The sequence below is a fragment of the Watersipora subatra genome, chromosome 9 (genome assembly GCF_963576615.1).
Source record: "Watersipora subatra chromosome 9, tzWatSuba1.1, whole genome shotgun sequence".
NCBI lineage: Eukaryota > Metazoa > Bryozoa > Gymnolaemata > Cheilostomatida > Watersiporidae > Watersipora > Watersipora subatra.
This window is the reverse complement of record NC_088716.1, coordinates 55,512,519-55,576,591: the sequence shown is the minus strand read 5'-3', so window position 1 is coordinate 55,576,591 and position 64,073 is coordinate 55,512,519. Positions and strand designations below refer to the sequence as shown.

At 39.7% G+C, this 64,073-nt stretch overlaps 2 protein-coding genes across 2 annotated transcripts; one reads left to right on the top strand and one right to left on the bottom strand.

The window, feature by feature from the left end:
• The first annotated feature begins 6,701 nt into the window (after positions 1-6,701).
• Positions 6,702-18,393, top strand: LOC137403524 (proteoglycan 4-like). Its single transcript, XM_068089463.1, has 6 exons — positions 6,702-6,785; positions 10,114-10,246; positions 11,198-11,288; positions 13,353-13,491; positions 14,270-14,428; positions 15,855-18,393. Exons 2-6 carry the CDS (start codon positions 10,171-10,173, stop codon positions 17,661-17,663), a joined length of 2,274 nt encoding a protein of 757 aa, XP_067945564.1. The 5' UTR covers positions 6,702-6,785; positions 10,114-10,170; the 3' UTR covers positions 17,664-18,393.
• Positions 18,394-18,401: 8 nt separating this feature from the next.
• On the bottom strand, positions 18,402-58,466 carry LOC137403523 (uncharacterized). Its single transcript, XM_068089462.1, has 19 exons — positions 57,940-58,466; positions 57,682-57,849; positions 56,866-56,944; positions 56,597-56,783; positions 54,947-55,137; positions 41,190-41,340; positions 40,292-40,419; positions 36,964-37,069; positions 33,685-33,835; positions 32,765-32,913; positions 28,405-28,506; positions 27,575-27,651; positions 25,918-26,047; positions 24,088-24,208; positions 22,835-22,919; positions 22,391-22,561; positions 21,958-22,074; positions 21,192-21,409; positions 18,402-18,575 (listed from the first exon to the last, which is right to left on the bottom strand). The coding sequence occupies exons 1-19, from the start codon at positions 58,439-58,441 to the stop codon at positions 18,412-18,414; spliced, it is 2,997 nt and encodes a 998-aa protein (XP_067945563.1). The 5' UTR covers positions 58,442-58,466; the 3' UTR covers positions 18,402-18,411.
• Between the last annotated feature and the right edge of the window lie 5,607 nt (positions 58,467-64,073).

The following is a 64,073-nucleotide window of genomic DNA, read 5'->3' as shown; positions in this document are numbered from 1 at the left end:
ACGTACTCGCGATATTGTACTATATATATATAAATAAAAGGGTGAAAGTAACAATTATATATCGATAATTGTAGTGTAGCTCTATTTCATGTATATAGCACTTTTTAGCCAAAAAGACAATATATTACTTCTTGTATTATTGTTAGACCTCTGAGAGTGACAGTGAAAGAAGTGAAGGCTCGCTATCAAAACATTCAGAGAGGTCAAATCACTCTCCTACAAGCGAAACAAGTTCAGCCCCGAGTGTGAGAAGAGCCCTTCCTCCAAACATGACACGACAAAAGTTAGATTCTAGAGCAGTATCTGAGCCTAGGAGCCCTAAATATGAAGATATCTGGGTGCGGGTAAACAGCCCTAAGAGCACTCTAGCTAGGTATGTGATGTCATGCATAAAGGTCATCAAAGCCTTTTAATTTGAATTTTGGGTTGCGTGTTCTCTATTCCAAACATTTATAACAATACAGTAATATTTAATAACAAAAATTTTGCCGAAAAAAACATTTTTCTAATTTCTACAGATTGATTAATTTATAAAGTGCAAACTTTATATAAATTAATTGTGAATTAATAAGTAACCTTGACATATACGTATAGTTCACGATTTAATAATGATAAACTTTCTATTTAACATAATTTGTTTCTGCTATGGGTTTTTTTAGTTTTGTATTTTTGTTTTTATTACTATACTTATAAACATTGAACTCAGGTTTGATTTGTGATTGTAGCTGACTATTGTAACATAAAAACATGTCATGCCTCAATTAGTACAAGAGTTGTCTACACTCTTGATGAGTAGACAACTTCGGTGTTACTTCTCAGTTTGCAAGTCTTTTCCAAAGAATATAAAAATTTTAGTGAGACAAAAAATTATTTCGTTTTCATATACAGCTAAGTCGTCAGATACTAATCATAAAATCGTTACAAAACCTTAAATATTTCCTTTCTCGACTCATGGAAATCTAAAAATTGAACATTTACTCTTGCAGACGAGTGTCATTGGGAAGCCAGTCAGAGTCAGACAGGCTACTTATGGGCAGACCTCCTCCAATTTCCTTCAACACAGGAAGCAGACCAGTCCTCCCAGATGCAGTACCCATGATGCACCGCGTTCATGACTCGAGGTAATCATTTAAAAGCAAAAGACGATTATTCCAACTGCAAGAACTCAGCATCATTTATTTATCTAAGTTGAAAACTACATGGAACATGTAATGGGTTATTGTTCTGTTCGCTAAGGTTAAGGCATGGCTGCTTCTTCTATTTCCTGATCAGAGAAAATTTGAGAGGCAGAATGAGCGCATGAGTGCATTCCATTTTACTGACTGAAAGTCATACAATACGATTTACTTAATTACAGATGTACTTACATCTGTAGCCATCCATGCCATCTGTAGCCATTGATGTTTTTGAATGAGAAAGGGTGTTGGCATGGTTTAACACTTAATGAGGTTAGGTACTCCAAGTGTTTAGTGCCAACATACATGTGTACTTCAAACCCAAAAAAATTTTTGCATTAGGCTTTGCTTCAATTTCTTTTGTTAGTTAAGCATATAGGACCAGCCTAATTAGTCGAGTTGGAAAGGAAACTAGATCCGAAATTTCATTTTTATTTTTGACTTACTAACACAGCAATAATCATAGCATTGCATTTCATAATAGCATCGACAAGATAACTTTTCAGGGAGAGTTCAGATGATGATGAAGAAATGGATATTAAATTTGTAAATCCCAACCTTATGTCCCCACGGAAAACTCCAGTGCAAGCTGTCAAGCCAGCTATCAAGTATGCGGTACCTCCTCACAGTGCCACTCCTCGAAGTGATTCTGTCACTTTTGCTGACTTGGTGTATCAGTCTTCCCACAGCCCCGAACATAGGTAAGATCATAGGCTACAGCAAGCTATAGCCGTGTGTGCACATTTATGATAGCAATACAACTGGGTGAGTAATGCATCAATTGGAAATGAGTGGATGATATCCAGTTGCCTAAGAACTTATAAGATATTTGTCTACCATAAAGGTGGATAAAGGCGTTCATACATCTCTTAAAACCTTGTAAGCCTTGTATATGCATGAAAGCATTACTGATTGACATTCATACATAACTATTTTTATTTCCACAAGTTCTTGTTCTCAAGAGGCAATAAATTTTATGGTTTTAGCGATTCTGCTTGTTTTCGACTTACCGTTTAATGCTCTATCAAATATATGGCTCATTGAAACCTTACACAAGTGTCTAACAATGACCAAAGTTTTATAAATATATGTAAAAGCGATAATCTTCCATATTGATTTTTTATGAATTACACTATATGGTTGCATGAGGCGTAGTGCTTGTCGATGTTGCGAATGTAGTTTGACTGCCGGCATTTAATGCAGGACTTCTCTCAACATGTTATCCTTGCGATTCAGGTTCAACTGACCAAAATCGCAAGCTGCATGGGAGGGCTTAAAAGATGTATGAGATTCAGATCTGAATAAAAGTTTGTTACATGTAAAACTCATTGGGTAATGGATGGAGAACCACTTGTTTTCTCTCTGTATGGGAATTTCCTCTTCTCTATAGGCAAGCCGAAGCTGAGCCAAAGAGGAAGCCCAAATTGAAGGCTGCTATTTCGCAAAATCTGCCAAGCTCCGCCAGTAAAATGCCTCCAGCGAGTACACGATTTATTACCAACAAAGAACCACCACGTAGTCCAAAGCTCATGGTAGACATGGGAAACTCTGGTCAAAAGCGTTCATCACGATCTTTACCAAATTACGGTCACCGCATGAACTCTTCACCGGCGCTTTCCTCACACTCTCACAGCACCAAAAGACCAAAAAGGAAATGCGCTAGTGACAATGACAGAGCCTCCTCTTCTTCGTCTCAAGAGCAGCTATATTCTACACACGCGTCACCTCACCAGGTCCCAAAACATAGAAGTCCGAGAACTTATAATCCAAATGGTTCCTTGCGCAAGAATATGACTCATAGAGGTCAAATGCTAGAAAATGATGAGCAGCTATCTCGACCAGAAACTCACCTTGACATGCGGCCAATGTAAACAATATTCTACTCAAGAGGTCACATGGCAGGTTCAGGGCAATCAAAACTTATTCTAGCGAGAATAGAAATGGTCTATAATTTGTACACCACCAGTTGCTATAAGCCAAGGGTGTAAGGAGATAATCACTAACCCACATTGGGCTTTCGATCAGTGAGATGAAACATAAAATTGGATAGATTGTCTAGAAATCTAGATGATTTAGAATATGACGGATTATATTTTCCATATATACCTGCATACTAGCAAACTTTATAACTAATAAAACAATGACATTATAGGGTAAGTGCTCACTCTAATCTCATACAAATGAAATGACTTGACGCAAAACCTCAGATTACTCGATAATACCCATATTACAGTCAGTCAAAAAAGTTTGGACTGCTCTCAATAATGTTAGTCTTCACATACCAACAATTACTTCTAGGGTTAATTTTAACTGTACATTAAATATAATGCCACAAAATAATACACTTAATTGAGCGCCTATAGTTTGCTATATTGTCATTATTATAGTTCGACCATTTTCTTACTAGTCACGAGCTAGTTGCAGTAAAGTTGAGCACAATTTAATGCAGTGAGAGTGAACCAATTACCAGTTCATATTACAAATAAATTAACTTTTAATAGCCCAAATAATGCAAAAGGGCATTTGGAGGTTGCTTTGTGAGCTAATTTGTGCAAAATCCTTAATTTATGGGTATTTTTAAGGGTTGTCTTATACGTATATGAGAGGTAGGCTAATATGTAAGTATATATGGTAAATATATTAATATATCTTTTCTGAATTCACTGAATATTAGTCATAGAGTGCTTGGAGGAGTCAAATAAACCTTTAATAGAAATATTTTGTTTTATCTATTTTTACATTTATTTAATGTTGAATCTCGTTTTGTCTTATCCGTTTAATAAAATATTTCATATACACTGCATCTTGTTTGAAGAAACCCACTGTATTTTATCGTGATACAAACTGTGGTTCACTCAAAACAACTGGACATCGCTGGTTTCTTTTATGGATCTCAAACTAAATGGTTACGGATTACCACAAACTTCACTTACTTACCACTATAGCTCTACCGTTATAGGCCACAAGAGTTTTTTTTATAGACAATCAAAGCAAGTTACCTTGTTTTAATCAAAATATTTACTCCGAGTGCAAGCAATTGGCATAACAAACCTGTTTTGTCTGGTTATGAAAAATTTACTAGTTCCAATATCTGACTGTAAACTGCATTCAATGCCCAATAAGGCTCAGCATAGCTAGCAATCTACGATAATAGGCCATAATAATATTGTCAGTTGTGTTATTATAATATAATATTATCATCTTTTCAGAAATAGGAGGAACATTTTTTCTTGCTTTGAATGAATATGCAAAATTTTAATGAAACTAGTACCCATGTTGTTGAGAATACTAAAAATAATTTATTGTATTATACTATAAGGCTGTAAAGAACTTATCTGTTGGTGATATAATTTATGGCAATGCGTAGGCCTGCTATGTATAAAATTTAATAATAATAATGCTAATAATAATGCTGTATTGCTGAAAAAAACTTGTGAACGTTAATATTTTCTTGAAGACCTTATAGAACGTACATTTTCACAAGTGTAGTCTGCATTTGCATTAATCTTTGTGGTGAAGATCTATCAAGGCTTATTTAGAATGGCTTTAGAACTGAAACTCGACATTCATTTCCTAGTTGTTATTACGAATTAATCATGTACTATTGGTGGAGGGCTTATCATTCAATTAGTTTGTAAATGAGTACCTATACGCCTGGATGGTAAGGCTAGAAAAATGACTAAGCCAGAACAGAGAGCTACTGACAGCTAGACAAGTTTAAGAGACAATTTAGACTTGAAAAGTTGCTAGGCATATGCAGACACTGCTATATAAAAATACAATACTTTCTGATAACATCTACGAGCGTATTTTGTAAGTCTTATCTTCGAGTAACATTCGGACACAAGTTTCATGGTCAGAATCAGCACTATATGTTAACAACTTTAATCGATATAATAGAGTCCACCATTACGTGTCACCAACTGTGAAAATAGTAGCGCTGTCCGATCTTTTGTTTGCGTACAATAATCAGTCTAAATATACTGACTCAGCATAAAGTGTTTACGATGCGAATAATCTTATTACTACTAATTGTATAGACAACTCCTATCATTTTTATGTGACATCTTATGAAAGATTTTGTTAATTCTTTGAAATCCGGGATACCGTGTTTGGGTATTTTTGTGAAATCCTTAAAAAAGTGGCAATGGTTAAGCCAGTCAGAAATGACCAGCCGTTGCCATTAGTATTATTATTTTGGTTAGCATCATTACTTACTTTTTCCTCGCTCTGCTGAACCCTTCAGGCGCTGCCTTGTATTTTTAGCCATGCGCATATCATAATTTCAAATTGGACTCACAATCTCACCAAAAGTCGGGCTATACATGCAATCTATTATATTAAGGAAACTATCTAAATATATTTTTATCAAATAAATATTTCACTTAAATAGAGTTGAATCATGTCGTGCTAGAGAAGATAACTCTAGGTAGTTTTGCCGACTGCTTTTCTTACTAAGCAATATAATGAACTCGGCAGTGTGTTTGAAGCTAAGTAAATTATTTATAATAAGGTTACTTATGTTGGTAGATAGTTATAAGGTTGAGAATCAGAAATGAAGACTTATGTTCCATCAGAAAAAAAGAAATTGGATCTTTTATTTATTTTGATATGAAATTTTGGGCTGAAAAGTTAGATTGACCCAATATTGTAGCTACAAAGCATGTTTGCTACAAAGCATGTTTGCTACGAAAGCATGTTTGTAGCAAACAGTAAAGTCGCACCAAACAGCAAAGTCTTGAGCCACTAATAAATTTTAAGGGAGCTTTATGATTGTCTGGGTAGAAGCGATAGGCCTTGCAGGTCGATGTGCAGAAGATTTCACTGTTTTCACTATTTTTTTCGGCAACAGAAAATTCGTTTTTGTTCGTGATCACCTACATGCGTTGTGAAAAGTGGCAATGAAAAGAAAGTCTACTATTGAAAGAGGTGATTGTTATGAAAGAAGAAAGTTTTGCTTTTTATTTCACATGAGGTTTATTTTTTGTTGAGAGCATTTGCAAAAATGAATGAGACGGTGTGACTTTTTGTAATACATCCTTCTCTCTCTTCTTGCCGCCGTCTTTTGCACCACAGATAGCACCCATGACCGTGACTATATGTGATAATGACATGCGGTTGCTACCAAAAGACAAAGTTGCGGTGCGCACCGCTTTTCTTACATGGACTGATCAACTAGTAGTAGGCGTGCTAAGAGTCAACCAGATGGTAGCTTACTCCAATAGCATTGTCTTTTCACATAGCTGGCCTTTTCTACCATGCAACGGCGGTAATAGCAACCTTCACCACTTGTCAGTCAGCGACACTAAGTGACGGTACTTCAATAGTTATCACTGGACATAATGAGTTCATATGTGAACCTTGATGGCTGTTCATGATATTATGTCACCAGAAGGTCATCCATGTGAGTGTCAGTGGTGCTCATAAAATACCCTGAATAAAAGGATGATTATATGTTCTGTGTATGGATTTGTCCTTACTGTAACGCATGAATGCACGCGCCAGTGAATGCGAGAGCTTACAGGGAGGAATGGTATAGAAACCACATGCTGCGCAAACATTCATAAATCTACGGCCTTCATAGAAACACCAACGCTGCGCTCCACGCAGGTAAGTGCTAGCTGGTAGCAATGCTGCCAATAACGTGATTACCTCGTTCTAATCTGAAAGCAATAAAACTGAGCAACTACTTTGCGAGAATAGAAGCTAGTTATATTTCACAACTCGCAACTGGTTGAACGCGCTCACACTCGACTAATCACTTAGAGCTAGAATGCCATACTAAATGAGATAGAATAGCATTTGGCGTATGATCAAAGTTTAATGGCTATTGGGTTGGATACATTATCAGAGACTCAAATATTGATAGACTAACCTAATTAGCAATCTTAGATCGAGAATAGACATACACGCGGGCAGAAGCGAGAATAAGGCGCATCAGCAAGGCTGGTCAAAACGTTTTCATCGAGGACAGAATAGCATAGCAGCGAGAGAAAGTGGGTAACCAGATAAGCTATATGAAGATGGCTACAACGCGGTAGATAAAAATGGTCAGCGATTAGAAGAAGGGGTTGTATCACTCTCCACATCAGAGATAAAGCCTGATAGTGTTGCTCCAGCTTCCCAGCAATTGGTATGTGTTGTATTAGCAAATATTTTGAGTGATTTACATATGCTCATCCTGTGAGTAATGTAGACTGCTTTAATGTTTGAAAACATATATATTATGTTGCTAGCAACTTTGATCATGGCCGCTTTCATTTCCTTTCTGTGAATCATCACTCTACACTGAAATCATTCAGTCTTGTCAACCAGCCATATTTTTGGGAGCAGCGCTTGCCAGAGTTTTAGCTTGCCAGAGTTTTAGCCGAGGTTATCTGTTTTTGAGCATCTGCATATTGCTGCACGATCCGCTATTCTTCAATGTTGACCTTCAGGTTGTGCCTGATTACTGTTCAGGCCTCAATAGGCTATTAGCTTTCACACAATTGAATTGATGATGTTCATGGTTGTGGTCTACGAGCAATATCACTTATCTTTTGATGGTCTGTCACATTAGCACAGTCCTGTTGTAACTGCGATACGAGAATTTACGAAACTACTTGGCGGCTTGTAAGTTTCCAAATAGCTGCCAGCTGACTAAACAGTACTTGTAATGATGTGATTCATAATCTAAGTTGAGCTAATTTTGGGAAGTATTACTCAAAGACAAAACACTTGCAAGACAACTTGAACATGAGTCTCCTGATGTTACATTGAACTTTTATGGTATTTACATGTTTTCACGGAGCGGTATGTAAACAAGTAGTCATGAGCACAGCTCACAATGTGTCATAAATATAGATTGACTCTATATATATAGATTGAGATATGCGATTAACTCATCGTTACTTGTATGACATTTCTTACTCTACTCAGTCTACTGTATGGTCATTTGGAATTGAATCGTTAATTTGGGACTAAATCATTAATTTGGGACTGAGTCGTTAATTTGGGACTGAGTCGTTCATTTGGGATCGAGTCGTTCATTTGAGACCGAGTCATTCATTTGGGACTGAATCGCCAAAATGTAGCCATTTTTATAGCAGACTGAGACTACTGATGATATCAATAACCTCGATGGATGAACAAATCTATCCTTGTATCAATGCTGCTAAAAATTTACAATACCACTGTTGGGCTAACTGTGTGAAGAAGCTGAGATGAACAGGATTGACACAACCTATGCAGGGACAAGGAAAGCAACAGATATTTAATTGAATGTAGTATAAAAGTCAGTCAGCAAACCTGATCGATTAGTAGTAGTTTGCCGACTAATGAAATACTCAATTACTGTATAAGTAAAATACTTGTGTAGAAAATCGGACAAGTTCTCAATTATTGTAAAGGTAAAATACTCGTGCGAAAAAGTAGACAAAACCCTGAGGTGCATGGAGCCTGAAGTCTAATGAAAAAGTAGACAAAACCCTGAGGTGCATGGAGCCTGAAGTCTAATGAAAAAGTAGACAAAACCCTGAGGTGCATGGAGCCTGAAGTCTAATGAAAAAGTAGACAAAACCCTGAGGTGCATGGAGCCTGAAGTCTAATGAAAAAGTAGACAAAACCCTGAGGTGCATGGAGCCTGAAGTCTAATGAAAAAGTAGACAAAACCCTGAGGTGCATGGAGCCTGAAGTCTAATGAAAAAGTAGACAAAACCCTGAGGTGCATGGAGCCTGAAGTCTAATGAAAAAGTAGACAAAACCCTGAGGTGCATGGAGCCTGAAGTCTAATGAAAAAGTAGACAAAACCCTGAGGTGCATGGAGCCTGAAGTCTAATGAAAAAGTAGACAAAACCCTGAGGTGCATGGAGCCTGAAGTCTAATGAAAAAGTAGACAAAACCCTGAGGTGCATGGAGCCTGAAGTCTAATGAAAAAGTAGACAAAACCCTGAGGTGCATGGAGCCTGAAGTCTAATGAAAAAGTAGACAAAACCCTGAGGCGCATGGAGCCTGAAGTCTAATGAAAAAGTAGACAAAACCCTGAGGTGCATGGAGCCTGAAGTCTAATGCAGAGCCGAACAGCCAAAATAATCTAGACAAGCTAATTTCATTCAACAAATGTTCATTCAATTCGGTCTTTACCTGTCTTTACTGTTCTTCATTATAGAGATACATCAGATTAGCGGCTTATTGCTGGTATTTTGAAAATGTTGCCTATAGTCAAGCCATAGCTACCTTTTACCCCCTAGATTCTAAATCGGATTAGTGAGTTCTACACTCGCGGATTACGCTGCCTGATAGGAATCTAAGTTGACCAGTCAACCTGACATCATGTTAACCATTTACTGACCTATAAGTAATACATCCATATAAGTGATAGACGTCTCTATAGGTGATCCATGTTTAGTTGATATTAGGCCAAGGATGCTAATAGGAGTTTTTGCAACAATACAAGTGAATTGCAGTGACTAAGTATGAGATGCAAATATTTTCTACTTTTGTTATGTAATGTGGGTAAACATTATGCAACTCTGCCATAATAGCTAAGCGCATCACGGCTTCAACCAGGTGTATGTATGTCTGCAAGTGATGGAACAGGTATAAGAATAGCTAAGAAGCTTGCAATTCAAAAGGCTCACCAAACATGATGACATTTACTCGCTGTTCTGTACTCAATAATTGTTTATCGATGTATACATTGTCTACATGTTGTGTATAGAAAACGTGCTTGCGTGTATAGCTTGAACCATTCTAATGGTAATTGCAGTGGGCAAACCGATTAATTAATCTTCTTGACATTGGAATGTTTAGGCTTATGTTCAGTCCTGTAACATGATTTTGTGTGGCCAAGGGAATAAATCATTCTGAGTGAATGTCAGAGGCATTCAGCAATAGTTGCCTGTTCTTGTGTTCTAATAGCTTTCATTTGTCCCATTTACGTGTTTTTTATGTTTCCCAGGTACTATTTCTACACCAAGAGTGATACTAGAACAGCACCAGCTGGGAAGTCAGCACCATGTCAGCTGATGTAGACAAAACAGCTCTCACGAAGCAAGACTCTCTGCTAAGTGGCCTTCCTCTTCTGGGGATAAGTATGTTATCGAGGTGAAAATCTGGAATTGTCAAAGTTGCGATGCAAATAAACGGAGAACCGTGTAATCATCTTAAACATGTTTGGTGATAGATGTGTTGGGTTTTTACTCGATTTTAAGATGTTAGCACCCAAGGCTATAAGAAAAAACTCTCCATGAACTTTTACAGAAGGAATACAACAAAGCAATGACTACCTGCCAGTAAAAGAAACTTCTCACCAGCTGGCAAGCAATAACTTAAAACTCGACACAATGCTAGAATGAAACATTAATAAAAATAGATGGGGGCTCATCCGCAGCATAATAAACAGGGCATTGAATATGCATAAATGAATAATGAGTGGAAGCCGTTACCATCCTACTGCAATCCGAGACGGATAAGAAGCAAGGATAAACAAACATTGAAGTGGAGAAGCTCTACTCAGTGTTATTAGCGTACAGACGTGATTAGGGACTAGAAAGAGTAGTATGCTTGCAACATAATCTGCTCCATTCCAATTCACAGAGATAAACTTGCTTACTCTGTTGCGTCTCTTTGAACTATACAGCAGCAATTACTTTTTATAGGCGGCCATTTTCTTTGGACCGTTGTCAAACGTAGCTAGGAAAATTCAGTATCTGTCCATCTAAGATCAAAGTGCCAGCAGATCTGCTAGTTTTCAAAAATCTTTCGCAGTAGCTCCAGTAGGTTGTTTGAAGTTAAACGAAAAATGTAAGAAAAAGTCGGTGATTTACAAATGGACATTATAGTCCACTAAACCTCCGCATCTGTAGGATGAGCTTATACCACCATGCATCAAATGGTACGTTGCTTGTGAGAACTGAGCGTTAAATAAACGATGTGCACATTGGATATCTAGAACTAGAAAACTGCAACCTAATACTGTGTGCATGAAAGTGAGTGAGTGATGGAACAAGGGCCTGGGTGATAACATGTGCTGTTTGTTTTAGCGATAGCTGCAACTTTTCTGGGATTAGTGCTGATTATGCTGCTAGCCTTGACTTTTCTGCTGCTTCTCAGGAAAACTGGATGCCTCAGGAGGTGAGACAGTCTTTTTTTTGTCCTACACAATCCTATTTGCAAGGGAAGAGAACAGTTTTTGTTCTGAATGAGGAAAAAGATGACAAATTAAAAAAATATTTGTTCACATATTTTTGGAGATAAGCACTGAGTAGCCACTTGCAGTTTCTTCAACAGAACAACACTGAATACTCCTAACAGGTCAGCAGAACAAAACAATATTTTCTCTTTCTTTTTTCGTATTCTGGCACTTACAAGCGTCGACAATCCTCAAATAGCTGCAAGACTGGAAATCAATATGATGGACTGTTATAGCCTTTTATATAAATCCAGTTGAATTGTTTTAACAAGGTTTGAACATTCCATGACCCGCTGTCTCCAGTCAACGGGTGACAGATTAGCTCGATAATGTAGTCAAAAGTAAATATATATATTTTTCTTGATACTGTTGATATTATGTATTTTTTTGTATTTTAGTTTACACCATTTGAATATGAACACAAATGTGTTAGATTTAAAAGAATTAAAAAAAAAAGAAAATGACTATCATTAGAATGTTTTTGTCAGTAGAAACTTTTTGATGGCTTTCATTCGTACAACATGAAACTTCTATGGATCGCTTATAACTGGCTTAGCTTGCAAGTTTCAACAAATATTTATGGTAAATTAATTAAAATAAATAAAACATTAAATTAATGATAAATTCATACCAATGACTATCACTTGAAAGAGAGTAGTCGCTCTTTGACACCATCATCATGTCGACAGGACAACATTCAAATAAAGGTGTTTGTCTTTGACCTAATTTGATAGAATAAACGAAGGACAACTCTAAAACATCGTTTTTATTATCGATCAAATGTGACCACTTATGTTTTAAAATGTTTAACAGACTAACATACACGCAGCTACATCTTTTCTGCTAACTTTGGACTAGCATTTATAAGCTGTGCAAGTGTCTTCCGATGGCAAAAGTCATTGCCTTATAAACAGTAAGGAATGCATAGATATCCGGTGTCTCACAATGAAATTAGCTCTAGCACTAGTAGCAGCTGAACAAAGCATGCAAAGAGGAGGCGCCACGCAAACGATTACCACTACACGAACAGCCACTCATTATACAGCAGCAAGCATAAATTACCTTCCCAACGCTTATGATCGAATGTCATTTCCATCGATAAACATCTGCGATTCTACTACTAGCTCTCCGAGCCAAAGGAAATGCACGCGATGTTTGGTGACTTAGAACTTGCTTCAAAACTGAATCAGATGAGGGAAATTTGATTGATGACCATATGGATAATGAGACTGATATAACTGATGCCATTTCATGACAATCATTCAGCTTGTGTATTGGAATGCAGTTCCGATAAGGATTGGTAAAGCTGCAATTGATAGTTGGTAACTGATTGATAGTTGGTAACCACATGGTGGTGTCAGAATAGTATCTTGTCTGTTTCTGCCACAAAGCTCCCGACTTAATAACCAATACATATTTTAAGAAGCTCCGCAAGCTGATGGAGCTTCCTTTTTAGCAAAAAGAGCCTTGCTTAAACATGTTGTCAACTTTGTTATGTTATTTGTTTAAAAGTTTGATGCCTATAATAAACACAATTCTTTCTACATGGATCTGTATTTATAGCATTCGTGTGACCAAGGGAGTAAAACTAGCGATATTGCCCTGGACTCGAGGGAAAAATTGTGCCAATTGTGTGAATTAGCAATATGGTTATGAAACTAAGTCAGCGGTTTATCCGCTTATGCTTAAGAGCGTGACAGACATGCTTGATGCAATTACGCTCTCTGAAGCATAGATATTGCCAGTTAGCTTTAGGGTGATCTACTTTCTTTGAATGGCTGTACTTGCCTCGCCTAGACCCTCCAGGCAATGTTTCATCATAGCATTTGTTTTGAGAATTGATGGGATAAACATAGCCATCCTCTCTCTTATCTTCATATAAACAGTTAATTCCACAAGCACTCAATAATCATATTTTTAGCATTCCCAAACATAAACAGTATGCTGTGATCTGTTCAATCATACTTTTCATAAATAACTGTTCCTTGGTAAACTTGACTTTAAAGGCGAAAAACAAAGGCTCCACCCAAAAGTTCCAGCGCAAGCAGCACAAAGACGCTACTAAAGCAGAGCAACTCTGCACCACCTACAGAAGCCAATGGAAAGTCAAATGGACATACGCCAACAGAGACCACTCAGAATATGGTGGGAATTGTACTTTTGACCCTTTTGATATTTTAACTCTTTCACTACGGAAAGCTTTTATAACGGCTCGCCTTAGTACTTATACGAAAACATTAATCACAGATCACAGAATTACCAGATCTTCTCTAAATTTGGCCACAATAAATTTAGGATGGTTATCATTTAAATGATCATCATTTTACAAAAACAATGAGCCAGCTAGTTTTTTTTACTCAAAATTCATGAAATGACATTGTGGTTTCCAAATCTTTTTATTTTCAGTTTAGGAGGGAGAAAAAAAAATGTAAACAGCGACCTAAACATGTTTTTGCCGGTGTAATTTTTCAATATTCAGTCTCACACATTTCTAATACATTTTTTATATTGGAGAATGGGGAGGTCTGCGTTTTGGTCTAACTGCGCAAATGATAGCATTTTTTTTCAGCCGGTCTCACTAATTTAAAATAAAAAATACCTTTTGTTGGTCGAATGCGTTGATTCTTGTCCAGAAATTTCTGCTGATTCCAAAAGATCGTTTGATCAAATCTCTAGGAGAAAAACTTTAACATCAAAAATACTGAGTGTACATCAGTAAAAGTTTCTGGCACAAATTAATTCTGTCAAAACAAACTAAAAATTGTGCACCGAAATGAGTTGAAAATGACTTGGGTTCGGTTTCAATAAAACTAACATCACTCAACACAAGGTTGAGTTGTTTATTATATGGATATGAATAACAACTCAATGGGGCAAGCAAAGCATCTACTGAATACACAATCTAACAATGTTTCACTTTTAGCCCCAAGTCGATGACCAAGCACCGTTAATGATGACAGAGTTGCCATCAACAAAGGATGAGCCTAATAAAAGCCTTGCAGACAGATACAACCGAAACTCTTGGACAACTAGAAATACTAGCTTTAGACTTGCCGTAGAAGAGAAGCCTAGAGTAGTCCAGGTAAAAAGACGGAAATATTTCCACCTGTGTCACACTTTTATGGCATGCCTATAACAATCGAGAGCTGTAGGATAGTGAATACTTGTAGGAAACTTGAAAGGAGATGTGACAGCGATGAAGTTTATGAATTTTACAAAAACGAGTATGAGCCAGACAACTTATTTTGATCAAGTATGGCTCTTTTATAGAATACTAGTTATTGTTCAGAATGCTTGCATGTGAGCAGGAATGCAGGTCAATGACAAACGCAATTATTAGCAGGAATGGTAATGCGATGTTGCAACGGCGTTTTCTTTTATCTGAAAGTTTTGCAGAACTTGTTTAAAAGCAGATCCTATGATCAATATAATTATTATAGGTGCTTCAATATCGAACAAACATGTTGCCAAGGACTACAAAGTTATTACGTGAAGCCGTCGATCATTTCGGGAATATCTAAGATTCATTACGAGTACTCTAGACAGTACTTGAAGTATCTTTCGTAGCATAAAGAACAAAATAAGCATCTGATTGGCCCTATGGATATTTATTAACTTGGAGTTATCATCTACTACTACTGCTATCTTACTGTTAGCTCATTGGTACAGCAATTACTCTATCAGTGACCCGCAAATACATCAAACAAAAGCATTTTTAGCCTATGATAAACGCCTTTGTTATAAGTGAAATGTATGATTATCGTAGTCTACAAGCAATAAAACATGAAGACCGTTTAATCATGCATCGTCAGGTATGTACTTATTCATTGTCACCAGGCCTTTGCTGACTCGATTAAAGCTACTGCAGCTACCTCAAACACTACTGTAATTTTTTTACAATATGTGATTGGGATCTGAATGCCTCATGTGTGCCACAATCACGTACACACTGGGCATAGGAAATGTAAACATGTACTTAGTATTACTCAATTTTTAGTTTTGTTTTCATCTAACTAGTTTACATGTTACATGAAATTCTGTGGAATCTACCATTTTAGCAGCTCTAAACTCCCACTTTGTCCAATCCTTTCTATATAAGTTTATATCAAGTATTGCGAAATCGGCAGTAAATATGCATAGTTGGCAACATTTGTATGCACCAACGCGTCAAGGGTGGAGTCAAACCTAAATTTGGTTTTTACTGAAATCAAAGCATGAATAAGTTATTACTGTATAAAATTAGTTACATCCATTTGTAACACCATTGAATCCATTCTGCATGAAATGTATCCTTCCATGGTATATCTTCTTTGGGACGATTATATGAGTACTCTGAATAGCCTGGGATAATTAGGCGGAGCAAACTTTTGTTTATGGCCAACCATAAAAGGCAATATGAGAAATTTTTAAGATGCTATTTAAACATAAACGTCAAGCCGGCATACTTTCTGTTCTCATGGGAAATGATCCTGTATGAGTGTGTCTACATAACTATGCAAATATTACAGAGACTGAGAAAGCCCAATGCTCAGATAATAGCGGAGTTAGATGATGAATTAGAGCTAGCCCTAACACCAAAAGAGATTCCCAAAGCAGAAGAAATAAAACCAAAGATCTCTCACACAAGAAGCCTACACAAGCAACAAGCACCATCAGCTCCAACTCACAACCAGAAGAAAAGACTTTCTATTGAAGATGAGTTGTTACCAACAACATCTTCATCAAAAATATTTAGCCCAACCAGAACATCGATGCCACTACCTAGCACAACTGCGGTAGCAACAAGATCTCATTACACTGCTCGACAAAGTCAGTCTTCCTCAGACAGTGGACTTCGATCTTCCATTTCTCCTGGCAGTTCATTGGCTACATCAGGAGCTTCTTCTCCAAACACAGTGATATATAGACCGATGCCACCAATTACCAAGGTAAATTTACCTACCACACACCAGCCAGGCATGCTCAAGTTGGAAAGTGAGCCAAAACTTCGTGATATATCTCAGGATTATTCAGCTGCTTCTGGAATCTACCGAGCGGTTCCATTTAAAGATCATGAGAACAATACACAGTATCCAATCAAAACATATGACAAGCCTGTCAATATCACAACAACCCAACAACCAGCTGCTTTGGTAACCCAACCACCCTCTGCTACTCCACCAGTTGTAGTAGCGGTACCACCACCACCACCTGCAGTGGCTCTGTCACCACCGCTTACAAATACAGCATCAATTATACCACCAGCCTCTACGTCACCAGCAAGGCCAACAAAGCTAAAGATACCCCCGCCAACATTACCAAAACCGAAGTACGTGCTTCAAAGACCTTCCGTGCCGCATAGTAGCGCAGGTCAATACAATGTGCAAAAGGCTGATGCCCAGGTAAACCAAGGAACACCAGGTAGGATTTATTCCATAAGTTCTCCTACTAGGGACTTATTCAAGAAGGCTAGAGACTCTGTTGCAGCTAGTCCAGCCTTTTCACCAGAAGGAGTGAGCAATGCAAAATTATCTTTAGCTTCCAGCCCTGGTCAGAGCCCTACAATATTCCCAATGGCTTTAAGGACTGATAGAGAAACACCAGAGTTGAATACAGCTAAAGATTTTGCACCTAGAACTCCTGATGGGCGCACATACGACATGGAAAAGAACGCTCATCAAAATTTACAAACGGTGAAGCATTCTTCACCAACAGATAAAAGAGACTTTCCAACATTTCATAATTCTCCGAGCAATAGCTATAACCAAGGTCCAGCTAACAAACAACCAGTGCCCGACTCCATGCTAGCAAGTGTAGGCATTCGACAGCCATACAGCAGACATTCTATAGCAACGGGTTCTGTACTCACACCCTCCATACCACCTTGGGAGAGATCAAATTCCAGGACAACACTAAGAGAGCAAAGTAGCCCTAGTCCAACAAGAGGGTTTACTCCTAAGTATGAAAACCACAGGGGTGCTAACAGTCGCTCCCCTATTTACAGAGTAGCATCTCTAAATGAACAGGAGCCTAGTTATCCTCTTCGTTCAAATGTACCGAGGATGAGAACATCGATATCAAATGGAATGCCTAGTGGCCGACATGACTATCCCTTACCAGGACATCCTAGAAAGGTTGCAACCATAAAACCAAGTAGCTCTATAAAACATAACACCTATCAAAGCTTTGGGGGTCAAATTCAAAGTGTGAATGGACGATCGAATCCACCGCAAGGCAGTTATAGAGTCAGACCGCCAACAGTCGACACTATTGAAAGCAACAAAGCAAGGCATTCTGCTAGTAACAATGACATTGTCATGACAACAGCATTTTTATAACCATAGAAACAGATAGCGAGGAAATACCTGCATGTTATTGTTATTTACTAGATCTAATCTTTCTTGTGACATACTTAGTCATTGCATGCAAAATATTGTATAATGGGCACATTAGCAAGCTGAATTAGGAGAGAGTCTTTCCGTTCAGCTACAAATCTGTTTCACAGAAACCTTAATGTAATTATTTGACCAGGTAGTTCATAGCAAAGCTCATGTATATAATTGTATATGTATTGTTTGAGATACTGCAGATTGCAAATAGAGAACTATTATATTTTTTTTAATGTATAATCTGCTAAATATTAAAACATAAAAAATCGTAGAATTTTGGCACAAGAATTTGGAGACACCCACTACTAAAAGCATTAAGTGATTATAAAACGAGGTGCACAGGCCAGAAATACTGAGCAACATAAACCCACGTGAAACAAATAAAAACAATTTAACATAAGAGAAGTATTGGAAAGTTGATGAATCGCATAAAACAAGGAGTTAATGGAATAATATCAAAGCAATAAATTATGAGAATAAAATGATAATATCAATATTGTTAGTTAGCAATCCTCTTTAAAAGTATAAAATAGACTTTAATCAATCTGAATAGAAATTTGAGTGTCAAACAGCTCAGCAAAGATAAAAACCAATAAACAGAAACCCATAGAACTCCAGCCTGTACATATAAAAACTTACGCTTGCAGCTGCAACTTTTGCTGATGAGATAGTTTGGATAGACCATGTTTTTTTAACCTCACTTAATCTCTTCTTTACGTTTACGAGTGCCGCTAGAAAAATGCTTACGCACCTGCTCATACCGCTCAATCTCGACTACGCTGAGAGAAGGAGTTGCCTGCTCAATAGCTTCCAGAAAGTCAGAGAGTTTGACATGAAGCTTACACTCCTCTATTGGTTTTCCTGCAAACAAAAGACTGATAAAAATATGCAGAAGCCTAACAGACAGTAGACTTTTTATGGAAAACTTGTTAATCAACCAATTTGAAGGTTCACTGTGTATGACTAAACAGAAGCCACTGGTAAAAATGAAGCAGACACAATAAACGATTGTTTGCATCAAACTCTTTTAACAAATACACTATATAATAAATACAATACCCAATGCTATGCCCTGAAAGTTAAAATATAATGTGTTACATTTACTATAAAACCTTTATTTGAACGCCACCTCTAAAGTGGCACCATCAAAATGATTAATAACTGCATCTGTCTAATATCTTTTACTCGTTCCTTGTTAAGTCTGGTCTGCTACTTCGACATTTATGAAAAACAGTTTAGCAAAAAGGTCTATGGCATTAATGTCGCTTCGCCCAAAGGAGAGTACAAAATATAGGTGACATTAGCATTGTGTCACCCACAAACAGGTTAAATTTATTTTTTCAAAGTTTCGAGGAGTTAGTCAAAAAAGACAGTGCTACCCTTTATTTGAACATCGCTTTTAATAAAACGCCACTATAGAAGAGTTGAAAATGCAGTGCCATGGCGTTCAAATAAAAATTCCCAATAACAAGCTTGGCTATTGAGTTTAAAGAAATAATACACAAAACTTTCAACTCCAGTCCAAAGCTTTCAGCTTGGTCTATCTTGATCAAAGAAAATCAACAAGGATCAACCAGAAGCTAGTGATGACCTAGATTTCTGTACACACACTTCTAAATGATTTGACGGTCTACACTTGACTGAGTTGCGCAGCTGCCCACCAAGTACATCCACACCCCAGTATATAGCATGAGAGATTTGTATTACACAAAAGTGTCTATTCCAAGCGTCATCAGCTTGGAATTTAAAAGTAACTGCGTAATTGAGGTTAATGAGACGGCCAGACACATAGTGATAGGGTCAAGGGTTATTTCTTGAGTCAAGTCATTTCTTCCATCAATATTTTGTCTTTTTTGCTGCCAGGTTTATACAACCATGGGCTTACCATATTAGGTTATTAGCAGTATGACAGTTCAACTAGAATAAAGGTTGATTTTCACTATTATACAGAAGTGAATGCTAATAAGAGTATAGAAGAGCAGCGCTATGTAAGTTTAATCGAATGCTACAGGCTATAAAAATACAAATAGTTTTAATATGTATACGATTAGAATTTGTAGCCTACCAAGTTACAAAAAGGTTGCGTCTGAAATGTCATTAATGATGATATATGCATAATATGCATACATCTTAGATTTGCTAAAAAGTTGAGAAAGGCAAGCTGAGAACTGCAGATAAATGATAAGTGAAAATGGAAAAATGGAAAAGTTTAGCCTAAGCACTTAAGTTATCTATAATCACTCAGCTTGTCAACAAGGTACGATGAATTTGGGCATGTTGAAAACGAATATGCATCACACTACCTAGGCTATGGCTTTCTTCAATATCATAAATTGTGTTATCAGTTACTGAAAAGAAAAATTGTAAACAGCGACCTAAACAAATTTTTGCCGGTGAAATTCTTCAATATTCAGCTTCCCATATTTCTGATATATTTTTACATTAGAGAATGGGGGTCTACGTTTTGGTCACTTTGGTAAATGTTCATATTGACTTTGTTTTGCTTTAGCAAAAGACGTAAAGCTTATTATTACAACATGTGGATGAGAGAATAATTGTTTTTACCTTAAACGTATAAACATGACTAAACTACAAAAACTATTGATCATTTTACACAATATAGATTCAATTACACAAAGGTAGATCTTAAAAAGGTATGGGTCACTACTTTACGCAGTAACAAGTGTTTCATTTCATGTCAAAGCCAGATTTAGAGTTGTCTCCCTTGGTCTACCTTTCACCTAGTTTCATATTCAAATCTACTATTGCAACTGTTTGAGATACGTCACTATGGTAGCTGCTGGAGACAAAATTTTAACAAAAATGTTTTTAAGTATTATGCAATCGATAGACATAACATGTCCCATTTGCTATGCTAAATGAAAAATATAAACAACTCGACATTACAACACGTCCCTAACCATGTCTACCTGGAGTGCTGGATAAGAACGTAACATTACAACATGTCCCTAAACATGTGTACGTGGAGTGCTGGATAAGAAGGTAACATTACAACATGTCCCTAAACATGTCTACGTGGAGTGCTGGATAAGAAGGTAACATTGAAGTGATACTAACAAGAAGTTAGCATTAGGTTAAACAAGAAACTAAAAGGGTTGAACTGTCAAATTCTCATTCCTTCCTGTCTAGCATAATGTCATTTATTATTCTGTTCATTAGCGCTATTTGACAACATGCCTGATCAGCTGCCCAGAACCTTGGTAAAAACCGAGTCTTAATGACAGGTTTGGGAGATGCAATAGTTGTATATGCATGAAAGCAATACACTTGTTCGCTTAAGATATTAGTGTTTCAAAATAAACAGTGTAATACCCTGTTTAGGTCGCTGTACTAGGGCTAAAGTGAGATACTACGCATTGTAAGTACAATAAGAGTAGAGTGGGACTAAGGCTAGAGTGAGACTAGGGCTAGACTGAGATCCTACACACTATAGGTACTATCACAATAAACTCTAACCTGCTTGTACCAAGTCAATTTGCCTCTTAATAGCATTTGTCATTGCATCAGCGCACAATGCATAAAGATCTGCTCCTGTCATATTACTTGGGCAGCGTTGGCTCACAAGCTCAAGATCACAATCGGGGTCAAGGTTAAACTTTCTGCTGATTGCCTTGAGTACTGTAAGCCGCTCACTAGCGGTTGAACTTATGCCGACATACACAAGCTTGTCAAACCTACAAGTAAAAAGAAAAATGAAAAAACCACACGCTACCCAGGATGGGAGTAGTAAGAGTTATTCTCTCACTAAATAGAGAAAACTATTTCCTAATTTTAAAATGTAACCGCTCTTTCCATGAAGCCCAGTGGGACACTGTGCAACATGAAATTAGAGGTAATGTTGATCAACAATTTACCGCTACTGCTGATCTAACAGAAGAATTTTACTCACCAACCCAGCTGAACAAATTGAAGACACGCAGTAAAAGAAGTACAACAGAGGTATATAAGTGGCCATCCCGTATATCAAATGGACTAGTTAAGGTATTACTGCCAAGCTATATGCAAAGCTTACTAGATTTGCTCAGCGTTAGTTAGAGATTACTAACTGAAAATGTAAAAACTACTCCCCACTAACACCATGAAGTCTCTATGACATCTACAGAGTACCTATTCAAACTGATGTCTTCAGAGTGCTGTCAGTAGTACTACTACATAATGGTATTTATCTCGCCATACCGATTGACTAGCAAAAAAATGAAGATGTGTGATTCAGTGAACCAACCTGCCAGGCCTGAGTAAGGCGGGATCGAGTAAATCAGGCCTGTTCGTCGCTCCAATCGCGAATACATCACAAGATTTCACCAAACCATCTAGTTCTGCCAACAATTGTGACACAACCCTGCAAAACCGTTGACGACTAAACTCGTACACTGAGGTTAACAGTGCAAACAAGGACAATATAGCGCCCAAAAAATCGATAAACTAAAAGAGATAGTCGGTAGCTAAAATCTGCACTTTAGTTGATTATATAATAACAGGAATTTTTTCACTTTGCAATAAAAGCAAGACACTAATGAATGATACCTGTAAGCAGTCTTCAACTAAAACTTTGTCATTATTTCAATAAAGGATTTGTAGTTATATGCTTAAAACATTTTAGCAGCTAGTAGCATGGTAAGCTAGGTTAGGGCAAAAGAAGGGGAATGCTCGCTCACCTGTCCATGACGCCTCCTGAGTCACCTGATCGACCTCGATTCGGTGCCAGAGAATCGAGCTCATCAAAGAAGACGACGCACGGAGAAGCGCTTCGAGCTTTGTGAAATACCTGTCGGATGTTCTCCTCTGATTGACCAACATACATGTTGATTAATTCAGGTCCCTTTACGCTGCAATAAGCAAGAATATGCTCTGCAGCTATCAAACATGTTGTGTTATGTGCATGTTTATGTAAGCGAGTGCTGCCTATAAAAAACTGAGGTTGGATTTACTGCTTACAGAGAAAGTAACTCTTAGCTGTAGAGAACAAATGGAAGAAGATTCCAGCCTGAAGGGTTGTCAACTAGCCAAAAGCTTTTGCCAGCCAAGGCAATCTAACTATTTCAAAAAAACTGTAGTGGCCCATCATACGGTGCTGAACCAATGGTTTACCAAGGTATTACCTAAAAAAGTTGAGTGCACACTCAGTGGCTACTGCTTTAGCCAGAAGTGTCTTGCCGGTGCCCGGTGGTCCATACAAGAGGATCCCTAAAAAAACAACATGATACTTTACAGATTTCTATGCCTATGAGGAATACATATATAGAGAGTGACAATATGTATAAGAAATACTATAGTAAAACCTCACTGGAAAAAAACAAGGTAATAACAATAATAACTGGTAAAAATAAGAAATTTCAAAATGCCTTGCAATGAACTTTTTTGTATGAACAGACCATACGACCTGTAAAAGAAAATGTACACACAGAAGAAAAAATTCAATAGATCATATGAACATACCAGAGCCTCATGTGTCTAAATTACTTAGCAAGGGAGGAAAAAAAGATCGGACTAGCCAAACTGTACAGAGAAGAAGAAAGGAGATACAGTCAAACGTGGATAACTCGAACTTGGCGGGACCGAGCGAAAGTCTTCAAGTTATCAGAGCGTTCAAGTTATCAGAGCGCTGTCACAAGTCCATGTATTTATTTATTTATTAGTAGATACATGCACATATACAAACTATAATAGAAATCAAAAGCACAAATGGCTTGTTTCAAATTAAATGCTTCTAATGTAAAGTTTAAAGCTTTCTTATCAAAAAGTATAGGAGAGTTTTCTATCACTTGAGATTTTTGTTGTTTGAGGTGATGTTATTGCCAGGACGTTTTTCAAATTAAAATTGGCAAAACTTGATCGTTGTTGAAATGCTCAGAAAAAAAGACATCTTTTTCTTTTGAGCGTTTTAACCGAGATCAATTTTGCCGATTTTTCTTGAAGTTTATGCGGAGGTTATCTCACTTTTCCATGCTTCCGAAAGGTGATCACTAAGCGGATGTTTGGTAAAAATCAAAATTCACCAAACCTTTAGAAAAGTCGTTGACAAAAATATTTTGCCGACGGTGGTAATAACGACGCCTATGATTTACGGAAAGTTGAGGTTTACCTCTATGACTTGGAATAAAGTGATTTTCTAAAGCGATAACAACCGTCTCGGTAGCTGTTGGGCAAAAAACTGTTCGAGTTAACAGAGTTGAGGTCAAGTTATCTAGAGCAATTTATCATTACGTGGGAACGGAACAAAGAAACCGTTCGAGTTAACCATGTGTTCGAGCTATCCGTGGGCGAGTTATCCATGTTTGACTGTATATAAAAACCAACAGAACATTTGACTACTAAGATACACAAGAGAGAAGAATTGATGAGAGAAGTGTACCAGAACGTCTCATCGCTGATATGAAGAGCTCAGGGTGTCTTAAAGGAAGCTGTATTGTATCCAGTATGTCACCCTTTACATCTTGTAGCCCTCCAATATCCGACCACTTGACATTTGGTATCTGTTTGGCAATGAAGCATACCATATTAATTGATTAAAAATATAGTAAAATTGATAAAAACTCATTTACATTATATATATATATATATATATATATATATATATATATATATATATATATATATATATATATATATATATATTGTATGTATAGCTATACATATTGAGAGCTGCCTGAGATATAAAGTCCTTGGTATAAAAAGGACTTAAGTTGAGAAAGGGAAAAGTACCAAGGGGGGTACCAAGCTTTGCAAGGTATAACATGTGGTCAGTAGAACAAAGCATTAGTAGATAACATGTGGTCAGTATAACAAAGCATTGAAGTGTATAACGTGTGGTAAGTAGAACAAAGCATTAGTGTATAACGTGTGGTAAGTAGAACAAAACATTACAGTGTATAATAGTGCTGGGCACAGGTGATAAAACTCGTTGAACTTGTGGGTTTATCTTCTCTCGAGCCTCGGGTAATAGAAATTTTGAGCATTTTGATCTTGCGGGTTCGGGTTTTGATTTGAGAGTTCGGGTTTTGGTGCACGGATCTGTCGAATAGAGTGAACAAAAACTCGGTCTTTTGCGCCCGGCGCTCTAAACACTGTTTAATAACCTGCCTGTTAACCCTTTGAACCCCGGCTGTTTTTGTCAATGCGTGTCAGTAACCTTGGGCAATCTGTCCAACGATCCGAAGTTTTTAAACTTTTATTATATATATCTGAACGTGCTCATAATACAATGATATTTGGTAAAACACTAGTAAAAAAGTCAGGCAACCCACAGCAAATGTCAGCAAACAGAAAAAAGACAATACTTCACCATTATTCGGACTAAAAATATAATAAAGTTTTGTACGATTTTAAAAAACTTGTAAAAACATTTATAGTAGCATCATATCCATTGAGCACATGTTTATAATTATTTTATGACTCAAAATATACTGGAAAATTATAATTAGTATTATAAAATTCTTTATTTGCATCACAATCATTTATGACCTACCAACAAACGAGTCGTATCGATTTTTTCGTGATATCGTTCAAATAAAATTTGTTATTACAACGTAGGAAGTAGGTAGAGATGATTGAAAACTTACAAATGGAAGTGAAACTTCTGGTCTAATATCTTGCACAAAAATTAACTTTATTGGTTCACGCTGTTACTTACAACCGGCTTTTGTAAACAAAGCCATGCGAATGCCGGAACTCCGGCTGATAGAGATTCTGACAAATCCTACGCAATGCCGGAAAACCGACATTTAGGGTTCAAACTACAAAGGGTTGAGGCTGCGAGCACAAATATCGGTTGATAGAAAATAGTAAGAAAACAAATTGAATAGAATTATAATTGCATTGTAAATTTTAAAATATGTTTGATGTTTGGAAATTTTAGACGTAAAACCTGTATCAACAAACCCGATACCCGAAAAACCCATTGGCCAAGAAGTACTCGTGCTGAGCACGACCAGCTGCCCGATACTTGAACAACTGGAACGAAAGGGGGGGGCGGAGTCTAAACTCTTTGGCCAAGAAGTACCCGTGCCCAGCACTAGTGTATAACATGTGGTCAGTAGAACAAAGCATTACAGTGTATAACATGTGGTCAGTAGTACAAAAAACTGAAAAATGAGGATAATACAAGAAGAGTACAAGTGAAAATTTATAAGTCATTCAACAATTGTGGGCAAAAAAGGCAGGAGCCTAACAACCTTAACCGTACCTTTGGTGCCCCTAAGTCTAATGATTGTAAAGATTGTATGGTCTCTAGTCCCTTCTGGAAGTCTTGCCTATTGGTCAGAATCCCAGCATAGTCTATGCTCTCCTCACAGATATAGCCCAACTCCTTCTTACTGAATAGAAATAGCAAACAAGATGCAGACCGACACTTACAGACCTATGAGTACAGTCCAGTATCAGAATTGTATACAACATACAAACTATGAGGGCTGTATACACCATATAGATATGATAGTTGTACACATCATAAAGACAAGGAGGACTGTATACATCATACAGACACGAAGAACTGTATACATCATACAGATATGTTAACTGTACACATTGTATGGACAAGAAGAACTGTATAGATCATACAGACAATGATAACTGTACACATCATACAGACAATGAGAACTGTATACATCATACAGACAATGATAACTGTACACATCATACAGACAATGAGAACTGTATACACCATACTGACAATGAGAACTGTACACATTGTACAGACAATGAAAACTATTCTAACACAGAGAGACACAAGATACAAAAAATAAAGGAATTTGAAGCTTTTGATTGGCTGATAAGCTTTCTAATGGTAGCAAGTTGAAATTAGTGTGAACCTCCTTCCAGTGGTCCATTGAATACAAGTCTGATTGCTGCAAATGCAATGGATGAATTGGAGAAGTGGACCCTGGATGTTGTCTTCTTCCCTTATTGGACTTTAAAGGTTGACTTGCAACAAAATTCACATTACAGTTATTTGGTATCAAAAGATTCACCATGTCTTACTCTGTTATGTTGTAGGTGCCAAATATGAGGAAATGTGATTACAAGCTCTTAAAAGCTCAAAAACGGAAAGCCGCCGTAGATTAGAATCTCTATATTTCGATGACGTAACCACGAAATTTGGTTATCGTCTTGTCACGTATGTTCTCACGTGAATTGAAAGGCCAATACAAAGCTCAATATAAAACTTATCGTAGCACTAGTTTATGACAAACACTTCGGGTTTTACCGAAGACCCCGTACAAATATAGATGCTCGCTACTTTACAGTTTTGTTTCGGCCTGGTCTAATTGCCAAGTCGTGATCTATGCTTCCTTGTGACCATCATGTGACCCAATACTTCGCAAATAATTTTTGCAGCACTTTCGATTATCACAGGTGACCAACAGGCTTGTCATGATTATCAGACAATAATATTTACTCCTTCGAGGTAAGATTAAAATGTTCAATGAATTTTTACGGTAAGTCATAAGGTATCACGGCTAAAAGTGACAGCATTACGATGACGGTAAAACTGACGCGTAAGAACTATAGACATAGTTTTATTGAATGCGTAAAGTATATTTGTGAAAATATTTCGACGAATAAGATTGCATGAAAGTGTAAACAGAAACCATCTACCACAGCTACGTCACATTTGAGCCGTTTTGGAAAGAGAATCCAAACTACAGCGGTCTCATGATGGCTGCGATTAACTGTTCATTTTTGAGCTTTTAAGAGCTTGTAATCACATTTCCACATATTTGGCACCTACAACACAACAGAGTAAGACATGGTGAATCTTATGATACCAAATAACTGTAATGTGAATTTTGTTGCAAGTCAACCTTTAAAAGAGAGATAGTTCGAAGAGAAGAGATATTTACCAAAGGGAATACGCTCGGGCCATAGAGTTCCTCCGAGCATGCTCCATCAAGGCTTTCAAGTCTCCATAGAGAAAACCCTGAAAAAGGCAGAAAGCATAAGGAACATCTTACAGCTGCATTAGCAATGAATTCTGATATGAGACTGTTAAATCATATGAAAGCTGGTAAAGAGTTGAGAGAAGCGAATAAGATTTATTCTCAATTTACTGTACTCCAGGGCCTGTGTACCTATTCTAACACATTCCATAATAAATATCTGTATGTAAAATATACATACCGTACTTTTCGGACTATTAGCCACTACTTTTTTCTGACGATTTGAGCCATGCGGCTTATATAAGGGTGCGGCTATTCTGTGGCTTTTTCTTTCATTGCTAGGGCGCATTAACCAAAATCTCCGGTTAGTGCGCCTCTAGCGGTGAAAGAAACTACGAAACAATGCCTAACGGTACTGTTCCGCTAGACACTAGATTAAAAAGCGTCAGTTAATACGAAACAGTGCCTAACGGCACTGTTTCGTTTTAAACAGCAAAATTGCGGCCGCGTTAAAAAGCACCGCCCTGAGTTCTGCGGCCTATACAAAGGTGCGGACTATGTATTGTTTTATTATCGTTTTTTGGAAAATAAAGCAGATGCGGCTTATATAGGGGTGCGGTTTATAGTCCGAAAAGTATGGTACATACATATATCCTAAAAGCAGGTATGTACAAATTGATGCTATTGTATATACAATAGTATTATATTGGAGATAGGTATACAAGACCAATGCCTAGCTGTAAAACATTGAATTAAAAAAACACAGGCAAACAAAGGTAGAGCGAATAACTCACAGCAGTATGCTCAGCCAGATACTTGAGAGATACATCTGAATGGAAATCGAAATGAGCAGCAAGTTCTTCTAGCATGTTTAATCGCTCCAATACACCTGGGCTCTGTTGAATAAAAGTTGGTAATAGTTGGACGATGGCCAGCAGCCAGACCATATGGTCTTACAAGTTGCGAAAAGGGATAACAACTCATTGAAGCATTACATGCACATGTGCAAGAGACTGCATAAACCAAATGGAATAAAAAACCTAAACGAGGCCTTGTGCATCTGTGTAGAAAGACAAAGCTAAGTCAATGTTATCAGATCAACCAAATTCATGTAATTAAAATTACAAATAGCTAGACAAATAGCAACCCTTCTTTGTTACTCATAGAGTAATACAGAAGGGTTACTAGATCTACTTGCAGAAGACTCAGCTAGAGATTGGATGCACTAATATAAAATTACTAAAGCTCAGAAATGAGCATATATTTACACCGCTACAGTAATGATAGCCTGTCTTGACAAACTGTTTTTCTTGCGAAGTTGTCCCCCGTTGAGCGGGCGAGCAACACAACAGCTTGTCATAAGACGTACTGCACCTGATGCATCAGCTGCACTTATAGAGAATTGTTCTCATCCGTCTATGCAGCTTGGTTGCGATGTTATATCGGTCGCTCCATTGGTAATCCTAACTGATTTCGCGCCAAAATTTATCTAGAAAAAAAGATTACAACGTTTAACCAAAGACTGTTGGTTATTTACAACTCTGTTGTAAACTTTAGTAGAACTTGAGAATAAAATAAATTGAAAATAAAATACATAAGAACAAATAAAACTGACTGATACAGAAATAGAAATTAAACTGACTGAGCGCACAGATGACGACATGTTTAGTCGCTGTTGTTGCCTAAGTTCTCAAGTTCTACTAAAGTTTACCGCAGAGACTGGTCGCTGGTTAAACGTTGTAATATTATTATTTTCTACATAAATTTTTACGCGAAATCCGGTATGATTACCAATGGAGCGACCGACATAGCATCGCAACCAAGCCACAAAGACGGAGGAGAACAACTCCCTATAAGTGCAGCTGATGCATCAGATGCAGTACGTCTTGTGACAAGCTGTTGTGTTGCTCGCCCGCTCGACGGGGAACAACTCCGCAAAAACAACAGTTTGTCAAGACAGGCTACAGTAATGTATGCGCTATTACTCATTTCTCTACTGCTAGCTTGTACTAGCACTGACAGAAACAGTCATTTACAAATCTTCAATATGAAAATTTTCAAATAAAGCAACAAATGCATTTGAAAAAAATGTATGCAAAAAAAGTAGCAAAATATTGAACGAAGACAAACCATCCGTTGAATTTGAGCAGCCATGTAATGACATTTCCTAATGAAGCAGCAACCAATTATGTATTCAAGACACAAAGTTCAACTTGAGCTAATCATTGATGTTGATGAAAAGTGACAAGCCTAAGCAACAAAGTTGAGCATACAAAGCTCAAGACCGAGTAGGGACTCTAACCTTGGAAACCCCAAATACAAAAAAAAAACATCAGCATATTGTTTTTGTTGTAGGCTGATAGTTTAGACCTTTTAGTAGAGATTCATTTATTATTTTTCCAGTTTGTATATTTTGGTGCAAATTAGTCATGTAATGTATATGTAACATTGGGTCATTAGGTCTCTACATGTCAGCATTACAAACATGTAGCAAAAGGTTTTACTAGCCTTTATTGAACATATCGATGATCTTTATACAAAACTTGACTCATAATGAAATAATGGAACAAACAAAAATATTTCTCGTTGTGACAGTGTTACAAGCACAAAACAACAATTCTTCTGTGGTGAAAAAACAATTCTTCCATTCCGTGAAGCACAGCCTCACTGCACACTTGTAGCAATTGGTATTAGTGAGATTGATAGAGCAGAGCTTACTTCTCTTTTCTCTAACTGTCTTTTAGTGGCCAGTGATCATGGTTATCATGTCTGGTGTCATAGGAAGGTTAGGTTGCGATTCTGGAGTTAGTGCAGGCTATTGAAGGATACTTCTGAGGGCGGACCCCTTTTATGTTGTGTAACAACTTGCACTAGACTGTTTGCAAGTGTGGACAAGAAGAGACGCTAAAGAAGATAATCTTGTGACAGTTTCAATAGTGATTGCTCTCTACGAAACAAGTTCCATGCATTTACTAAAGCGACGTTGACAAAGTGCCAAAATATGTACATATACCAACCACTAGATCGCATTTTGTACCTGTACTCGGGCACGTAAAAATCGAGCAGAATTGTTACCGTCACCTATAACTGATGGCATAGTAACATCTTTTTGTTGTTTAGCAGTTTTGTTCATGTTTAGATAGACAACTTGTTCACAGCCAGTCAGAGTGGAGAGCATAGTGACGACACGGTTATCAAACCAGCGTACAGCGGTCATAGTGACAAAACGGTTATCAAACCATTGTACAGCGCCCATAGTGATGGCACGGTTTTCAAACCAGCGTACAGTGCCCATGTTGTGTGTTCTGTCAACTATTTTTTCACTAGCTCCGTGGCCTTGTTTTCTAAGATTTTTTTCAAATTTGAAATCGCAGTTTCCCACTTGGTTCTGGCTCACTGCCCGTGTGTGAAACATGCATTTTTTCTTTAGCTCGACCATCAATAAATAGTGAGCTCGTGAATAAGTTGTCGGTTTATATCTTGTAATTCTTGCTAGGTTCCCGCGTTGAAGTAAGCATCATCACAACATTCCCTCCTTGCCCAAGCGTGGTTCTTGTATAACTGCCTCCTTGGTAAACATCGAAGTCATATAGCAACCCAGCTAGATCCGCTTGACCCTAAATATTGAACCTTGAAGGATGAAGCTTGCCTATGATATATTACCGTATTGCGCTACATGTAGTTTTCTCTCTGTAAGCTCACATCTCATCAAAGCTGCCGTGCTCAGAGGAAGTGAACTTGAGACAGTTTTATGCATCTTATTTAACCATGACCTTAGCTTCCACAACCTATCTTTCCTTTGGTAGAATCACACAGCCATGTTTACCGCAAAGTAAAAAGCTTGAAAAACTTGCTGAAACCTGTTGCGACTCATTACAATAGTCCAAGGATCATACTGAGTGTCTACAGCCCAATATTTTTGAACTTCATCCATGCGAACCAGGCCCGTTTGAAAGTACATGTACATGCCTAGCCCTTGCTCAATTTCTTGTTTAGATGTAGTATTGAATGAAACTCCATTCTTCTGGACACTGTACGCATTTGTTTCATTCACTGTTTTCAACCATTTCTTCACTCGCACAACCTTCGAAAGTAATCAAGGGACGTTTCAGTTGTTTTGGCTATCGCGAGCAGCAATTCTGGTTCCGGTAAATTGACTATCTAGAGGGTTGAACTTCGCGTGGACCCAAGTAAACACTGGGGTTTTCATGTTCTCAGCAGTAGATGTTATCATCATTTTAGCAAGAGGTATATCATCACCACAGTCTGAATCTTCCTAAAACATGAGAGCGATATATTACTAAAGATAATGTAGCCTGACAACTATTACAAAGCTTTGCCACTGTACTTGCCAATGTAGTACTGCTTTACCTGAGTAAAAGAAACTGCAGGAAACTAAATTGAAGCTAATGAACTAGTAAGCTTCGGACCCACCTCTTCATCCAGTTCACCTGGTTTGAAGTCTTCATCAATTTCATTGTTATCTTCTCCACCATCCTCACTCTGATCACAATCAATATTTTCCAAAATATCAAGGCCTTGTGATGAACAAAGATATGTGTTAAGTTTGTTATAACTAAAACAAAAGCATTTGGCAACGCTAGTCAAAACTGCCACCACTAAAACCCATTGCTTCACCGGTGTAACAAGGTATAACAGTTCCATTACAACATGTTCAGCAAAGTAATTATTTACAAAAATTGCCATTTTAGGTGTATTTGTATCAGTTCAATATAAAATCGCTAACTATTGTCAATTCGGTACTCACCTAATGTACAGTTTTGTGGGTAAAGAAGAAGCTGCTCTATTGTCCATGAAGCCAGGTTGCTTTTTTGATATAGGATTATGGGAAGTTATTGTCCCATCAGATAGCAGTAAGTTTGTTGTATAACTAGCACATGGAGCTTTATGAAAGCATAAGCTGATGGAAAGTGTTGTCGATTCCTTATTTAAAGGTACAATGTTCATATTACATATATGTTACAATGGGCTTTCCAGGGACTTTACAACTCTGCACTGTGAGGTTCGATGAACCCAGCCCACTCAGGTGTATGAGAACATCTATGACTACAACCAGCACCTTCATACAGAAACACAACAAAGGACAACTGAATAGAGACTAGAGAGTCTTAATGAAAATACTGCAAGACTTACCTCTATCGTGACCTCATGCAGCGCTGTCTCTCTTATGGTCTCACTGACAGACTTGAGCTTGTGGCAGGTGCCAAACACCAGCAATGGGTAGTTGGAGGCACTAAGGGTATCCCGCAGCTGTTTATAAAAATACTGAGCTATTCGTGGGTCTACAACACAGCAGTGGAGTGGATAGGTGAGCATAGAAGCCAATCAATTTTATGAAAATTCACTGTTCCCACAAATCTATATAATTAACATTGTTCTTTGTTTGAAGAACAAATATACAGAAGGTTGCAGATAGCCACATTTCATAAGCCTTAGTTGAGCATGAGTTGAGAATTACCGAGGAGTCCAAAGCACAAAAATCAAATGCACAAAAAAGGTAAAGTTCATGTATCATGAAAGTCCCATGGCACCTTTAAGAGCAAGAATTGGGATGGCAAGGCTGGCCCATGCTGGAGAAATCTCACACGAATATGCACATACTGGTCTAGTGGCAGAATAAAACCAGAGACAAAAAACACACAAAACAATTGCTTTTGACATTCCTACATAATGATCTTTGTTTTAACACTTAATAACATCTAAAAATTAATTTTTTCAACTTTATTGTAAGAACGTCTTTTACGTTTGCCACACCGCTTACAATTTTTCAGTTTTCAATTTTAAAACACAATTTATGACACTAGAGCCATTCATGACAAAGTGATACTGAATACGTTTGAATTAGTTGCGTGTCTACCACTGCAATGCCAAAATATAACTACATTGTTCTTAACGCTGTCATTTTTTTTACTTGTGCTCCAGCACCAGATTTACCACCTCGCTGTGACAAAAACTACACAAAGGAATGAATGGTAGAAGTGGATAGAATATGACAGACATGAAGGTACCTCAGGTACTGCACAAAGAGACAAAAGCTATATGTAATGACTCACTCTCCATGTTCATTGGCTCCTCTTTCGTCAGGACATCAATATTCCTAAACGAGAGAATGGCCGGCGAAACCAACTGTGCCTGTGTAAGTACCTCTTTTATACGATTCTCAGTAGAATTGGCCGTGTCTGTTACAAGATTTACACAATTTACCTGAAAATGGGAGATGAAACCATATCACAGTTATTTTAAAACTACAATAGCAGACCCCATCCGCCATTACTATTACACGCCACCACTACAGACTGCTAATGGGCTATTACCATAGATATAAGGTGGTGTCAGATTGGTACGAGACACTCTCAGAGTGCCACACGAGAAGAATGTTTTTTTAGAATGTTCCTGCAACGAGCAGGCATCTGGCCCATACCACTACTTGGCTGCTCAATGCAGGAAAGCAAAAATGGTGCAGGCACTAATATCTAATTTACAAGGCAGCTTTAACAACAACTCTGTTACATCATCATTTGTAATCACTATCAAAAGATCGACCTTATTATATCCTAATGTCATTCACATGATTTCTTCAACTTGTAAGATTTCCACAAATAGTGACTTAAAGATCTGTGGTGAGCCATTATCAATGACATATTAGTAATAGTCAACCACTTAAAGATAATATTTGTATGAGCTGATAGTACTAACAGAATATGCTATCATTTACTACCATCTCTCAAACTGACTAGCCACAGCTGCTATACACTACTAACAAATTACACATGAATATTATAAGATAGGGGATAAACAGTTCTACAGATACCAAAAGGCAAGTGACTGGCAATTTTAAAGTGATGACGAAAGGTGACTGAGTAAAATGGTAAACGCTGTGCTATAACTGCTGGGAGGATGCTAGAGAAGTCTTGAGCAGAGCAGAAAGTGAATGACTATTTGATCTCTACTAAATTTTTACTATATATTCATGTAGACAAGAAAATTCTGCGGTTTTAGATATACGAAAAATTGGTCAATATATACTGCAGCCCCTATCTGTACAATCAGTCATACTACATCAAAAATCTTTCTATAGATAAGACACTAAGTTTGTCTAAGTTTCTGTTTGTCTGTTCGCTTATAGAAATGAAACTGCAGATATTTAAGTAAAAGAATACAAATAGATCTCACAAAAATTTTTTGAGGAAGCAAATTCTAGTTATCTTATATTTTATATATAGATTACAGTATAAAAGGGTCCAAAAATGGGTCAGTAGATCCCCGGAGAGAGGCCTGATTAAATTAGAGTAAGTAGTTTCCTGGAAGAGGTTGTACACGATCTATGTTTGCCTTTACTTAAATATCTACAGTTTCATTTGTGTAAGTGAGCGCACAGAGGAAAGATGCATAGTAATATACATACTAGTAATATACTGAATGCCCGGCATTGCATGGGTAATAAAGTCTTTGCACAGAATACTTATTTTTATTTAACATAGAACAACAGTTAACATTCTCACTTTCAAACTGCATACCATGAAAAAAGTGTTTTGTGCAGTTCAAATAAATTAAGAGAAAAAAATAAAACAACTGTAAAGATATTTACATGTAAGTGTGAAATATTTAGCAATGGCTAAATAAAGTCTGTTCTGCTACGATTACAATAAAAAATGATTTGGTAATGATATGATTAATACAAACTGAGAAAACAAAATAAAAATCATGAATATGTTGAATTAATAATAACAATTAGTGCATAGAAGTGTGTGTATAAAATGTTTACTTCTGCAGCAGAAGCTATCCATCAAAACTTTGAATACGACGATACTGGTACCTCTCGATAAAAATTAAATATCAGACTGTCTTTGTCTGGTACTTTGTCTGACCGAACGGAGACAGAATGTGGAGGCTACTCCTAGTTGAGATTATACATTAGTCCATGGGAAAAGTATTTAGCCTTTACAAATTTAGCGATCGAATCTTAGAAAAAACCAGCAGTAGGAGTGTAACGGCACATTTGAAATTGAAATGGCACGTTTCAAAATTGCAAATTAAAAAATTAGGCAATGGTAAAAAAGTTAGCTTTTAAAAAATTTAAAAAAAACAGACACAAAAGGTAATATTAATTAATACACGTGTAGATCATTGCCATACGATTTTAATTCGTTCCTGTGTTCGCACCTCAAGGCCAAAATGTCGCATAGAGGGGTATAGAAACCTATAGTAATTTAATAATAATCTAAAATCTATAATAATCTTTAATCTAATGCAAACACTACATGGTAAAAATCATCAAAATTTTATATATGTACCTATGTAAACCTTAGTAAGTATAGTTACCTACAGTAACTTTAGTGTAATCTAGTGGTTATGATCAGCAATAAAATGTAACATCAATGTACTATTTATGTGCAGTACATACCTTTGGAAGTTCTTACCTTCAAGACAGACATATAACATAAACGTTGAATTTTAACTTAAACGAATTTAGCTTACTGAACACATGCTTATAGCTAAGTTTTAGTATGTATTTTACTTTACTAAACTTCAACTTTGTCCTCCGCTAAGATTTAATCACCTATCTGTTTCCGGTTTCATTTTCACTATAATTACAATGAATAACGCTGAACTGAAATAGAGAGCGAGAATCGGAGCTCTTCCAGGCGTTGTGAAAGGGATTTTGGTGAACAGCATATCGGCATCTTCGTTATTTTAATGTAATCAGCACACCGACTGCCAAATTTTAATTTCGTGACAACTTTTTGTTGAAATGACAGAAAAAAGTTGGTATGGCAGAAAAAGGTCGAAAAAGTTTTCGTCCTTGTTTGATGACAAAACATCGAATCCACGTCATAAGGCGAAAAATCATCTAACAGGGGCATCATAACCCGAGGGGGCACTGTATTAATTAAGAATAAAAAGTGAACGTTTAGCGGGTGCAATTGTGAAAAGGATATACAGAACACAGTAAGAGCGATGGGTGTGATAAGAACAGTTTAGCCTTATGGTTATGTGCGCAGGCATATATTCATTGCTAAAACTTTATCACTATAACTAGACAAAGAATGAGATGATTATAACTACATCCATCACCAGGACAACTCCAGGTGAAAATGCTAGTAGCCTTCACAAAGCATATGTTAATTAACTAGTATTTATAGCATAATAGGAAATGACCTAGACAAATACAGAATTAGGATGAGCTATGATGTGTAGCTATGGAAATTGGATGGATTAACCCATGAAACAGTAACTCCCGTGCAGACATAAAATAACAACTGGTAACATAAACGCTAATTTGTGATGCAACCGGAAAAAGCCTTAGGGTAGCGCCTGCCCGATTGACTTACCTCTACATAGTTGCACTGCAAAAGGCTGCTTATCTGCCTGATGATCAATGATCTTCCAGAACCTTCCAAGCCTGACAGCAGTATGAATGGAAAAGGATTTGGTAACCTAAAAGGTTTTTGAGCATTTTATTAGGCGCTATTGACCGGATAAGTGTGAGTGAGCTTCGTACAGCCCAACTGTCTTCCCCTTAATGTTGGATACTTAAATTTGCAAAAGGCAGACCACTAGAGTTGCTCTATCAAAGTACCACAGAACATAAATTGACATTAAATGTATGCAGTTCCTCTATTGACTCTATGCAGTAATTTATAAAATAAAGGTAATCTGAGAGAGCAATGCTAGACTGAGAGCACCAGCCTTGAACAAACTGACATGGAATGAAGCCAAAAAATGACAATTAATGCCGCCTGCTCATACAAGCAACGTTTTAAGCTGGCATAAGCAAACTATTAGGCCAAAAATATGAAAAACAGGGCAAAATGCGCACATTGTGCTTAGCAGCAGTAAATTATGCTGAGATGTGATACAGAGTCTATCAGAGGTGAAGTGTGATACAGAGTCTATCAGGAGTGAGATGTGATACAGAGTCTATCAGGGGTGAAATATGATACAGAGTCTATCAGGGGTGAGATGTAATACAGAGTCTATCAGGGGTGAGATGTAATACAGAGTCTATCAGGGGTGAGATGTAATACAGAATCTATCAGGGTGAAATGTGATACAGAGTCTATCAGGGGTGAGATGTGATACAGAGTCTATCAGGGGTGAGATGTAATACAGAGTCTAACAGGGATGAGGTGTAATACAGCGTCTATCAGGGGTGAGATGTAATACAGAGTCTAATAGGGGTGAGGTGTGATACAGAGTCTATCAGGGGTGAAATGTAATACAGAGTCTATCAGGGGTGAGCTGTAATACAGAGTCTAACAGGAGTGAGGTGTAATACAGCGTCTATCAGGGGTGAGATGTAATACAGAGTCTAATAGGGGTGAGGTGTGATACAGAGCCTATCAGGGGTGAAATGTGATACAGAGTCTATCAGGGGTGAGATGTAATACAGAGTCTAACAGGGGTGAGGTGTGATACAGAGTCTATCAGGGGTGAGATGTAATACAGAGTCTAATAGGGGTGAGGTGTGATACAGAGTCTATCAGGGGTGAAATGTGATACAGAGTTTATTAGGGGTGAAATGTGATAGAGTCTATCAGGGGTGAAATGTGATACAGAGTCTATCAGGGGTGAGGTGTAATACAGAGTCTATCAAAGGTGAAGTGTGACACAAAGTCTATCAGGGTGAAGTGTGATACAATATAACCATAAGGGGACTGGTTGATGTACAGATATGTTGTGTTAGTGGAAGTTGGGGTGCTACACAATCTAGCACATTGCTCCAATGTACTACAATTTTTACATGGCAGAAATAGGTAAGCAATGTGACACACAGTATTGTTAGGCATGATCTAAGGCTAATCATGACCTAAGGCTATCGACTCACTGCTATCCTTTTTCATCTAAAGATACAAGCTACCGCTTAGAGCTAAACTCGTACAAACTTTTAGTAAATTTTATAAAAATTATCGGTATTTTTTATCCTTTGCAATTGTTTTTGATGTTTGAGAAGATCCGACTGCCAGGATGTTTAAAGATTAAAATTGATAAAACTTGATCAGGGTTGAACCATTCAGATCAAGCGGAAGGGCGATTATGGTGTCTATAGTGGCAAAGAGACCAACAGAATAGAGAAATGCAACACCGGAAACTGAAAGCAATAGCCGATATCAGCTACCGCAACGATAGCTAGTCCCGTCATTTCGCATGTATTATTCCTCGGAATTTTTAATAACGATAAATTTTTGTCGATTTTAATCTAGAAACATTCTGGCAGTCAGTTCACCTCAAATATCAAAAACAATCCCAAATGATAGAAACATATCAATACCTTCTGACATAATCTACTAAAACCCTGTGTAAGTTCATCTTTAAACCCTAACTGTCACGAACAACTTTTATTGTATTTGCTAGGTAAATCAGACACGCTGTATCCGATTTTGTAATCAAAATAAAGATTAGGCCACTAACTTTCAGACTAATGAAGGATTTTTTACAGCGTTTTAATATCGGTCTCGAAAACAACACGATCGGCATAACAAGCTACGCCCATAAATACGTGACGTAACCTAGCTTTTTAGCAACAGAAGTTACGTAGAGATGTTTAGACTGATTTAGAATAATAGAGATGGGTGTTTTAAAATCCATTAATATCTAAATTCAGCCTTAAAAATAATATCAGTCTTTTCTGAAAGGTAGATAAGCTATTTAGCATTGCATATTTAAAAAGCGCGATAACAACGCTAGCTCGTGATAAAACCGCACTTTTTGAGCTAATTTTTCTCGGCGTCCAGCCCATTTAAACGTCATGTAACAAGCTGCAAGCAATTTTAAATAGTTTATATCCCTTTCATAAAAAACTGAAATTATTTTACAGGCTGGATTTAGATAATAATGGGTTTTAAGACACCCATCTCTATTATTCTAAATCGGACTAAACATTCCTAACTTCCGTTTCTGAAAAAGCTAGGTTTCGTCACATATTTATGGGCGGAGCTTGTAATGCCGATTGTGTTGTTTTCGAAACGGATATTGAAACGCTTTAAAAAAGCCCAAATGACTTTGAAGGTTAGTGGACTAATCTTTATTTTGAGTACAAAATCAGAATCAGCGTGTCTGATTTACCTAGTAAATACGATAAAAGTAGGTCGTGACAGCTATGGTTTAAATAAAAGATTAAACCATGGATCAAGTTCAGAAACTACATGTATCTCCTTAAGGAGACAACAATGAAATTATTACTACAGTATCACTCAGAGATGTGCCTGAATAAAGAGTAGAACTTAAAGATTTTCAAAAATCACCAAACGATTCAATATTGCAAATTATTAGGTAAAAATGTGTAAATTTTTGTTAATATTTATTTGTACATTTAACTTGAAAAAAGTTTTGTGTTTGTGATAATTAGAAACATTTGTTTGATGAATGCGTGTGTGTGTGCATGGAAGAGCATGGAATGAGCATATTATAGGACTAAAAGGCCTGTGAGTTTTAGTTCCAGTATCACTCAGTCTGAATATCATCAGGTGTGAGATAAATCACCACATGATTATATCGTTTATATGATTGGGTATATCTCTTTAAATGGTGATGATTTTTACATCGTCTACCTTAAACATCGCCACCAAACAAGTAAATCAGCATATCATGAAGCTCTAATAAAGAAATAGTAGGCAAGTTACAGCTGTAAGGCGAGAGCTATATGTATATAATACTCACCAGTTGTGCTCTACAAAGGGTTTCAGTAGGTTGATCAGATTGTCCCTTGTGGCTCTAAAAGAAGGGCCAATTTTTGGACTACGACGATGTAGCACACCAGAAGGTATATAACTGTGCACGGAGGGCCCCTAAAACATGGTATAGCGACATAGCACAGATGCGTCTCCATTATGGATGAATCTAGCAGCCCAAACTAATGCTCATGGCAAATGTAAAAGTGTTGTTCCTACCTTCTCTTTGCATAAGCAATGATTTAAAGGCTTACTAAAAGTTGTCAAGAATAACATAGAGGGCGCGTTAAAGGAAGTATGACAGAGAGAAGTGCTATATAATGATGAATCCATTTGTGGGCAGACAACTCTGCAAGACCTTGCATATGCTCACCAAATAATGAAGCGATAAACTTTTAGAACAAATGCAGACTCTAATTATAAACCTCAACTGGAAAGGCTGCAGAATCAACTAAGAATTAAGGTCTGCCGGTGGTATTTATTATTCTGTATGTTTGAATATAACAGAAGCAAAAAGGGAGAAACTTTGAACATTCAGCTGATATACATGTAGAGAGATGAAAACATATCAATCACATCCTTTTTTACTAAATACACACCTATAACCATACATAAAACTGCTTGGTGTCAGCATTTTAAAAGAGCATCAAGATAGTGCGTTAGTTTTATCAGAAAAAAATTGCCCCTTATTGGCAATTGTAAACATGTGTAGGTATTTAAGATCCATCAATATAACTTACATGTAGATACCTTCACACACCTTATAGAATTTATAAGAGATACAATATATGAGAACAGCTCATAAAGAAGAGATATACAGATAACATGTTGAGCTGAAAGCGAGGGAGATGGTAGCAACCCATTGATTACTAATAATACATTGATACCTCATAGAGTGTAGTCTGTCTGTTGACTCTGTAAGTTGAAGTAGTTTTACTAGAGTTGTTTATCTTCACAACCTTCATCAGAATCATCTCTATCTGACCAGTATGCATGAGAGGTATTTGCAGCGTAAATACATCATTCACACAAAAGTACCTGCAACATGTGTTTATTCCAATACTGAGTCATATCTTGTCTCATTGGGTACATACTGTGCATGCATATATTCTTGGGATGGCTTCTGATGCCCCCAGAAGCAGGAAAAATAAAATTATTTTGTGTATTTATTAACTCTGCACACAATAATGTTGCAAACATAGTTGAGGGCACTACAGTTAGCCGATAACCATTGTATGAGGCACTACAGTAAGTTGAAAACTATTGTATGAGGCACTACTCTTAGTCGATAACTATTGTATGAGGCACTACTCTTAGTCCATAACTATTGTATGAGGCACTACACTTAGTTGATAACTATTGTATGAAGCACTACACTTAGTTGATAACTATTGTATGAGGCACTACACTTAGTTGATAACTATTGTATGAGGGCACTACCCCTGCAACAAACTCACTCCAAATTCTGCATGCTGGTGATAAAGAGCAAACACAGAAAATATGAATGTAATTGCTGCAGCATACCCAATAAACATATTTTTATAAGAACAAAGAATGCATTTTGACGTGAGCCTCATTGTAAGATGACTAGTTGCTAATAACACATGTACACAGTTAGAGTCATGCCTAACTACCAGGAGGGATTACGGCTTGCTTCATCTATACAAAAATCAAGCTGAATTCCCGGTGTTGCACGAGTAATCAAAAAGCTTTTGCACAGAAAATTGATCTCAAATCAACACGTACAACATTTATTATTCCAACTTTTAAATGAGGGTGTTTGTTTATTTCTGTGTGTGCTATGAGTTTGATTAGAGCACACCAGTTACATACTTACTGTTTCAGCTTATTCAGGTTCTTCAATATCTTGGCTTTCAAATGAGCCATTGTTTGACATGATGAGAAGGACATTGGTTGGTGTTTATAGGATTTTCCCAGAGCTCTACCGTAGAAATTTTCAATGGTATAGGCGCAGAAATTATGATATTACAATTTTCATATTCGGTGTTATGTGCTCTTAAGCCTGGTTTCCATATGACAGCGCAAGGCGCGCAACAAGGCGCACGACGTCGTGCGTAGGCCAGTTGTGATATGGAAACGTCAACGCACGACGGTCGCGCGACGTGCGTACGCTGATCGCAAGTATCCAACAGAATGGATCCTTGCGATGGGTGCGTGCGATTATGTATCCCACAATACACCGCTAGACCTTTTCAACCGATCCCACAATTCCAGCGAAGGGCTTTGTTCTGAAGAAATCGGTCTCCCGTACGAAAGAGTAAGCCTGATTTTTATATGACAGCGTAATTTCGCAATGGAGGTCTGTTTTTCCGAAGAATTATGTCTCTCCTACAAAAAAGTAAGGAAAATATCCACCCTGTCCAAAGCAAGCATAGAGCTTACGCGCGATATGGAAACACTGCATAGCGGCCCAAGAAATGCATTGCGCATGATCACTGGGCCTCGCGCGATCATTGCGCTGTCATATGGAAACCAGGCTTTACCGCTTATTTTATCGCTTACCGCTTATGTTTATCAACTATGGTAATGACGCTAGTGGCAGGCGAAGGTAGGACAACTCTAGAGAACCAATGAAAATGACAAAGGAATCAGTGTCATTAGCTCTCCATGTACAGATTATTTTTATGATAAATAACTCAGATTCCAAGCACCATACTATATTTTCCTGATGATATTATGCACTAGCCCTCTCTTTTTATTGTGATGTTGAGGGGCACGACTGAGGCTAATTAATTTCAAGCATTGCGTGATCTCGCAAGAGTGCAATCTACATATAGTCCTAGGGCCAGGCCACTGCAGGTCAATTTAATCGATGTGATTTCATTACCTTTACCACTATGGGTGGTTAACAACCAGGTATGTTGTTAGTAGTCATTTCTGCTTTTGTTTAATTTTGTTGTAGAAGTCAATTGAATTAAATCAATCATTGGGGTTGACTCACTGCACTCCGGGATTGTTCAAAATAGAAAAGCCTACTGTAAATAACTTAATCTGCCTATAAGCTAGTATTGTAAAGGATCTGACTCCGGTAGCTGAGTCAGCTTTACGTCCTAACAAGGGAGTCGCAACCTGGGCTACTGGCTGACCTTGTCCGAGGCCTGATTGACCTGCCTGTGGCGGTCAAGTCAGTCCAAGACAAGAATCTAGTAGTCAGGCTTGCTCTGAAACCAAACCCCCGGCCTGCCTCTGGATCTCTATCCCAGGCTAGTCTGGATCCACTAATGGCTGGTCTTAAGACTGGATCTCTAGTGCCATGGCACACCTGATCGAGTCTAGACAAGGCCGTGGATCGCCTCCTAGCCTTCTTAGAGTCACCCTGGCAGTTCCGTCTGTTGGTTGCACTGAGTCTGCTTATACAATCGGTGAGCCAACCAGGCAGGCGTCAATAGAAGCAGTTCGTATGAGTATATAGCAGTTTATTATCGATATCTTTAATACAAGTATGCACAAGTATGAGTGGAATCAAGCACACCTCTGCCTGCCTACCGCGCTGGCTTATATAGCCAGCGCCTATCGTTTAACTCCGCCTACTGATCTATTTATAGCACAAAGGAATTGCCAGATACAACATGATGGTTATGTAACAAAAAGGCAGTTCAGTAATACAAGGGCAGTTCAGTTATATAATAAAAAGGCAGTTCAGTAATACAAGGGCAGTTCAGTTATATAATAAAAGGGCAGTTCAGTAATACAAGGGCAGTTCAGTGATACAGTTATATAATAATAAAAAGGCAGTTCAAGCATGCAATAAGGGAAGTTCGAGAGGTTCGGTTAAATGATAGTGCGGATATATATGTGAGTGCAGTAATTAGTACACAGGCATGTCCCGGTCCTCCACACTCTCCCCCCCAATTGTTCGGCCAGGGGTGAACAATTAAGTGAACTCAGTGGAAACGCCGCGCTTGTGTTCTCAACCTCTGAGCTTCTACCCGGCATTCCTCGGCCATCCGGATATAACGTCGGTATTGGTCCTCTTCTCTTCCCGCTCTACGGTTGTACTCTTCTCGCCGGGCCCGTGTGTTCTCGATGGCCCTGGTTACCCTGTTGCTGGTAGGTTCCTTGGTCTTGCCATCGGCTTCGGTGTATACCCCAGCGATGTCGTCCGCATTGATGTGGATCTCCAGGGCAGTCTCGCTTTCTCCCGCTATCTCTGTCCCAGCTCCCTTAGGCGGTATGTTTATTTCCGGATTGATGAGTCTTGCTTCCCTCCGTTTTACTCTTGGGATTACGTACCCTCGAGACAAAGGCCTTTGGACCCGCTCCTCTCTTCCTTCGGTGGCTCGGCATCGGTTTAAATGGACGCGGAGGTCGGCTGGTCCGTCTCTCCTGTTGTCCTGGAGGGTCTCCGGTTCAGTACACCCCCTTTCTTCTGGTGACTCTGTCCTGGGTCGTTTTTGCCCCATCCCTCTACCTCGTACCCACCCGTTCCCATCCTTTATGGGAAGGCAGGTTCCAAACGGGGGGTACTCTGTCCATTTCATGTATGTACAAAAATCGGTGTACCACTCCTGATCTACTTGGTATACAATAGTAGGGTGTAGTCCGGAATCCTTGGCTTTCTTTTGATGCTTGTATATACTAAAGAATGATGATGAGTTTTTCTGACATTTGCACCAGTAGCGCCAAAAGTGTTGCCGAATATGTCTCCTTACTACCCTACCGTCCTTGTTTTTGAAACCACAGAGTCTGCACTCTCCCTTCTGGCGGTCTTCCGCGGCCTCCATCCTTGCGTAGGAAGTGGGGGAGTACCAGATATCCTCGGCTACTCCGTCGAGGGTCTCTCGGCTTTTTCTTCTCTCGGGCGGTCCGTTCACTTTTTTCTGATCGATCGGAATCGTTGTTAGTTTTATCGAGCAGGCTTGTACTGGTCCTGGTCGCGGTTGAGTATTCAGTCGGTGCCTCTGGCTAGTCTCTAGCGGAGGGCCACCCTGGAGTGGTTTACCTCTGCTCCTGACTTGGGAACTCTGGCCCTCAGAAGTTTGCCTGGCCTGTTTTGGCTTGGCTTTGTCCTGGGGCGCCCTGTTCCCTATCATTTGCACCATCCTGGTAGTGGTTATCGCCGGTTCTACTGGCCTCGCTCCCTTATAGGCAATGGGTGCGATATTTTCCTTGGTTATACTATTCCCAGGTAGTTTTACCTGATCGACGTCTTGGTTTCCTGCCGTTATCTCAGTTCCTTCCAAGATCTCGTCCAATTCTGTTAATAATACCTGCAGTTCTGGATCCCCGATGGCGTTGGTTTCATCTGGAGTTGGTCTCATATTCGTGATATAGGTTTGTGGAGAGAGCTGGTTCTTCGTTAGTGCGCAACGGTTGAAGTGACTGGAGGCTGTCTCAGTTTCATAAGATGGCCGCTTTCCGGTCCTACCGTGCTCTCGTTCCTGAATTGTTCTATCGTTCGGAGTCGGCTGTCGAAGGCCTTCATTGCCGGATGGTTCTTCTCCTGTTTGGTTTTCTTCGTCTGCCTCCGTCTCTGTCCCCTTTCCCGGGATATTTCGGCCAGGTATGACTGTATCTGGTTGCCCTCCTCCGTGGCGGCTTGCGGCCATCATTTCTTCTAGTTCGGCAACCGACTCTTTTAGAATTGTATATTGAGACATCAGTTCTAAGTTCGTCCTCAGACCTTCCCTCTCTATCAAGGTCTCCAGTTGTTCCACCATAGCTTTGGTAGACTGATACCGTTCCCTGAGTTCGGCCTGTCTTTCTCTGGCTTCCGGTCCTTCTTCTTCAGGGTCGATTTGGTGGCACACAGTCTCGCCGTATCTGATAGGAGGGCCCGCCATTCGCCGTGGTCTCCCGTCTCGTCTTTCTCCCATACCATTTTCTGTTCTCCTGGGTTCTGTGTTTATTCGCACCTCTTCTTCAGCTGGTGCTGGTGTAGAAACTTCGGGTTGGGGCGGATCCCTTTGTTCGGTGACCCCGGAGTCGGAGGCCTCGTCGACTGTGGTATTATCTGTCTCTCCTTCCGTCAACTCTTGTCCGGGGGGCTCCACCGGGGTTTCGGAACAGGGCCCGAGACTTGGTTCCTCTGGTTCCGCGTTGGTTATACCGGTTTGCTCTGTTGCCTCCCTAACCCCTCCATTGGGATCGTGACTGCCCGAGGCAGACTCTCTTTCTCTGGCCAGGATCTCCAGAAGTCGTCTCCTGAACGTGTCACTGTCCATATCCGGGGGAGGTTCCATCCTCTCCTGCCGTGTTAACGGGGGAGGCTCCCTTCCAGTGTACTCTACTGCGGGCAGTATCTCCCCTAACTCTTCCAGCCTCCTCTCTCTTCGTCCAGTGGCACCCCTCATGTTTGGCCTCCTGGAGGGTTCCTTAGTGGCCGGGGCCCGCCCATCGGCCTCTGGACACGCGTAGTATGGTTTTAATCTCTCTTCGTTCTGTACTGAGATTTGTCCTTGTCTCTCTACTTGGTACGTATGGTTGGGATTACACCTAGTGACTGTATAGGGTCCCACATATTTGGGCTGTAACTTGGGGTTTTCTCCACGTCTACGTCTCTTGTTGACCAGCAGCACCAAGTCACCGGTCCCAAACGATGGGGGCTCTTCGTCATCCTCCACCCGGATCTTCATTTGGCGGTCTCGGAGAATTTCATACGTTTCCTCCAGCCGGCTGGCCAGTTCCAGTACGTAGGGCTGTACCGCCTGGCCAGTGACTGTAACGGGGTCTGAGAGCTGGTCTGGCAATCGCAGTTCCCTGCCCATCATCATGTAATTCGCGGTTTCTCCCGTGGCGGAGTGGGGAGTGCCCCGGAAAGCCCTCATTATCTGTGGCAGCAACAAGTCCCACTCTGTAGGCCCACGGCGCAGGAGCAAGGCTCTCAAGGAATCTCCCAAGCTCCGATTGTTTCTTTCTACAATGCCATTCCCCTGGGGGTGGTATGGCGTAGTCCGTGTTTTGTCTACGTTCCATAGACTACATAATTCTCCCATGAGTTTAGACTCAAATTGAGCCCCTTGGTCGGAGTGTAATTCCTCGGGTAGGCCAAAATAACAGAACACCCTTTCGTCCAGGGTTGTGGCTACCACCGGGGCAGTTGCCTCCGGGATCGCTATTGCATCCTGCCATCTGGAGAAATGGTCGCTAATCACTAGGATCCACTTGTTCCCTCGGTTAGTCACTGGCATTGGTCCCACCAGGTCGACCGCTAGCTTCTGCCATGGTCGCCCGGCGTACAATCGGTGTCTGCTCCTAGTTGCGTGATTCCCGCCGGTTTTTGCCACTTGACAGATCTCACACGTCTTGACGAGTCGTCTCACGTCGGCATTCAGTCCCGGCCAATACCAATTGAGTAGTAACCTTTTTACCGTCTTGTGAACCCCCGCGTGGGCAAGCCTGTGCGTGTCCCACATTACCCGGCTCCGGTCCGCCCGAGGACATAGGGTACACCATCTGGGGTGGCCGTCCGTCGTTAGTCTGACCTCCAGGACACCGTTTGGGGATAACCTCAGAGCCTCCCGTCTCTTGTGTAGGACCCGGAGCTCGTTACTCCCTAGAGTCAGCTCCTCCTCTGGTAGCTCCTGATCATTTTTTACTGCCCAGTACATCCTGGCCACAGCTTGTGTCCCTTCCATTTGGCTCTGTACCAGCTGTCGAAAATTTCGGTCTCCTGGTAGTTTAATTGCGGCCACGGTGTCGGACTCTCCTTCTAGCAATGCCTGTTTGCTAGGGCCCCCGTCTCGCTCTTCTATTCGGATACACTGTCGACAGTCGTTTGGGCAGACCTGTCGACTCAGGCCGTCGGCATTCCCGTGCTTGACCCCTGCTCGGTGTTCCAGTAGGTACGAGAATTCTGACAAAATCTCCAGCCACCGAGCTACTTGAGCCGACGGCTCCCTCCTCCTACACAGCCATCTCAGGGAGGCATGATCCGTGCGGAGCACAAACTGTTGACCATACAGGTAGGGCCGGAAGTGCTTGACGGCTTTTACTACTGCCAGGAGCTCTCGGCGCGTCACACAGTAATTTTGTTCGGCTGGGCTGAGGGTCTTGCTGTAGTATGCCACTACGGTCTCCCTGCCCCCCTGGTTCTGGGACAGGACGGCCCCCACTCCCACATTACTGGCATCGGTGTCCAGAGTATATTGACTCTTTGGGTTGGGGTACCCCAGCACCGGTGCCGAGATCAGGCCTTGTCGGAGGGTCTCGAATGCCTGCTGCTCTTCTGCTCCCCACCTCCAAGGCTTCCCTTTGCTAGTCAAGATCGTGAGTGGCTTGGCAATAGTGGCGTAATCTTGCAGGTACTGTCGGTAGTACCCCGTGGTCCCCAGGAAGGCCTGCAGTTCCTTTATATTTCGAGGGGTCTGCCATTCGGCCACTGCCTTTACCTTTTCCGGGTCCGTGGACACTCCCTCCGGGCTCACCACATGGCCAAGGTACCTCACTTTCCTTTGGAGGAGCTTACATTTAGAGGGCTTCAGTTTCAGCTGCGCGGCGGCGAGTCTCTGGAAGACCTCTCCCAAACGGGCCAAATGGGTCTCGAAGTCTGGAGCAATTACGATGATATCATCCAAGTATAGCAAGAGGGTTTTCCAATGGAGCCCGTGAAGTACAGACTCCATCAGTCTTTGGAAGGTGGCGGGTGCTGACGTCAATCCGAAGGGCAGCACCCTCCACTTCCACAACCCGCTTCTCGTGGCAAAGGCGGATTTCTCTTGAGCGTCCGGATCTAGCGGTACTTGCCAGTATCCACTGGTCAGATCCAACGTACTAAAAAATCGGCTTCCTGCCAGGGCGTCCAGGCTTTCATCAATCCTAGGGATGGGGTACGCATCCTGTTGGGTGACCGCATTCAGCTGTCGATAATCAATACAAAATCTCCATCCGCCATCCTTCTTCTTTACCATGACGACTGGGGAACTCCACGCCCCATTGGCAGGCTCGATCAAACCCTTTTCCAGTAGTTCCTGTACTTGTCTGTCCGCTTCTGCCTCCTTGAGAGGTCCCAACCGGTGGGGGGGTTGTCTGACCGGCCTGGCACCCTCCATCAGGGGTATGCTGTGGGCGATTCGGTCGGTCCTTCCTACGTCGCCATCATACTTGCTAAACACGTCCTGGTACCTGGTCAGAAGATGGGCCAGGCTCTGCTTCTCTCCTTCGTGCCGGCATCCTGGGAGGGCCTGCTGATATAGCTCAACCAGGTGACCCGGAACGGCTTCCCCCGTCCTTACAGTGGCACACCCCACTCCTGATTCGTCGAGGCTCCCGTGTTCCGGCCCAGACCAGAGATCCGTCTGTATGTCCTCTTCTTCCACAGCCGTGTATGAGCCAATGACGTGTCCGGCGCCCAACTCTATCGGTTGACGTCCGGGGTTCAGGCATCGTATGGTGACATCACCACCCTCTCCAGGCCTGTTCAGGCTGCATGCCACGGGTAGATGTGGATCAGAGCCCTCTATCAAGCCCATCGGCACGTAATTTCTGGCGGAGATCTTCCCCGTCACTCTTACCTCTGACAAGGGAGGGATAGTAACTTTCTTCCAGGCGTGAACGTTGGACACCATTATCCTCCCGTATTTGTCGGTGCAAGTAAGTTGCCTATTCCCTAGGGAAATGACGGGTCGGCCGAATTCAATCTGACACTTGTGGGAGGTCAGGAAAGGCATACCCAGAATAGCGTCTTCGCTGATCTGGCTTACGAGAAAGTTCTCCTCTATAGCCACGTCCCTGATCCTTCCGGTTAGCCTTATCAGTCCATAAAACTGGAGCTTGCTACCATCTGCCATGAGTCCATACCGGTCATTCTCTTCTAACTGCACCCTCACTCGCTCCGGCATTCTGTCGAACACCTTTTTGGAGAGTAGGTTAGTGTTGCAGCCGGTGTCTATGAGGAACAGGAGGTCTTGCCTCTCTACCTTCCCCGGTAGGAAGTAGCTCGACCTATGGGGTTTTTCCAGAGCTCCAACTCTTGGCAACCCTTCCCCCGTTGTGGCGGTATCGAGCATCTCTTCCGATTTTTTCCTCCTCGGACGTCCCCTAGGCCTATCCGGTGGTGGACTCTTTTCGAGCTGGTCCTCCAGGCTTTCCTCGGGAGTAGCTGGCCTTGTGCTCTCCCCGTACCGGCCTGTCGGACCCGACACCGGACTCGTGGGTTGGCCTAGATTCCCTCCTTGGAGATGGCCGCCTCGGGTCGGCCCCCGTCTCGGGGGTTCGGCTTCATCCCAGCCCTTTTCGTCTCTGGGTCTATGGTACTCCGGTCTCTGGAGATGCTCCGCCATTGCTGGGTCCTCGTTCCATCCCGATCCGGTTGATACGGATCTCCTGAACGGATCAGCGCCGGTGGGGCCATCTCTCTCTGACCTAACCTGTCTAGGCTTACGGCGGGGTTCCATCTGGGTCGCAAGCTCCCTTCTTCCTGATCTGTACAGCGTTGGTCTCTCGAGAGCTTCAGTTACCCCTGAATCTGCTCTCTTTCCCGACCCTTGCTGTCCAGATCGCTCGGGGTGCTCGGCCCTAGTGGGACCTCCCTTCCGCCCTGGCCTTTCTGGTTCTCTGGTACGTCCATAAACTCTTCGTTTTTCGTCCAGTCTCTGGATCTGGTGGAGGTACTGCCGCTGCGCCTGTTTGGCCGCCCGCGGTGAGTCCCGGGGGCTCGCCTCGCGTCCCTCTTCCTCCTCGTCCAGTTCCCATAGACTTTGGTATGGGTTGTAGACGGGAATCGTTTCTACCGGGGGTCTCTTGACTGGTGCCGCCGTTTTAGTCGGATGCTGCCAACCCTCCGGATCAACTCCAGATTTCCTTTGACTTGTATTGTTACGTTGTCTGTGTTTTTCGTGTCCGAGTGCCCTTGTGCAGCCAGCAGGTAGACCTACTGCTGCGGGCCGTAGGCGTTTCCCTGGTCCTGCCTATAGGATGTCCTCTGATTTGCCTGCCTCCGCGGACAACTTCTCCTCTGGTGGCCTTCCTGGTTGCACCCCCAGCATCTCGCCATTTCCTTTTTCTTCGTCCCGCTTTCTGTAATAGACTGCGGTCGATGGATATACAATTTTAACTTGGCCACTTCTTTGGCTAGGTCCGTCACCGAGGTCAACAGCAGCTCGAGGGTATTCGGGGTAGTCCTAGCCACCACAATCGGCTCTTCGGGGCCCTGTTCTCCCTCGCCCTGTCCTGTCTCGTCTGGCTGGACTGCCCTGACGTCCGACCTGAAGGGTTGGGCTTGGTGAGACGCCATACTAGGTCGAACCTGTAAGTACTCGTTCCCTGCTCTCACGGCTGCCTCCAACGTAGGAGTAGGCACCGCTAGCAGATGTCGCTGCAAATACACATTGCCCAGCGTACTACAGAACGTGTCTACGGCCATCTCCTCTTTTAGGCGATCTGACATTTCCCCAAACGCGATGTCGGTCAGCTTCTCTATTTGGGTGGCGTGCTCAAATAGCGTTGCTTGCTGGTCCTTTTTTAGGCCCTGCAGTTTGGCTCTGGCTTCCTTGGGTGTCAGTCCAAACCTGGCCCGGAGGTTGTTAAATACGCCGTGTATGGTCTGCCCGTGTCCACAGTCCTTAGCCTGCCCTCGCAGTCTCTCTCGGATGTGTAACAGCGCGGACCCTGGCCCCCAGTCATTTGCAACGGCTACATCGTTGAACTGTCTGATGAAGGCCTCTACATCGCTATTCCCGTCATATTCTGGGGCTCTGAATGTTTCTCTTGGTGCAGGGGGTCCCTGTGTTCTCTGGTTGACGAGCAGTCTTTCCAAGACACCTGTCAGTCGCTCTAGACCTCCTAGTCCCTCCGTTCGGAGAGCTTCCGGTCTTTCCGCGCTGCGAGTCCGTCTGGTCATACCTGCGTCGTCTTTTTAGTCCCTGTTAGTCGTCCTGTTGTGGGTTAAGCAAATCCCACTGCTGCCACCAGTGTAAAGGATCTGACTCCGGTAGCTGAGTCAGCTTTACGTCCTAACAAGGGAGTCGCAACCTGGGCTACTGGCTGACCTTGTCCGAGGCCTGATTGACCTGCCTGTGGCGGTCAAGTCAGTCCAAGACAAGAATCTAGTAGTCAGGCTTGCTCTGAAACCAAACCCCCGGCCTGCCTCTGGATCTCTATCCCAGGCTAGTCTGGATCCACTAATGGCTGGTCTTAAGACTGGATCTCTAGTGCCATGGCACACCTGATCGAGTCTAGACAAGGCCGTGGATCGCCTCCTAGCCTTCTTAGAGTCACCCTGGCAGTTCCGTCTGTTGGTTGCACTGAGTCTGCTTATACAATCGGTGAGCCAACCAGGCAGGCGTCAATAGAAGCAGTTCGTATGAGTATATAGCAGTTTATTATCGATATCTTTAATACAAGTATGCACAAGTATGAGTGGAATCAAGCACACCTCTGCCTGCCTACCGCGCTGGCTTATATAGCCAGCGCCTATCGTTTAACTCCGCCTACTGATCTATTTATAGCACAAAGGAATTGCCAGATACAACATGATGGTTATGTAACAAAAAGGCAGTTCAGTAATACAAGGGCAGTTCAGTTATATAATAAAAAGGCAGTTCAGTAATACAAGGGCAGTTCAGTTATATAATAAAAGGGCAGTTCAGTAATACAAGGGCAGTTCAGTGATACAGTTATATAATAATAAAAAGGCAGTTCAAGCATGCAATAAGGGAAGTTCGAGAGGTTCGGTTAAATGATAGTGCGGATATATATGTGAGTGCAGTAATTAGTACACAGGCATGTCCCGGTCCTCCACAGTATCATACACAACGTGATTAATTTAACTGTCCAATACACCTGTTTTCTATTTTCCATATAATTTATTCGAATATAATATAAATATTTCAATTTTTATATTTTTTTCTTTTTGATGTTTAGTTACTAATTAGTTATTAATCAAGTTATTAATCATTTCTGTACGGGACAAACAATGCCATCATTCATATAAAACGATGTGATAATAATTAATATAAATGTTTAAAATGAACAAAAGTATGAAAAAAGCAAACACTAACAATCACCCGAAATCTATTAACCCAGAACATGTGTTTGTATTGGTCAGGCGTTAGCACGATCCCCGGGCATTGTTGATCATCTAAAATGCTAGTTTTTTATTAGCGCTCTCTGGGTTTAAGAGCACCGATTGTCACAGAAAAGCGCAGCCTCAATGGCAGCGAAAGGGATTGACGACCTAAGGCTAAATGATAAGTATGACATCACATTGTGGGAACCACAACCAAGTGTTTTTTTATTGCAGGACACACTTTTGACACTCTGTTTTTCATAGTTCTATTATTCTCTGTGTATTGAATATAGGCTCATTCGAAAGCCAAGACTCTGATTTACTGAAATATATGATAAAAGTACTTATGAAATTTATGTGCTTCAATTTTATGCTATACATACTACATATATTCATATGTAGCATGCTGGGGAAGTCTGGGCATGTATTCTTCTTCTAGTAGTTCAAGCATGCTAGCTGAAGTGTGCGTATTTTAATCAATCGCCATTGAAGTATGACAGGTGTAATGAGTGTGTGCATAATTATTACATAGTAAGGCAAGTCCGCAGTGTGGTGCAGTAGTGGATAGCACATCTGTTTACAGAACCGGGGTTTCAGAGTTCAATTCCAGTGCGAAGTGGTTTTTTCATTCCTAAAACCTTTTTGCTATAACTAGGCATATGGATGACATACAAACAAACATGTTTGTCTGCGTCAACAAAGTGTTTATGTATACAGTGTGCCCTCGGTTATGATGACCCTGTTATACGATTTTTCACCCTATGACGTAGAACATTATGATTTTTTGCCCTCTCTATTTGCAATACTTTTCACCAAACGATATCAAAAAGATATTGCACAAAATTTAAATTTGGCCGGCGGTGTGCTGAATACGTTGGAATAACAAATATGCCGATATGCTATTCGCCGAAATCCGTCACACATCACATGAAAGAAATGCGATGCTCAATCTCTCCCAGTTTGGCATTATTCGTAATTAATTATTGGGAAAACGAAACCGGAAGCAGATAGATAGGCGATAAAATTTTAGGTGATGAAAAAGTTGAAGTTCAGTAAAATAGTTAAAAATACATGCTAAAACTTAGCTTTATGTATGTGTTTAGTAAGCTAAATTCATTTAAGTTGAATTCAACATTTATGTTATATGCCCATCTCAAAAGTAAGAACTCCCTATGATATGTACTGCACATAGTACATTGTAACGTTACATTTTATTGCAGATCATAACCACTAAACACTCTGTTACTGAATTTACTGTGTTACTAGAGAACTAACTACTGAGTTACTGAAGGTAACAATAGTTACTAAGGTTAACATATTATTTTGTTACTAATTTTTAATATGTACAGTATGCATATAAAATTGTGATGATTTTGACCAAAGGGTGTTTGCATTAGATATTTACTATGAGTTTCTATACTCCTCTAAATTACTTCTCTACTCCTTAAAATTGTATGGCGGGGGTCCACTGTGTGTGACGGGGGTCCACTGAGTCCACATTGGACCCCACTGGCGGGGGTCCAATGCGATACAACCTTACCTTATTCACAAAACCTACTATTACATGAATGGACTAACAGCTAAATCATAAGCTAAGCTTCACTATGACTCACAACTTCACAATCCACATTATATAGATGTATGGTGAAGAAAAGAAAACTCTACGAGTTGACACACCTATCTGTGAGGAAGTAGTCCTGCAGAGGCTCCGTGATAGAAGCGTCTAATGTCAAATCTTCAGCAAGATTTACCCGTGCAACAGTTACTCGGGTAGCCAGTGAAATGTCTGCACAACATTCATGCATGGATGCAGAAGAGGGTGAGTCTGGTGTCAACATAGTTACTGATGAATCTCCTGGTGAAGCTCTCTAAGGAATAAAAAAGGTTCAATTCACTATAAAAAAAACTATTACATATAAATGAAATATAAAGTTGCATTTACTACTCAGCCTCGCTGAAGGCAATTTTAATTGATGTATAAAAATGTATACAAATATTTAGCCGTGTATTTATATAGCCAAACTAGTAGGAGACAAAGTATTGAAGATGAACTCAACTTCAACTCTTGTTCAAATATATATATTTATTTTACACGTGTGTATATAGTGTGTAATATATAGTTGTGGCTGAAGTGCTTACTAAAGAAAATGAAACCAAATTAAACATGCTAAAATATAGTGCGGCTACACGAAACAATCCGCAGCCAAAACTGACACAATATTTAAAGGTTGACTTGCAAATAAATTTACATTGCAGTTATTTGGTATCAAAAGATTCACCATGTCCCAGTCTGTTGTGTTGTAGGTTCAAAATATGTGGGAATGTTATTACAAGCTCTTAAAAGCTCAAAAATGATAGTCTGAAACAGAGTTGTTGAAAAAGATAATTAAGGTTTTCTTTTTTACCACTTTACATTTATATATTATAACACAGAAACACACAGATCTAGACTAAAATTGATATCGTTGTGCTCGACAAACTTTTTCCCAATACGGGGTATGACGAGTCCTTCAGTGTTGAGCTTTATTCAGTGAGAAGTTTAGTAGCAATAACTACATACAGTCAACCCCGACTTTTTCGGGCTTAACTTCCCCTGACTTTCCATTGTCTAGTCAATGTCCGGCATAGACCTACTAACTATATTTACATGTAAGTATAGTTAATAGGTGATGAACTACACTAACTACAACTATACTGAAATATAGTTAATAGGTCTATGATGTCTGGACAGTTGTCTGCTGGGGCCATGTCGATCCGAAGAATAACAACTTCCAACGATAAGTGGCTCTCACGAGAGCGACACAGGAGTTTCCCACCAGAACATTGTACAACGATTTTCGCTTGTTATTATTATTGCTATCAATATTATGTTGTATCCTATTGCAGGTATGCTCTCTCTTGTATATTGTATATGCATACTTTAGCCTAGGAGTATGTGAGTGAGACAATATATGCTGTCTAATGTACACTACAGTACTTTTGGAATTCAGTATATTTGGACTTGGCCCATAATGTATTAGACTGAACAAGCAAGAGTCTTTTGCACTACATAAATGTATTCGAAAAATGCCATATTATTCTAAACGAAACCTAAATTTTTAGCATTTACATCTCAAGTTGAACCTACCTAATTTGCTAGAGTTATATAAAAAATTTATAATAGTTGATATAGTTATAATAGTTGGGTTTAATGATTGCTGAGCAGCACGTAGAGAACTAGCATTGAAAAAGTAAATCACTCATGATCTATCAATCAAGAATACAAAAACCAAACAAACTGTGTCAAAACATCACAGAAAGTTAAGTAGGGTAAATCCAAGTATTTACCTTTATGCTAACGAGCCTTTCAAGAGAGAGCTCAGATCCACCAAGGTTGAACCAACAAATAGGTGACAGCCTGACCCATTCTTCATCATTCATGTGTGAAGATACCGCAACCTTTAGATATCTGCGAAGTCGCTTTTTGCTGTCTTTCAACTTAACTGTCACAAATCCATCATGCATCACTCCAAAACTGCAATATCATACCGCAATATCATCGATAGGGAAAAAAGCAATCCACTCTAACGAATATAATCAACAATAAATTTACTCACTCATGAGCAAACTTGGAAGAAACAAAAATTCTATAATCTTGGGAATTAACAGAGTGGTCTCCTTTCCACCCATCTTCACCTAAAATAAAGAAGAATATCTGGTATGTTGGATTAAAACCATAACGGTTGAATGGCAGCATCTAACAATAATAGATGGTTAGAAAGAAATTAGTAAATCTTTAAACTTTTCATTAACAATATTTGTGAATAGTAATAGAATAAGGGCTGGGAAAGTTGGGTCAAAAATCACGTTTATGTAAGATATGTATGAGAAAACTACAAGTAATAGTAATATGACTAACGATGACAATAATAATGACTGAAGGCAGATCATGAAGAAAGGTGTTTTTTTATTTATAAATTATTCTTGACTCGATATTTAACTTAGTCAAACGGTTGTTGTTGAACAGTGCAGATTTAAGGCACTCAATGCTTTCCATTTATCATAATATCTGTTGTAGACCACCGTGATTGATACTAATCAAAGATATCGACATTTCAATGCATCTTCTCAACAATGTATAGCCTAAGAATTATTTTCAGAACTGATTAATGTCTCATTTCATTTTGTCTATAATATGGCTGCTAAAGTAATTTTATATCTGAATATAACTGTCAATTGTTGAAGACACATTTTCTAATTGTAATTTCATTTAAAACTTTCCACAAAAAAGGCTTTAACGATTGAGTCACTCATGTAACAAATCAGTGACTTGTACACACGTGCTTCAAGTTTATAAATAGTCAAGTAAACGTGCTAGCAAAAGAATTTATTTTAATTGATAGCAGCAATATGACGTGATAGTATTCACCTACCTAAAAGTTGTACACTCATTACGTAGCTGTCATCTCGAGATATATATGATTTGTACTGCACCAAGAAATCCGAGACAATAGGCATTTTCAAATGAGATGTTGGTGCGGTCAACGCTGATTCTGTTGACAACATGATAATGACTAGCTCGGTCATATGATTGATATATCCTGTAAAAATATTGCATATTAATTTGAGAGATAGAATTCAATATGTTAAGCAGACGGTAGCATAAGTTATTTTAACGGATAACTAACTACCTCTTTTGAATGGTGTCATCGATAAGACAGTAAACTCATCCGAGTAGCCACTGGTATCAGAGGTAGAAGAATATAATCCACATAATTCTAAAAAGAGTGATGGAACCGAGCGATGAATTTCAAACACAATCTCGACCGACTGTGCATCTGACAGTCTGTTACCAATCATGAATTGTAGTTTCACATTGGGATGCTTGCGTTCATCACAAATGAGGTTATGTTTGACGGCATTGATGTTGCTTTTTGCTGATTCCTGAACACATTGGTCGGTAGGTTGCTTAACAAAAGTGCTTTTCGATGCAGTAATTGCAGCCGAAACAAATGCAGCGTTTATAGAGGTGATCGCCGTAGGTGATGTTAGGTCGCGGCCACCGCTATTAGGTGGTGTTGACAGAACTAACGTGCTTACGATCGCTCTACTGAGTTGATCAAAAGACTTTTTACATTTACAACCAATCACAAGAGTTTTTAAAGGCAGCACATTTGTTTTCTGAGATTTCATAGTGCTCGGTTCTTTTGCAGATACCCAAAACCGGACACTCACATGGAGGCAGCCATAATGATTTTATCTGCTCGCTGACTAGCCTATGTTCCGTACGCTGAATGTTTGGCGAGGCACTGTTCCCGCTTTCATGCTAATAAGTCTGACTTACGACGCACAAAATTGAGGACAACTTCAAAAAGAAATGTAACGATTTGGTTTATTTAAACTCGTTGCTAGAAAGGCACATCTTAGAAAATTATAAGCCCCTGAATAGTAATTACATGTACAATGTACAGCAATTAAATATTAAAGGATGCAGCGAACGCGCACATAAAATCGATGCTATGTTACACATACCGTACAGGATGAAAATATCCGATGGATATAAAAATTCGCGATTTCGCGAGCAGTCAACTCCGCGAATTATTAAATTCCGTGAATAATTAGTTCTATTTTTTATCACAAGGGAGAATAACTACTGCATCAAATTGAAAACTAGTCGCTAGGCTAGTTTTTAATATAACTACTAAACGTAGGTGAGTTCCAAAACATTTTTAAAATCATTGCCAAGGCTTTGAGCTAACACCATTGCCAATGCATCACATTTATTTACAAAATTATTCAAGGTTGTCACGAGATAGGCAGAATGGCGTCATAGCGAAAATAGCCACTAGGCAGTACTAAACGTAGCCGAGTTCCAAAACTTCTTTAAAATCATTGCCGGGGTTCCGAGTTTTATTGCCATTGCAGCAAACTTTACAAAATTATTCAAGGTTTTTACAAGTAGTTCGGCATGGCTTCATCATCGCAAAACAGCTCTCCTAGTCTTTATACATTGAAATCAACTCCATCAATCTCGAATACCGAAGTTGAGGACGATCATGATTCTGATCTGGACATTATGGTATGTATTTGATGTGCCGTGCAGATACGTTTTTCCATTATTTACTGCATTAGTTAATTCTTTTGTTTAAAAAATGATCGCTTTCATTAAATACTTCAGCTATTGTTTTTGTACTTCCTTGACACTTGTTAAGATTTTTTTCTTTTTTGTGTTTACTGCAGATTGAGAATAAAACAACCTACTCCGATTACGAAAACTAGAGACAAGTAGTAATATTCATCAAGGCAGGAATATTGGCAAAGAAGCAACCAGTCAACCTAGACCCCTTCATTGACAACAACTCCTTGATATCGCTGCAGCAAACATGATTAAATTATATATTTTATTTCATGTATAGATATATTATAATTTATTGCAAACTTGAGTGTACAAATAAAATTTTACAAACGATGAATGGAGTAAATATAAACAGTTTAGTCTATATTGCGGTTGTCTAGAGCAAAAAAATTAAACTGATACTCTTGATAAGTGAATACTAGCGTGTAATGGCGCTCTCTGACTAGTTATTTTGGTAATAGCAGCTCTACATCGCTGTTACTGTCTTGGGTAGATGTTAAAGACGATTCTCTTGCTACTACATGGCTGGTAAGGAAGTTATCATCAGAACTCTCCTCGTAGCTTACTATTGCAAAGTTCTGCCGGCTGGCCAAAGATTTGTGCTCGTAAAGGCGTTTTTGCTCTTTTTTTTAAATCAGATATATTCTTCTCGTAAGTAGCTGCGGTCACTTCTATCTGAATTTCCAGACTTCCCTGAATGATTCGTGATCTTCTAAAAATGACATACACCACCCTTGCAATCATTGTTCTCCCGTGTATGATGAAAAATCTCTCTCTCACACTAAAACAAATAATGAATTGGTAGGGATGGAAAACATGAATATTGCGTTTTACCGAAGAACCAAAGTAAGATTCAACTAATTTAGTAAATGTGAAAAAATCATTACTTACCACAAATTGTTGGTTCATCAAAGGCCTCCAAATCTGTGAATATTCGTGAAAACTTCTGAACGCAACAAAGAATTTATAGCATAGTATGATCCACCCGTAGTTGTAAGCTAAATAGAAAACGGAACGCGCAATGCGCGCAGCCGCGCATGCGTAATGTTAACTCTATTGCTAGACGTAATAGAGTTAACTCTTCCTAGAGAGTGGCAGTTTTCATCCGCGAATAAATTCATCCGCGAATATGCATGAAAAGACAATTTTCGCGAAATATAACTCCGCGAATAAATTCATCCTGTACGGTAATATAGGGAAGTAAACTCGCAAAAGTGAGCGGGGGGGGGGGGGGACAACCCCTACCTCTAATCACTGCACTGTAACCAACGCTACAACCTGCTCAACCCAACAGGAAGGAGCTGAAACCGACTCATTTATGCTCTGCGGAACCCAACAGAGTGCACAGAACCCAACGTTGCCGACTGTACAACCTGCTGAAACCAACAGGAGGGAGCTGAACCCAACTCACTTGTGTTCTGCTGAAACCAACAGTGTGCACTGAAACCAACGCTACAACCTGCTGAACTCAACAGGAGGGAGCTGAAACCCACTCATTTATGCTCTGCTGAACCCAACAGAGTGCACTGAACCCAACGCTGCGGACAGTACAACCTGCTGAAACCAACAGGAGGGAGCTGAACCCAACTCACTTGTGCTCGGCTGAAACCATCAGAGTGTGCTGAAACCAATACAACCAACGTTATAACCTAAACAACTAATACTTAGTTCAAACAGAAACTAGATTATTCTGACACGAAATCATGAACATAAGAAAATTCTTGAAAGGAGTGAACAATAAGAAATAAAATATAAAAGACGGTTCATTGCATAAAACTCTTAATACATGGTGACTGTTATCTTTTCTAGGTCAACTACAGTTCCAGAAGTACCTTATCTATATATATGGCCCAAGTCACCTTTTTCTTTGATCAGTCTATTATGCTTTTCTGCGTCAAGTGTCCAAAGCGCTTCGATGAGCCTGACGTCGTTGGGGCTGATCCAAATAGGACAATTCTTCGGAGTTATTCCTCCCACGGCCTTTTTCAGAGCCACCACTCTTTTCATAGAGTTTGTTCTTTAGAATATTTCGCTTGATTTTTAAGTTTACTACGCTATCCCCCGCTAAAACTTCATTCTGTCTCAGAATGGCATTATTTATTTGGCAGACATTCAAGTGGTAGTCCTGTAGTTGCTGACGTAATTTAGTAGCCCGAGGCTGAATTGACGGAATGGTATGATCTCCCACCTCAGATCTCTCTGCGTGCCCCGAGAACAGAGGAACGCATTGCCTCATCTCTTTTAAGTCAGGAGGGCAATCTGTTGACTTAGGTCGACTTTCTCTGCAATTTCTGGTGGTGCTTAGTTTAATACTTCTTTCATATTGAATAGGGGTTCTGTCCTTGCACTTTATTTCAAGTTTCTGATTTGGCAGGTGCTTGCTCATAGTGTAGGGACTAACATTTTTCAGTTCAAGTTTAGTGCTGCATCTTTTCCTTTTGAAAAATGACTTCAATGAAGCTTTGGTTTCGACAGAAAAGGTGGCAGGTTCATCTTTCATATCATCTTGGATTCTCCACCTTTGTAGACAGAGTCTAGTGCTTCCTTTAAACAAACTGTGCTGCTTCAACTCCTTTATTGACTTTTCAACATCAGCTTTTTGTATCGGCTCCAGCCGATATGCTAGCTAATTAATGATTGGTCTATCCTTCGTAACCGAGATGTCATGTTTTACTACCTGGTCGCGACCAACATCATCTGTGCTGGAGCTGAACACTTTCTGGTGCTTTATCAGTGATGTTTTGGCTTGCTTTAGCTCCATTTCTGAAGGAGATTGCGTCCACCTGGGTAAATTTTCATCGAAGTGTTTGGGGCATTTAGTTCTATTGCAGTCCTTCTGAAACTGCTCTTGTCTTTTCATGGGCATACAGCCGGCCACCTTTCTTCAAGACAGCAGATGAATAGGTTTATTGCTTGTGTCCACTGTGTTGTTGACTGTTCAGTGCATAAAAATCTTAATACATGGTGTCTGTTATCTTTTCTAGGTCAACCACTGTCCTAGAAGTACCTTCTCTCTATATGTCGCGTGAGTCACCTTTTCCTTTTATCAGTCTATTATGCTTTTCTGCGTCAAGTATCCAAAGCGCCTTGATGAGCCTGACGTCTTTGGGACCTATGCAAATAGGACAATTCTTCATAGTTATTCCTCTTACGGTCTTTTTCAGGGCCACCCCTCTGTTTATAGAGTTTGTTCTTAGAATATGTCGCTTGATTTTTAAGTTTACTACAATAGTTTGGCTTATGGGAAAGACATAAGTTTGTAGAAAACTACAAGTACTCACTATTTTCTATCGTTATCGATATATTCATTGTATTATATGTTATGTATTCATGAAATCCTACAATCTTCATACCATATTTTACAATGCAAACATAAGTACTTATTTAGTAAGTAGTATTAACATACCGTATTTATGCATTAGATTATTCTTATCATGTAATGAGTGTGTGAATATATTTATATGGACCAGTGTAGACTTGTGTTTCTCACTATGATATTAAAAAAACGGTATGTGTAATCATGAGGTCACAGGTTTTGCACTCAACAGTACTATAATTAAGATGATCTATTGTCTTCTCGATATTTTGCAATATACTAGTGCAGGTCTGTGTTCCTCAATCAATGATGTTATTAATATCATTAGGAGAATACATGTTCTTTATGACATGTTATAAATATAATCATGTAGGCCTAAGTTTCTCAGTCAATGATATTACATATATATTTGCACATTTTGTTAGTTTGTACAGGCAGATACAGATAGAGTAAATGGTGGATTAGAATTCACAAAGTTCATTATAGCAAAACATCCCATAGTGCCCTTCCACCGGAAGTCACATCTATATCCAGTTGATACAATAATACACATCTTCCCTCTCCAGAAAGATGGAAAGAACATCCAGCACGAAGTACAATTTTTGACAAAATCCGTGGTTAGTTGTGACATTCCAAGCCACCAAAGAGATTTTCTGGCTCTTTCATGAGATTTCGTCACGCTTTGGTGGCCTTGGTAATCTTGATTCAAAACTGCCAGTCGATTAATTTGAGTTATAATAATTCGACTGTCTGGGGCCAGAATCTCTCCTATCAGAGAAAGCTTTTGGTGATTCTCAAAATACGGGCGGAAGAGGATCTTGGTTGATGGAAGGTAAGCAGGCCACCCATTCTTAACATACTGTATGACCCTTGCTAAGGCTTCATCTTCTCGCTGAAGTATGCTTAGTTTGTGGAGGCAAGCAGCAAAAGCAGTCTGGTACAGTGCATAAATAGCATGAAGTTCTACATCACCAGTGAATGCATGATCCTCGTTGGAGGCAACAGCGCAGGAGCGCAACAAGGCGTCTGCAATTATATTATTTTTTCCAGGGATGTAGTTGATGTAATAATCGAACCTCATGAGTCTCATGTGAAATGAGCAGGAAGCTTATCTATTTCAATATCATTCAAGAGTGGCACGAGAGGCTTGTGGTCAGTTTTTATTGCTACCTTCAGGTCTATTATATACTGCCTGAATTTTTTGCAAGTCCAGACAACCCTTAGTGCTTCCTGCTCAAATCTGCCATCATCTTGTCTCTGCAATACAGCGGCTCGTATGCCTTCACATTACGCATCACTCTGAATTATTGTTTCCTTACTCGGGTTGTATGCGGCCAGCTTTACAGATTTTTGTAGCTCCTTCTTGATTTGCT

What these genes read in the sequence shown, in the direction of transcription:
- LOC137403523 (XM_068089462.1), bottom strand. Translation starts at nt 58,441, where the DNA reads ATGAAATCTCAGAAAACAAATGTGCTGCCTTTAAAAACTCTTGTGATT. An exon ending in GACAGACTACACTCTATGAG is followed by an intron (nt 40,420 to 41,189) that starts GTATCAATGTAT and finishes ACCATGTTTTAG; the next exon opens with GGGCCCTCCGTGCACAGTTA. An exon ending in GCCTTACTCAGGCCTGGCAG is followed by an intron (nt 21,410 to 21,957) that starts GTTGGTTCACTG and finishes TTTTACTTGTAG; the next exon opens with GTTTGACAAGCTTGTGTATG.
- LOC137403524 (XM_068089463.1), top strand. Translation starts at nt 10,171, where the DNA reads ATGTCAGCTGATGTAGACAAAACAGCTCTCACGAAGCAAGACTCTCTG. An exon ending in AAAACTGGATGCCTCAGGAG is followed by an intron (nt 11,289 to 13,352) that starts GTGAGACAGTCT and finishes TTGACTTTAAAG; the next exon opens with GCGAAAAACAAAGGCTCCAC. An exon ending in AGAAGCCTAGAGTAGTCCAG is followed by an intron (nt 14,429 to 15,854) that starts GTAAAAAGACGG and finishes CAAATATTACAG; the next exon opens with AGACTGAGAAAGCCCAATGC.